Here is a 65901-nt window from a genome sequence, read left to right as displayed (position 1 = left end):
AAATGCAAGAGTGGCTTATTCAAACAGAACATATCTCAACTATAGAACATCTAGATGATGTCATGACAAATACATTAGTTTCACACCAACACATCTATTTGATTTCTAAGTTTTAAAAATACTTTTAAACTACCAACTTGAGGAAAGTGTAAAAATTGATTAGTTAAGTTAGTTAAGCTTGATGAAAGGTAGTTAACAAGTAGATAGATGCTTGTTGAAAAATACTTAGCAATTAGATAGAAGATAGATAATTAAACTTGTATAAGTAACGAAGCATGTAACTTAATGTCAATGGATTATTTAAATTATTGTAAATTTTCTCTTAGTTTGTAACACCCAATCTATGAAGTATAATTTCAACTACCCAATAATAAATCATATCTGATTGTATCATAGTGGCTTAGTGGGTCCTGCAATTGTGATAGTGATTTGGTTACAATCTTCTACGTTATCTCATTAAATAGTAGTTTATTCAAAATATTTGGAACCACTCATTGATAAGATATGTTGGTGCAAAGTCATATTTGAAATAGAGAACCAAACAAATCTTAGAACAAGGAAAAACGCTCCATCTCCTCTTTCTTCAGTCGTTCCAACGCTTGCATGTCATCCATTTCCATTGAAGAACCACAAGCCTTAAAACCCAAATATGTTCGAACCTCAAGAGCACTACCACCGTCCATGGAAGATCACGGTGGTCTATCAAACGCTTATCCTCCGTGCTTGTCTTGCCGGTTCTATTGGAAGCTCCTTTATCCAGAATAAACCGCCCTCTTCTTTCGGTGGGGATGTGGCCAGATGATGCGCCGCTTTATTACCTTCTCGGTGTATGAACTAGAAATCACAGCTGTAATTAGGGCTGAGCAACGAAACCGAGAAAATCGAAAAGTCGACAAGAACCGAGTAAAACGGTTCGGTTCGGTTCGATTTGGTATTATACGGTTCGATTTTCGGTTCGGTTTAAAGTCCCAATTCTTTTGATTTGATTCGATTCGGTTCGGATTTTCCATATGAAACCCATTTATTCCAAATTGAACCGAATAGATAATTTTTTTTTAAAAAAAAAAATTATAGTTTCAAGTGATTTTTTCATTGAAAAACCGAACCGAACCGAAAAACCTGAACCGTTAAAAAAATTGAACCGAACCAAAAAAATCAGTTTCGATTTTTTCGGTTTTTTAACCATTCGGTTTCGATTTAAATTTTGAAAAACCGTTTATTTCGGTTCGGTTCAATTTTTGGTAAAAAACCGAATCGAATACACCCCTAACTGTAATCCATTACTGTAAATATCAATAATGGAACGAGCTGAAACTATAGAATAACAATTATAACATCAGGATTCAATCCCTATTTAAGTTGTGAAATGGAGTTGCTGTTGTCCAAAAAACAACTTGTTCCAATGCAAGAACAAAGTTGTGGTTCCAAATTCCAACAGAGGGAGCCTCCCAAGGTGCAAATCCAAGATCATTACCGACTTCACGTGGGCATATTGCCATTCTTTGTCTCCACTAATTGCTTTGACAAACATATTGAGTAACTAATGTGTACATATAGATAGCGATGGAATTAGGAATTGTTAGAATATGATCGTACCTTCTGAAAATTTTAAATTTCCATATAGATTATGTTTTTTTATATATTTTTATCGATAATTTAGTTCACCACTCTTAAATTTTTAATATAAGTTTTTAAATTTGTATCTCCTAACATAAAATCATGTATCCAACTACATATCCAAGTATAGATTAAATGTGCTCTAAACCTCAAGTTAAATCTGAGGTCCCACAACCCAAGTAATCAAAATAATCTCGATCATGGATAAGGTTACAATTGAAATAATAAGATTGTTGTATATGGGCACTAAATATTTAAGTTCTAATTTCCTTTTCTAGAAAATTGCAGCTTTCGAACTTGCTTGTCAAGCATAATCTTGGTCCATTACAATATCAGCTCTGGCATGCTATAATTTATTGCCTTGGAGCACAGCCTGTACTTGGGGCTTCTAGGGGTCTCGAAATTTGCTTCTTAGCTGGTTACTTTTTATATTTCTTCAAGAAGAACAATGGTGGCAACTACAAGTTCATATTTGGATTAGTTCTTAGTACCAGATCTCAATAAACTAACGCCGACAGATTTTCGAAGTTATTAATGAATATGAAATATCCAGTGAGAATGTTGTTATATGAATTAAATGTAAAATTAAGATTATATCACATATTGCCAAACTAGGAGTTTCAACTGGTCCCAGTGCAGCAACAGCCATGTACTCGTTGTAGAATATGGAGCCAAAGCTAATTAATGTTAAATATGGCTTTTGCTTAACATCAAACCTAATCAATTGGTAATAAGTAAAACAATCTCATTTTGAATATAAATTTGGAGGTAATTCAAGTTTTGAGCCTCATTATATATAAGTAGAGAGAAAGTATTGTCCAGGGATCAAATTCAGACATAGGGCTTACCAGGGAATTACGCAAGATATTATGCTAAGAGGGTGAATTTATAAAATTTTAGAGAGGATAACCTATAAAATTTTAGAGGAAAAAGATAGCATGTCAAAAGAAAATATTCAAATTATATGAAATTTTTAGGGAACGACCGCTCTCACCTACACTCTTGACTCTTGGTCCATCCCCAAGATTTACTATCAAGTCCTTCGTTGCTCATTATTGTTCTATTGAGGTCAAAATTAGATTCATAATGTACGATTCCGTGTACAAGAAACTTACTTATTGTTGCTTAATTGCAGATTGCAGTTCATTCTCTATGATAGCAGCTTATGCTGCTTCTTTTGGATAATAAAAACTTTTAGCTCCCAAAAAAGGGTAATAATAAATCAAAGGGATACGCATAGATGTAGAATTTGATAACTAGTTCTCTAACATCAGTGTCATGTTCACTTTTCTTGCTCTATCAACAACATATCTGCTGCAGGAAGGTCTAGGTTATTTGTATTTAGCTCTATATTTATCCAAATCCAATAGTTTTGAGTTTTCAGAAAGATTAATTTTTCTCGGCTGATATTATATAGTTAAGATATGTGGAGTTGGTGTTACTGCTATAGTTCAAAACTTCAAATCCTCACATGGATCACCGGCATTTGTTCAACTATCTAAAACATCATTGGAACTTGAAATATTGAGGAATGTATTTCTATTTGGAGCTGGAATCCATGACGTCGAGACTCGAGATCATTACTTCGGTTTGGATAATTTAGGAGTTAAAAAAATTAATTTTTGAGCCAAAGCCATATGAGATGTGATTCTCTAGGGGGATTATTTCCTTGGAATATGGCATAATCAAACTGCAGACAAAAAATAACTCTTGATGAGTATGACTGTTGCCTTGGAGATGACTATCATAGGATAACCCTTTACTGTTTCATCCAGAATGTGAAGCCACCTCAGCCATTAATGTCATGCCAAATGCTCTGTGCATTTTGCATACTAATATATGTGTAGCATGACTTTTAAGAAGAGAGTAATGGTCCTTCCTACCATTATTGCTTTCAACAATTTCAGCTCAGAACTGTAATTGGTGGTCCAGTTAGCATTTTGGCAGCATTTTATATTGAAAATTTTGGCATTTGGTGAGGATAAGTTTGATTCAAGTAACGCCTCAAAATTTGATAACTAAACCGATTGAGTTTTTGTTCGAAATTCACCGATGGTAAACCATCGTGATATTAGTCTGATTTGGCAGCCATCTATGACATAGAGACTATTTGAATATCCCACATTATCTGAGCACGTATGCTATTCAATATGATTCATAGACATGTATGCTATTCAATATGATTCATAGACATGTATGCTATTCAATATGATTCATAGACATTCATAAGTTTGATATATACGCTGAAGGAGTTGTTTGAATAGTATTTATAATACGTGACATTGTGTGATACCGAGTATCAATACTACTGTATTATAATTGTGTGAATAATTTATTATTACTGTGTTATAGTTGTTTGGATAGTAGTACCTCTAAGTTCTTTTATGTTCAACTACCATTGTGAATAAGATCTTGTGTGGTGGTTTGGAATACGTTACTCCCTTTACTTGTGTAAAATGTTGAGCCTTGATAATTAGCTAAGGAAGATAGATGTTTATATTCAATCCCTTCCTGCTTATGTTTTAGAAACTCATAAAATGTGTATTACTAAGTTTTGTAAGCTCATTGTTCGAATTGTTTCCGTTCGTATGTTACAACTTTCTTGATTTGCAATGAGACATCAATATTATTGGAGGAGTCTCAGTTGATTCTCAAATATAGTAAATATTTACTTAAGTGGGCATATATAGATTGAAACCTTAATGAGTCAAATTTGTATATTTACTTGGATATCATTTTGTTTGCATATATGATTTTACAATGAAGGAGCTCCAGATTTTATATTTATTATTTTAAAATTGAAATTTAACGATTTTTATTGTTTTTAAATTTTTAGGTCACTCTGGTGATCGGGTGTGACATTCGTAAATTCATTGAATATTTTCAGTCGGATTTAAGGTGTTACAATTCATGAAAGATGCATATTGGATTTGAAAACTAACAGCATCTTACCAAACGCACCATGACCATAATAGTATGTTGACCAAAGGTTGCTTAAGCCTTAATTTTTAATAGATCGAATTTGGAATTCATGTCAGCTTGATGTGAATTTAGCTGAAAATAGTTTTAAATTGATCTCCTTTGGGATCCATTGTATCAATTGAATTAGCCCTTTGAAACTTCAGCTCTGCTTGATCTTTTATCTCTAATAATTAAGTTGGCACAAAATTGTCAAACATTTACTTTGAAAATGTTCAAAGCTCAAGTTTAATTGTGTAGCTCTGTATGATGTGAATTTCTTGTGAGGACCATCTATGGCTGCAGCAGCCACTGGTCAAGTCCTACACTGCTTATGCTTTCTCTGAAACTTGAAGCCCCATTGATTTCTATCAGGGTTCTGGTCATTTTCTTATAGAGCAAGGAAACCGCAGACAGCTTTATAAATCTTGATTGTTTTATTTTAATCACAGTTCCAATTACCTCCATAAACGAGTAGAATCATAAGTTTTAGAGAGTTGAAATAAAATATTAGAGGTTGGGGGATTGTTTGTGCATATATAGTATCAAAGTATAATAAAAAAATTGCAGGTGGGTGAGAAGCTTATCATTTGGGGCTGACCCTTAAAAGCATCGTTTCAAATCCCAATCACATGCTACACTCATCACCCTCTCTATTTAATCTCTCTCCCTTCCTCTTTCCCTCTCACATCATTTCAAACCAATTCCACTCTTCTCTTCTCTATTGCCTACAAAATCATCATTTCTTCTTCATATACATGTCTAGCTGCTGTCATAACATGACGAATATGTTTCAATCTTTTGGTCCTGATGATTTTTTGAGTAGCCGGTGCATATGGGTGAATGGACCGGTCATAGTCGGGGCAGGTCCCTCAGGTCTTGCCGTTGGCGCCGGGCTTAAAAACCAAGTTGTGCCATTCATAATCCTTGAACGAGCAAACTGCATTGCCTCTCTTTGGCAGAAAAGAACTTATGACCGTCTTAAGCTTCATCTTCCTAAGCAATTTTGCCAGCTACCCAACTTTCCATTCCCTGATGACTTCCCTGAATACCCCACCAAATATCAGTTCATAAGCTATCTCGAGTCCTATGCGAAACAGTTTGATATTAACCCGCATTTCAACGAGACGGTGCAGTCTGCCAAATACGATGAAACTTTCAGTCTGTGGCGAGTCAAAACGGTTTCAACCAGCGGTCCGAATCCTATCGGAGTTGAATATATTTGTCGGTGGCTCGTGGTCGCCACAGGGGAAAATGCAGAGAAAGTTGTTCCTGAATTCGAAGGCTTGCAAGATTTCGGCGGTCATGTTACACATGCATGTGACTATAAATCTGGTCAGAGTTACAGCGGAGAACGTGTTCTAGTCGTTGGATGTGGCAATTCAGGCATGGAGGTCTCTCTCGATCTCTGTAACCATAATGCAAATCCATCGATAGTTGTTCGGAGCTCAGTAAGTGAAGATACATTTCACCAAATCATTTTATGCTAAGAACAAAGACTTTTCAAACTAAAATTCTTATTCTTTTCTAATCTGATTAACAGGTTCATGTCTTGCCGAGGGAAGTTTTCGGCAAATCGACTTTCGAATTGGCAGTGTCGATGATGAAGTGGCTACCCCTTCGGGGTTGTTGATAAGATAATGCTCATTCTGGCGTGCTTAATACTAGGAAACACAGAGAAATATGGCATGAAAAGGCCGTTAATTGGACCATTAGAGCTGAAAAACACTGCAGGAAAAACACCTGTACTGGACATAGGTGCGTTGGAAAAGATCAGATCCGGTGAAATCAAGATTGTCCCAGGGATAAAAAAGTTCTCCAGGGGAAGAGTTGAGCTTGTCAATGGCCAAACTCTTGAGATTGATTCTGTAATTCTTGCAACTGGGTATCGAAGTAATGTTCCTTCATGGCTAAAGGTGAGGGGCACCATCATTTCACATTGATTTCTGTTTATTCCATCTCTTCTGGGATTCATGTCTCAGTTTTGCATGTCTTTGACCTTAATTGTTTCTAGATTTCTTGTCTTTTCAACTATTTAAGACATTCACTTGTTCTTACAAAACTCAAAAAAACTGTCAGCATTGTTAGTTTTTTGTGTGATGATTTGCTTTTGTCTTATTCATGCAACAAAATTCCTTGTTAGTTTTATAATATTCTGAGAAACAGTGAATTAACTTGTTTCTATCTCCCTAAACCAAACAAATCTAGGTAAAAAAATGGAGAGGTCAATGATTTTCTTTTTTATTAATCATTTCCTAATCATTAATGATTCCACAGGATAATGAGTTTTTCTCAGAAGAAGGGGTACCAAAGAAGCCATTCCCCAATGGTTGGAAAGGGAAAAGTGGATTATACGCAGTAGGGTTCACAAGGAGAGGCATTTCTGGAGCATCATTGGATGCTATCAGTGTATCACATGACATTGCCAAATGCTGGAAAGAAGAAACAAAGCACAAGAAAACATCCATGGCTGCTAGGCATAGGAGATGCATTTCCCATTTCTAAAGCACCTCCATTTATCGATTAAACATACATCGGATTCACATTAGATCTCGAATTCGATCTCATCGGTTTGCATAGAAAATAATGTAGATCTGTGTCAACACACCAAGTAGCCCTCTCCTCGGAATAACTCTTGTCATTTGTATTTATTTTATTTATTTACTGTATTGTAACAAAAGGAAGATGAGGCTATTCATTCTTCAATTACCATTTTGTATTCGTTTCCTCTTTCCTATTGTATTACATTAATAAATTCACAAGTCAAATGGATCTCTCGTGGTCAACGAAACATTAACTAATGGGCTCTTTTATTCACCTTGGATACATTAAATACGATGGACCCCATCTCCATTATACCTAGCATCACAAGAAAATCTCTTCATGCCATCATTCTCATTGATTTTATTCTAAAATTTTCAAGAGAAAAAAAAAGTGTTCCTTTCTCACATGGCTAGAGCCCACAAGGAGAAGAAAGGATAAGTAAATCTTATCTTTGAAATATATAGAGTGGAAATGCGCTGAGTCCACAGTTTGGGAACAAAACTTCTTCTTCCAAAATTGAAATGGTTCATGCAGATAGCTCTCGGGTAAATCAACTTCAACTTCCCATAGGAGTATTTAATTAGTCTTCTAATACCTAAGATTTAGCCTATATACCAACAACTCTCCCCTAAAGTTAAAGTGCAGTATTAATCATGTGCAACATTTTACATAGATAATCAATTCGAATCATGTTAAGAGCCTTTATGAATATATCACCTAGTTGTTCAAATTTTCACATATGTAGTAATGTTACATCGTTGGATCTTTTCATGAATGAAATAACAATCAACTTTAATATAGTTTGTTCATTTAAGAAAGATCGGATCACCACAGCAAGTATTAAGACTTTAATTCTTACTTCATTAAGGAGTTGATATACATGTATGATTTCATATATTCAACTATCGTGCTTGATCGTGAGACTAATTATGTTTCTTACTCTTCTCCGAAACAAAATTTATCCCAATAAAAATACAATATTTTAAATCAAATCTCTTATCTTTCTTACATCCACGCATATTACTAATAGAATAATATCTCTTTAAGAATACTTATAGAAAACAAAATGGGTGACTTTCTCTTTCGTACCCTAAACCTTCCAAGAACCTGATTAAACTTTCTAAACCAAGTTCAAGGACTTTATTTCAAACAATGTAGTAATTTTTGAAGATGACACACTTTCCCATATGCCCCTTAAGTAACAGAATTAGGAGGTTGATTCATATATACCTTATAGATCACCATAAAACAAGCATCCTTTATGTCTAGCTGATCTAGAGGCTAGTAAAAGAGATAAACAACCTAACAGAAGTAAGCTTAATAACAAGAAAAAAAAGTGTCATAGCAGTTCACTTCATAAGTCTAAACATATTCTTTAGCAACAAACACTGCTTTCAGTAAAAAAAAAATGCAACCATTAAGAATGTCATAGCAGTTCACTTTATAATTGTATATATTCCCATAGTATTGGTGAACAAAATACAAAGAAACTATTATTTTTCCTAATATTTTACTGGGTATCAGAGTCCTAAGTAATTTAGGATTATTTATTCATTAAGTTATCTTAGGTGAGAGGGCTTATTGTCGAATTTCAAAAAGGCAGATTTGACATATTTTTCTTTCAACACTGCCAGCCTAGGAAAATTTGAGAGGTTGTCGAGGACTTCAAAAATCATTCCTATTGAAAACAAACTTTATAATAGTGATAAGCAAGGTCCATCCACAAAGATTGATATTATAGTTGGAGCATTTTTTTATAATACAAATTAAATTAAAAGTCTTAATTAAAAGAAAACAACAAAAAATAAAATGGAATTCGATGATATCTAACCAGGGTAAATTGTAGATTTTAATTTAGGATTATCTAAATTTTTTTAAATAAGTTTGTTATAGTTACTTGAGACGCCCTAATCATCTAATCTCTTCTTAATTTATTGTTAACAGAAGAGGCGATGGAATGATTAATTTACTTGTTAATTAGACAATCCCACGTGAATACTCATAGAATTTAATCTATATAAATTAATCTTATAATACCTAAGATTTAACCTATAAGTCGGTTAGAGATATCGTAATTCAAGATTCTGCTAGAATTTCTATATACCCTACTCATTCAAATGACTTTTAGGTCGAGGGGTGAGTAAAATGTTTGTAAAAGATCATCATTTTAGTATTTTTTACATTTTAGTATTTTCTTGTTAGGTTTCTAATGTATTTGTTGGGCTTATATAGACCTGGTGTAATTTTTTTTACTTTATTTTATAGAAATCGCTAATTTTATTAAAAATAGAAAATATTCAAATTACAATAAACGTTTACAACCATAACTGTAAACTAAACATATAATAAGAATATTTTCCTAAACACAAGAAAATTAGTCACTTAAGATCATAAGGATCATACAAGGAAAATGTTAAAAAAACCTAACCAAATAAATCGAACAAGAGATAATACGAAACGTATCTGACTACATCGGTAAACGAACCATAAAAAAAATAAAGCTATTGAAAGTCCACCTACATACTATAAATCAAAATTGAATGATGTGAAAAAATTATTCACGAACGCAAATCGCATATCCAATTTCAATTCGAATGTCCAAAGCAGGGAAGATCATCATGATAATAAATAAGCGTCAACTTGATCAGTTGTGGCGATGTCAAATCCAACCCTAAAAAATTAAACGAACACAACGGCCAAATAACTGAAAACGTGCCATAAAGGCAAAAGAATACGTGCCAATAAGGCAGAATGATTAAGAATAAAAAATATAGATATGTTATAATAAAAGAAAAGAAAAATAATAAATATCGACGGTCGACAATCAACACCAAGACTGGTGTCAATCACCAATCATAAAGATGAAGAAAAAAAATAGAGTAACGATATCTATGGAAAAAGAGAGAGAAAAAGAGAACAAACCCTTAGTGAATTTTTTTTAGACCTGGTGTAATATTAAGTAGTTTGTCTATTCAATTAGAATATGCCAATTTAGGTTTATATGGACTTAAGATGTGATATTAAATTGTTCAATTAGTCAATTAGAATATAATACGATGATCAGTTATTATTAATAAAACTGAACTAATCAATTTAATGATCCAAGTATATATTTTATTTAGTTTAAAAATAGTTATAAAATATATAATTCTGTTAACCAGAATTCATTGAATGATTTCAGTGATTTAAGGGAGTATTATTCTCTCTTGAGATCTTAAATTCGAGTAGTTGTATCTGCAAGATGTGTATGCTGCCAATATTTTTAAAATATCATGGTTTTTTAATTGAACATATGGAAAAAAACCAATTACTCTACATTATCAAGATAGCATATATTATTTGAAGCTATGGGATGGAGAACTTTAGGTTGTAATACACAAGTTTGGGAAGAAAAGTAAGAAATGTTAGAGATAGTATGAACGAACACATAATTTCATATTAGGGGTATATTTATGAAATTGTAGAGGAGCGGATTTATAAAATTTTAGAAGCGATAAAAAAATCATCCATCAGTGGGAGTTGGCATGCATGGCATTTAACAAGTAGAATCCATCCAGACAAATGCAGCCAAAGTTATACTTCTTTTTCCCATGATTCACCTTTTTTCTCTACTCTCCTTTAACTTCACCTGGTTTCCCATTTGGTACTGCAGGTAAAGAGAACTTCCAACTGCTTAAAATAAATAAATAAATGTGAAGCACAGACACACCATATGACTACCCATGTTGTTGATTCAATGGCCCCCTATACGATTTCCTCAACACCACAATCAAATCTTTCATATAAAATTATTTAATCTCATTCCTCAAAACCATCTGCAGGTTTTTCTTGCTCAAACTTGTTTCAAAGAAATGAAAAAAAGAAAAGAAAAGTGAAGGCAAAGATTTGACAGTTTGAAAAGTGTACTTGTTCTACACTACAACATTAAAACTTAAAACCATGCACCTGTCCAATTACAATAGAATTTCTCTATGTTCTAACTATTATTTCGACATCACAGTTACCGAGAACCGAAAATCACATGGGACTTGTCACTTCCAGGGCAAAGACCCATTCCTTTTTGTTGCACAGTAATAGAGTCACTGTTTTCGCTACTGACAATTGATGCATAGTGATTATGCATTCTATTGTCATGGATACATACATGCAAGAATATTATCTGCATCCATGCAGGGGGTCTTTGCCCTTCTGAATATAAAAGTTTGTTCTTTTCCAACATGATTAGTTCGATTCTAAATGCAAAAAAAATGGAATTTATGGAGTTAAACCAAAGCATCAATAGATACCATGAACCAAAACCAGCCAACAGAAAACAACCAAAACTTGGGGTCAGTAAGCTCATATCCATGGTGCAAGATCCAAGCCAAATGGATGTTACCTTCTAATGACTTAAGACTAGGCAACAAACAGAACCGAGCCTTTTAATCCAAAAGAAAACATGTGCAAATTATACAAGATCAGTCCAGATGGCGACAAGCTAAACCAGGCCAGCTGCTTCTTGGAACCTTAACTTAAGTTGCAGAATATCATGTTCAACATTGACTGCTCTAGGCGCTTTTCAGGAATTAATTGAGTTCAGTGAAACATCTTTGGTTCAATAACATTAAAAATTGCAACCAAGCTGACTGAGTCTCAATGCTTACCAATTCATGTGATGTAAAATATTGATCTACTGTTTAAATCATCTTGTTTGGATAATGATGATTTTTCTTTTATTATTAAAAATAGTAATTACTCCATCATATTTTTTTCATAATGTCCAAGGCTTATTCGCCTCTCTTATGATGATCTGCCTATTTCTCATCTGTTTTTTTTTCCGGGATGATCTTGTCCAATTCAATAGGGCAGATTTAAATGGAGCTAAGTTTGTTTTTTTTTCAGGTGAATATTCAGAAGTCTCAGATCTATTTTTTCTCAAATACTTGAACACAGATGCAAGACCTTAGCACTAGTGAGTTGGGTTTCTAATAACTAATGACTTGGGGAAATATTTGTTTTCAGAAGCGAGTGACTAAGGAAACGTTTCATTTTGTTGAGAAGGTTAGAAAGCGGCTGAATGGATGGTTTGTCTCTAATTTATCGCTTGCAAGAAGGATTACTCTTGCCGGATCAGTTTTGTTTGTCATTCCAGACTACTTCATGCAAACAACATGCATGTCAGTCAGTATTAGCCACCAAAAACTTTATCTGGGGTCGACTCAGAAAGCTAGAAAAACCCAAATGTTAGATGGGGAAAATGCTGCCAATCAGTGGCGGGTTCATGCTATATTTAGGGTAGGCAAATGCAAAATATAATTTTTTTTTCTTCTGAAATCTAAAATTTTGTGTTATTAATATATATATACTTGAAAGAATTTTGGATTCGCTACTACTGCCAAGCCATTAACAATTGTGGTCTGGGGATTAGGAGCCATTAATAGATCATTACATTGATTTGTCTTGAATTAATATGGAGGCTACAGTGGCATCTGTGGTTACTAGCGATGGTTAATAGAGGTGGCATGAATTTGTGAACCCACTCCTCCTGCCATACTCCACATTGCTGGGGTCAAAGCTCCAACCCAAGGGGATGGAATACTAAACATGTGTTCCCCTTTAAAGATGCTTATGGAACACTAGGCATCTCCAAATTCGGATCAGTCTCGTGATTCATGCAAGAGTATATGACAAACAAATTGCATGCAATGCGTAACAATTTTCTTGTGGCTTTTGAGGCAATGGATTCACGCTGATAAAATTCTAGGTCCATCCCTGATTCACAAATCAATAACGATGGAAAAGAGGGTTGACTGCTAGCGCTTATTGCGGTATTTGTAGTATGAGATTGCATGGTTGCACGAAACACGTGGGAAAAATTGGTCCCAGTTTCAGCTCATTGTGCGTTTTTTGTGGCCAAAAGATGCATCAAAAGCCTAGATCCTTGAAGAAAAAAATTCTAATGTTTTAACCACCTAAACTTGCTCATCACAAATACTATAATTTCACACTACAAACTTAGGTCTTCTGTCCCTAATACCAATTGTCAATTATAGTTGATTATAACAAAATTTGATCAACCAAGTGACTGCAACAAGGGCAGGGCCTTCTTTATTGCCTTCTCTCAAAATAATACACAAGTTAGATTTTGCCAATCAATGGTAGCACCATCCTAAATAAAACTCATTTTGCCTTCTATCAAAAAGAATGGGTCGACTAAAAAATATACAAATCACGACCTTCCTAGCATCACATAAACGAGGTAAGGCAAGCATGAAATCAAAAAGCATATGAATTTGTACAAGTCTCACGCCATGATATCCAGTTTCAGTAGGAAAGCCGCTTGTTGGTTCTCCCTCTTGATGGCCCACCTGGAAAGAGCTTCATAATCCATCCTAAGACCCTTTCCACCACCTACAATTACAAAAGGAATCTAAATGTTATTTGATAGCTTGTTTTCATTCGAACACCTAGGTATCCCTCTTGTTATCAAAGTACTTTGTTCAATTTTCACCAATGGTTTGATTATTGACACAAATACAGCATGTATCAATTTTCCCATACGATGGATCCTAGTTCAAGAGTAACTTGGACATTACACCAGAGTAATCATGATCATGCAACAATGTGAGAGAAAGAGAGAGAGAGAGAGAGAGAGTACCTCGTCACCCTCATCAGCATATGAGGTGTTATCATGCATCAATTTAGACTCATATTGTCTGACTGGGATGTGCTCATTTGCCATGCTTTGAGCTGTCAAAAGCTCTAATCTTTGAGTTTGAACTTCAAGCTTCATGGACAATTCATTGTTCAACTCCTTCATTCATCAATAACAATAATTAGGACAAGGTACATCATAATTATAATAAAAAAACATTCAGAAGAACAAACATATAAGAGCACTTGGAAAATGTTCGGGTGCACATAAAAAATAATTATGCAATAGAAGAGAAACAGATAGAGTCAAAGAGAACTTGTGGAATATGATAAAGCTTCCAAATAGCAGGCTCCAACTAAAAGAAGAGAACCTTAAAAAATAAAGTTGTTTTAGAATTCCATTTCACTTGGAGCAGAAAATTTTTCTTTCAGAACTGTCCTATAATAAAAGCCTGATACTTCCTAGCAACAAGAACCAAATCAAACAAAATCTCTAAGAACAGGTTAATTACCTTCAATTTTGAATTTTGAGATAACTCAGATGACAAAGCTTGTGCTAGTTCTTCTTTCTCCAAAGTTAACTGCAAGTAGAAGAATAGTTCCTCAAATCAGCATAACAGGAATAGTGGCCACCAACTTCCAAAAACTTAATTTCTCAATTTGCCGAGTAAAACATATAGCAGCCACAAGAAAATCTGAAACATGTAGCAGAAGATACCTCAGAAATCAGAGAATTAATGTTATGAATCATTCTCATTTGATCAGGAGGAATAGAAACAGAAGGAGCTTCAAATTGTCCATCTTCAGGCAGCAAGCTCAAACTAGAGGCATTATTACTGCTATTCATTTCCCTATCATCAATAGCAGCATCCATGCTTACTGCAAAAGTTCAGAGCATAAAAAATGCATCAGTTAGATAAGGAGCGTGGAAAATAAAAGCTACTAAAAGTGTCCCTATTATAATTGCTTATTGGACTTCTCACATATGCTTTGAAGCACTGGCAGTTTGTAAAATGCAGTTCAAATAAAGATGTTGTTATGGTCTGGCACTGTGCCTTCAGTTTTCCTAAGTGTAAGACTATAAATGATGATACGCCGATTGCCGATATCCATGTGTACTTTGAGGCACTTAACTCATGCCTGACACTTACCGTACAAAAATGAATAGTTTAAGTAACTTATCTACCATTCTCTAGAATCTTCCACAAGATCAAATGCTTCAAATAAAATGTTCCTGATTTTATTTTTGTTTCGAATTTAATATAATAAATTAGAGTTACCAATAAAAGGGTTCTAGAAGAACAAAAGAAACAAAGAAAGTTTTTGCAATGTCATAGACTATAACGAATCAAAAAGTGATTCCTAGAGCAAATTACCTGGACTGGAAACTCAAATTTGGCATTTAAAAGAAATACCCAACATCAGCCGTTGTGCTTTTAACATACACCAGCTCTACATGACTTCAACCTTAAGGCATCAAGGCATACATGAAAACTAGAAATGCCTAGCTTGAAAAATTAAAATAATACTAGACCTAATTTCATTCGCCAAAATCATACTAGAAATCTAGAAAACCAAACCCTCAAGCAAAAAGTTAAACATTATTTTTTTTTTGATAGAAGTTGGAGGTCTCATTAAAAACTCCCTTCGTATTCTTCCACATACTTAGAAGTATGTTGAAGAACAAGGAAGGGAGAAAAGAGTGCCTCATATTTTATTAAATATAATACTAAGTACATGAGGTAACACCAAACCCACATGCGGGAATAAACACCAATACAACCCATATCACCTAGAAATCTTACATCGTCAACCAAAAAGCCCCTAAATCACCTCAAGATGTAAGATAACATAACAAAAAAACCAACAATTACAACCACAAACTTAAAAACGCCTCTGAATACAGCAGCCGAACAATCACAACCCAATTGGAGGATCAAGTTCTAAAGAAATATCGCAATCTTCAGGAACCCAAGAATTAGGTTTGAAGGAAGGATCAACTTCATGCACCAAGATTTTGAATAAATGATCCCCGACCTTCAACTCCAACAACTCATTAATTCTCACTTGAGCGTTTGTGAGTATTTGGATTTTAGCCCGATCAAAAGACGAAGGGAACTCACAACTGTTATCGATTGCTATTAACTTGCCCCACTTAGTAGCTATGTTTTTGAAAGTATCCCAATTCCAAGCGTGAAAAGGAATACCTTCGCAAACTAGCCAAACGCGCCGGCTCTCCACCACAAGGCTCTCAGACCAAGTTTCCACTCTGGAAAACCATTCTGCAAGAGTTTCTAACTTTTCATCCTTCACGCATCTCAACGAATTAGAATCTTCAAAAACCATTAGAACTACATTTCCAGCAGCTCTCATAAGCGTGAAACCCGCTAGTCCTTTGGCTTGTATTTGGTTAGCAAGATTACCAATCTTGATAAAGTTCTTGCACCACCCCACAAGACAGTTAGACAACACATGAAGTTTATCTGCGTCCACAACACCCTCAACTTCACAGTGTTTAATCGTCGGAAAAACTTTCAGCCCCGACTTACTATGAACAACTTTCGAGGACTTTCGCCAGTAAGACTGTCGGGGTTTATGTTTAGCTAAAGAGACTCTAATTTTGTTGCCGTAAATACGATAACCATTCATCTTAGAAATCGATGTCCTTGCTTCTTCAATTGTAGCAAAGCGAATAAACCCAAAACGAACCCCATTCGAGTTTCTTTTTTTGGGAATGAAGGCATCAATAACTTGACCATGTGAGCCAAATATGGATCCAAGTTTCTTCCAATGGATCTTCTCTGGAAGGTTTTCGATAAAAATCGTGTAACAATCCTTTCTGGACCCATTGCGAAAATCTGGTTGGCCTTCTTTCGACCGATTATAAAACCCATTTCTTCTTCTTCCCACCACTTCGGAAAATTTTGCATCGGAATACCCTTTCGAATAGAACTCCTTGGCACCACCATGATCAACATTAGCGACTGGAAGCGTTGGTGTTGCGTGAACAAAGACAACTTTCCGTTCCTATGTTTCCCTTCTTGTGAGCATTTCTTCAAAGGACTGGATGATAGTGGACTTTCACCCGACCTCGCCGAAACTGATCTCGAATTTTGTTGATTTTGGGTTGAAGGAGAGTGTCTGTAAGTGGTGCCGTCGGACTCAACTATCCAACCCGCCTCACGTGCCAAGGCTGCCAAAACATCGTTCTTAGCAGCATTCGGTGGAATAGAGAAGTTACCAAACTGTCTCAATCCGGCCAACAAGCGTCTGGTAAAAACTCTTCTTTGCGGTTTCCGTAACCTTGTCCTCTCCTTTTCATTCTCAATTTTACGATTGTCCTTACCGGAGTAAGATGAAGAGGCTGCACCAGCGGATCCAGATTTCTTGAGAAGACTGCCTCGTGGAACTGCATTTTCCTTCATTTTTAAATCATTAACCCGCTTATTCAACTCTGCCACTAATGCTTTAAGAGCCTTCACTTTCGCTTCTAATTCCTTGGCAGACTCCAGGGGGAAATCACCAGCTGCAACACGGCAGTCTGGTTCAAGCGGGAGATGAGAACTCCTAGACGAAGAAGGAGGAACAATAGGAGGCCTCACGGAGGAAGCAGCCACCGCACCAGCTGAGTCAAACCCTCGAAGTTGGCTGGGTTGAGACGTGGGTTGGGGTTCCATGGTGAATACTCAGCTGTACACCACTGCTCGACACAAGAGAAGACGGGATTAGGTCACGTTTAGGCACTGCGCTGGGTTGAGTGGCGGAGGCGAACTCGGACGGCTGGAGGCTTCGAAAATCTGCAGAGGGCGAGTGTAGATCTGCGACTAAAGACAGCGTTTTTCGCAAATGCAAGACCAGATCTGTATTCACCGTGAGCAGACAACCATCCTAGGAAAAAGCGGCGTCAAACGGTGGTCAGAGTGTGGCGGCGGACGGCTGACGGCGGCGGCAGACGGCGGGCGGCGGCAGCGGCCAGCAGGCAACAGACGAATGAGACAACACTTTTAAATTTAAAAACACCTGGGCCCTAGAGAGAAGCGGGAACTTCTCTCACTAGATATTATAATCCTTCCGCTCTGGAGCTTAATAGATCTTAAAAGTTAAACATTATAGACCCAGGAGAAAGGATTTTGTTTCTATATCAATAAGCTTCAATAAATATATTCAACTTGCGAGGGTAGGCACTATTAAGTAAATATTCACCTTTGCACAAGATTGACTCTGGTCAATAACATGTTTACAATTGGGAATAAGCTTAGGGGTCTCTTCCATACCTAACTGGATTTTGGTTCAGTAAAATAACATTTGGCTATTTACTTATGTATCAACATGGCTGCAAAGCGATAACACTACCTAGATCCTCTGTTGAAGTCGACATATCCTTCTTACTAGCAGGATTCTTAGTAACATCAATAGACTTTCCACTGGCAGAAGTTTTTCGTAGCTTAGATTGGAGTACCTTCTTCTCTGAGTTAAATGAATCAGAAAATTAAATAGCAAACATAGGGTTATATAAAAACAAATATAAAATCTTAGATATAAATAAATACTATAAAAACAAACACGTCTGATATTTATCATACTAACCTTCTTGAAGAGCTTCAATAGTTGATTGAAAATCCTGACGCTCTTTCTCTAGGCTTGACATTTTCTTTCTGCAAGATTCAGAAGGAATACGATGTGCAATAACTACTAGAGAACTTGCTGAAAATATATTGAAAGACTAATTCAAATTGAAGAAACAAAACCCAAAAATTTCCCAGGGTTAAAGTACTAAAACTCAAATGTTATTAATTCACAAAAACACAAAGGAAATTACTAACTACAAACCATCTCCTCCAAACCCAAATTCTTTCTTCTATTCCTTTCTGTTTCTTTATTTCTGATAAGTAACAGGCAGAAAAATGTTTTCATCCATGTTGCATTTGACAAAAAAAAATTACATGGCATAAAACAGATGTTTAACACCCAAAAACAAATCAGTTTGTATGTAAAGTACTTAATAGAACACAATCTAACCAAATCATGCTCTGAGTTAGTATAACATACAGCATCATGAGATCTTAACTTCTTAAGTGAACATAAAATTGACTTAATACATTCAATTGTACTCTATATGTAATGTTTACTTAACATGAAAATTTTAGCTTTTTTTTCTCTTTTTTTCTCGTATTTTATTTTTCTTTTTGTATAAAATATCATGAAGACTTAATAGTACAACTTTAATTGGATAATTATTTCATAGACAATCTAACCACTGGTCTAGTAACTGCAACAACGCCCCTCTTTGATTCTATACTAAAGAAATATGCATGAACATTATACTTTTGATTGTAGAAGGCAGATGGCATATACAATGGGAGAAACCAAGGAAAATAAATAAGAAAGATCCCAAACCCTTAACATAGAGAAACTGGAGCATACTTGAAAGAATAAATTTCAGCCTGTGAGTTCTCCAATTGCCTCTCCAACTTTAGCTCATTGGACCTTAATCTAAGTGCCTAAAAAAAGGATAGAAAAAAATTTTAATCTGACAGATACAAAAAGAGATACATTAAACAGAAGATGTCGAGAATATCTAAATTAAATATTAGGATTGTTAACTAGATATTTTATTATGTTAGTTATTAGATAGGATCAGTTTTAATCAGATAGAATCAGTTTATATTCTGTTAGTTATTAGATAGGATCAGTTTTATTCTGTTGCTAATTTTATGCATCTTTTTATGTAAAGTTGTTACATTGTAAACTCTATTTAAGTCAGCCATATTCGGCAGAAATAAATATGATTTATTCGGAACAAGTTTTTCCGACTTTATGGTATCAGGAGCCAAAATGGCCAAACCCTATGATGATACCTCTGGTATAGACTCTATGAGTTCTACTCGCTCACCCTCAATCACCCTAAACACTGAATCCTTCCAAAACATATCCATCACTTCTCACAAGTTGAATGGAAATAATTTCTTACAGTGGTCACAATCTGTAAAACTGTTTATTCGTGGCCGTGGAAAATTCGGCTATCTCTCAGCTATCACTATGAAACCTGCCGAAGAAGATGAAGAATCTGAAAGATGGGAGGCAGAAAACTCGATGATTATGTCTTGGCTCATAAATTTCATGGATCCGAGTGTAGGGAGAACTTATCTCTTCCTACCTACTGCTCATGACATTTGGAATGCTGTGAACGAGACCTATACTGATCTCGGGAACCCAGGACAATGGTTTGAGCTAAAAACTCGGTTATGGAGGCTAAAACAAGGAGAAAAAACTGCCACTCAATACTACACCGACCTCAAGACATTGTGGAAAGAGGTTGACATGTTCAGCGACTACGAATGGAGTTGTGCTAAGGACAGGGCTCTATTCCAGAAGATGGTGAAAAAAGAACGCGTCTTCAAATTCCTTGTCGGCCTTAACAAGGAATTGGATGAAGTCAGAGGGCGCATTCTGGGTCGTGAACCACTGCCAAGCACAAGAGAAGTCTTCTCTGAAGTCAGACGAGAGGAGAACCGGCGGACAGTCATGCTTGGAGGCCACTCACCAAATGCCACCTACTCTTCTGCCTTGTTCTCGGGTCAGCCACCACGTCGCAACGATCGTCAGAACGACAAAGATCGACCAATCTGCGAGCACTGCAACAAACCGGGACACACTAAAACCAAGTGTTGGAAGCTACACAGGAAGCCAGCCGAGAATTTTTCAGCCAATCGTAATTCTGCAAAGGGATTCCATGCCTCATCTGAAGATGCTTCTAAAGAGCTGAAACCTGCCTCAGAACCGTCTGCCTTCAGCAAAGAACAACTAGAGCAATTGTATCAACTAATGAGTTCTCATTCCATATCCAACACTCCTAACCCATCATCTTTTATTGCCTCTTCATCATTAGCCCAGAAAGGTACATATCCTACAGCTTTCATAGCCGGTTCTAAATCCAACCCTTGGATCATAGATTCAGGGGCAACAGATCACATGACCGGTAGTTCCTCCATAATCTCATCTTATTTTCTTTTATCTGGTAATCTGAAAGTAAAAATTGATGATGGTTCCCTAACCTCTACAGCTGGAAAAGGCTCTATCATTATTTCTCCATCTCTCACATTACTAAATGTCCTACATGTCCCAAAGCTCTCTTGCAATCTCATCTCTGTTAATCGTATTATTCATGACTGCAAATGCATTGTTACAATAACATTTGCTGGATTTGAATTTCAGGACCCTTGTTCGGGGAAGATGATTGGCAGTGCTAAGGAGGTTGATGGACTCTATCACTTGGTCACGGAAAATCCTTCAGATAAACAAGTTCAGAAACCAAGATGCTTTACTACCTTGTCTTGTGAGAATGAAATAATGTTGTGGCATTATATGTTAGGCCATCCTAGTTTTAATTACTTGAAATATTTGTTTCCAAAACATCATAGATCTGTTTATCCTTCTTTAAAGTATATGCCATCAAAACCTTTTTCTCTTGTGCATAGTGATATTTAGGGCCCTTCACGAGTAAAAACAGCCTCATGATCTAGATGGTTCATCACATTCATTGATGATCACACTAGAGTCACGTGGATTTATTTACTAAAAGAAAAATCTGAGGCAGCAAGTGTTTTCAAAAAATTTCACTCACTGGTCAATACTCAGTTTCAAGCAAATATTCAAGTTCTTAGAACCGATAATAGCCGAGAATATTTTAATGCAATCTTAGGTGATTTTTTGAAACAAAAAGAAATTATTCATCACAGTTCTTGCGTTGATACTCCCCAACAAAATGGAGTTGCTGAAAGAAAAAATAGACATTTATTAGAGGTGGCTAGGGCTTTACTGTTTGCTATGAATGTTCCTAATCGTTTTTAGAATGAAACACTCTTAACAGTGTCTTATTTGATAAATCAAATGCCTACAAAAGTTCTTAATTATATCACTCCTTTGCAAGCTCTAAAGAATATGTTTCCTGAAAATAGATCTTTCACTGATTTAACACCTAAAATTTTTGATTGCATTGCTTTTGTTCATATACACGGCCAAAATAGAGGAAAACTTGATCCCCGAGCACATAAATGCATATTTCTAGGTTTTTCACCAACACAAAAAGGGTATAAATGCTTTGATTCTAAATCTGGGAAGTATTATGTGAGTATGGATGTCACGTTTTTTGAAAAATAACCTTATTTTGACAAAAACTCTCTTCCGGGGGAGAATGATTTTGAAATGAGTTTTTGGGAACAAACATCCTTGCCAAAATTGGTCGTAAATAGCTCAGTGGAACCAATTCATATTTCTGTAACTAATCCTAGGATTTCACAACCTATAAATTCACAATCTCGTGATACTCAGGTAGAAACCAACTTGGAAACACCTACTGAACTTCGTGTTTATTCTAGAAGGATGACTCGACCAAGTAATGTTCCACCGGCCCCCAAGGTATGCCAACCATCGGACTCGATTATGGTCCAAGGTACGACTCTCTTTCTTCTCCAAATTTAGAGCCTTCTACAGAATTCTTTGAACCCATAGCCTTGCGCAAAGGTGTCAGATCATGTACCACAAAACATCCAACATCCAATTTCGTGTCTTATCATAAACTCTCTCCAGATGTCAAAGCTTTTTCCACTAGGATTATGGATGATGAACTACCTAAGTCGATACATGAAGCTCTAGAGGTTCCGAGATGGAGAGAGGCAGTTTTTGAGGAGTTAAAGGCCCTGAAGAAGAATGACACGTAGGATCTAACTCCTTTACCTGAGGGGAAACGATCTGTAGGCAGCAAGTGGGTGTTCACCATCAAATACCATACAGATGGCTCAGTCGAGAGATACAAAGCAAGACTCGTAGCACGAGGCTTCACTCAGACATATAACCTTGACTACGAGGAAACCTTCACTCCTGTGGCCAAACTAAAAACCGTACATGTCCTACTCTCACTAGACGCCAATCTGGATTGGACTCTCAGACAGTTTGATGTGAAGAATGAGTTCCTAAACGGTGAGCTAGTGGAAGAGGTGTTTATGGAAGTTCCTCCAGGCTTTGATGAATTGAAGAAGGATGGCATGGTCTGCAAGCTAAAGAAATCCATATATGGATTGAAACAATCTCCGAGAGCCTGGTTCGAGAGATTCACGAGAGCTGTGAAACAACATGGTTACACTCAGGCCCAGTCCGATCATACTATGTTCAAAAAACAAATAATGGTAAAATTGTTATTTTAATTGTGTATGTAGATGACATAGTTATGACAGGAGATGACACAGTAGAGTTGGAGTCGTTGAAGAACTTATCCAACCAGTTTGAAGTCAAGGATCTAGGACAACTCAAATATTTCCTTGGAATGGAGGTGGCTAGATCCTCAAAAGGTATAATTATCTCGCAAAGGAAATATGTCCTCGATATCTTGAAAGAGACCGGATTACTCGGATGTAAACCAGTGGCGACTCCTATTGATCCGAATCAAAAACTCGAAAAAGAAGATGGTGCTGAGCCTGTGGACAAGAATCAGTATCAGAAGATGGTGGGGAAACTGATTTATTTGGCTCATACGAGACCAGATATTGCATTTGCTGTGAGCTTGGTTAGTCAGTTTATGCATTGTCCCTCAGAAAAACACTCCAAGGATGTTTATTGGATTCTTCAATACTTGAAAGGGAGTCCGGGTAAAGGAATCATGTTTTCGAAGAATGGAAGTCGAAGAGTGGAGATCTTCACTGATGCGGATTGGGGCGGAAGTTCTACAGACAGAAGATCTACCACCGGTTATTGCTCCTTTGTCTGGGGCAACTTAGTTACTTGGAGGAGCAAGAAGCAACCAGTTGTCTCTAGAAGCAGTGCGGAGGCCGAGTTCAGAGCCATGGCGCAAGGAGTATGTGAGCTGTTATGGCTTAGGAGAATCTTGGAGGAGCTGAAGGTTGAAGGAGATAAACCGATGAAGTTGTATTGCGACAACAAATCGGCAATCAGTATTGCTCAGAATCCTGTACAGCATGACATGGCCAAACATGTCGAAATAGATCGACATTTCATCAAGGAGAGGCTGGAAAATGGCGATATCTGCATACCGTTTGTTCCATCATCAGAGCAACTCGTCGATGTTCTCACCAAAGGACTGTTTACTACGGTGCTCGAAGGATTTCTGTCCAAGCTAGGAATGATCGATATCTATTCTCCAACTTGAGGGGGGTGTCGAGAATATCTAAATTAAATATTAGGATTGTTAACTAGATATTTTATTATGTTAGTTATTAGATAGGATCAGTTTTAATTAGATAGAATCAGTTTTTATTCTGTTAGTTATTAGATAGGATCAGTTTTAATTAGATAGAATCATTTTTATTTTGTTGCTAATTTTATGCATCTTTTTATGTAAAGTTGTTACATTGTAAACTCTATTTAAGTCAGCCATATTCGGCAGAAATAAATATGATTTATTCGGAACAAGTTTTTCCGACTTTAGAAGATAATGCAAATTCTAATAGTATCATCACCTAAAACAAGCAAATTAACAAGATCAAATACAACAAAAAAAAATAAAGACATGCTCAAGTTAAACTAGCACTTTGAAACCTTTGACTTCATTACATGCCGAAAATGCAATGCATATTGCAGATATGGCAATTTGCCTATCTAGCAGCATTATTATCTAGAGGGGAAGAAAATTTATAATGAATAGAACGATATTAGAAAAGGAAGAAAACCTTTGCCCACCAAAATAATTTCTTACCTTCTCTTCCAATCCAATGACTTCAGAAGCCAATATATTGGCACGTTCATCGGCTGCATTACATTCCAGTTGTGCATTTGCATATTCCATTTTGAAAGTCTGAAGCTCTGCCTGCAAATATCAAACATCAGACCTAATTAGAAAAGAGCAAAAGGACACTGTAATAAAATGTCAAAAACATTTTAAAATATGATTTCTTACATCTTAAATCACTCCCCCGCCCATTCAGACATCTTAAAACAAAGACAAGAAAAATTCAAATCGGCCCACATACAGCATAACAGTTTACAGTGCACATATCTGAGCTGATCCTATGCAAGATTTTTTGGCAACCAAAGAAAACCGTAGCAAATAAAGGACTCACTGAACTATACACTGCATGGGCAGATTGGTAACACCAAACTGCACATTGTACCATCTGCTTATTTACCCTGTTAAGATAAAACATATAATGGTATAATGCTTTATATCATCATATACTCAACCATCATCTAAACAATGAGGTAGAATCCAAACAATTGATAACCTCTATATTAGTGAATCATTTTTATATGTCAAAAATACAACAGCTATTTTTCAAAATCATAAAAAAACAACAACAAAAACTTCCCCTTCTAGTGAAGGATAATGCCAATCAAATTGTTATAAATACCTATAAATCTCAAATTCCTTAAGCCAAAAACCAAAATTCTCAGAAAAAAATTCCCCTGCCTAAGCTGAACCCTGATTTTTTTATCATGTATTGAAGGAGTGAACATATAATGGTGAATGAATCTCTTAAAGTTCAGTGCTCCTTGTACTGCAGTTTGTGGTTAATAGATATAAATAATATTGGTTTGGATATTTTCGGATAAAATTATATCAAAGCAGAAACAAGGGCAAAATCCATGTGCACAAATGAAACACGTCATGCAGATACCCCCTGCATCAGCTATCTGATACAAAAGAACATGCAGTCGGGCAAGATACAATTATTCCCATTTACGACTAGAGTCGCTACCAGTACCCTAAATAAAACAAAATACTAACCAATTGGGCCTTGATTTCTTCCTGTAACTTCTCCATGTCATGTTTGACCTGATTGACAACGCTTCTCTGGAGAGAGAAAATGTCAATACACAATAAAGAGATTTTAAAAGGATCAGAATAGTAATTGGAAGAAGAAAACAAGATTAAGTGGATTTCAGGATTTCATTAAAAAAAATACAATGAAAACCAATGAAGATTGGAAAACAAGCAAAAGGCTTGTGAACATAGATTCATTGTCAATATTATTCAAGATATTTAATCTCTTTATAAACATGCAGAAACGTTTTAAAAATTACAATTGCTTTTCCTCTCTCCAACAATGCTCAATTTTGGCAACCTATCATCCACAAAAAGTTTAAACCAAAAAAGCAAGGAAAAGCAGATTAAGTTATCAGTACATAACCCATTCATTTGGGGAAAGGGATCTTAAAATAAACTTCTAGGACAAATAATATATTTGATTTCATGTTGGTCATATAATATAATCATAGTCACAATGATATGTTTTAATCAATATCCTTTACAAAAGGTAAAAGGGGATTGGCCAAACCAACTCATTGTTTTTATATTCTAGTAATTGACGGAACAACAAATAGAGTAGGCAGTACAAGTACTTTTGCAGGACAAAGTATATAATATGCAGGGGAAGTGGCATCTCTTTATCTATTATTGTTTTATTTTATGTAATGTTTTTTTTAGTAATTTATTATATATTTCTTTGATTATATAAAATTTATATTTATACATACGTTAAAACACTGAAAATAGAATATTTATGTTTATAAATACGTAAACGGTAACAGTTAAGTAGATTCAGATAACCTAAACATATGGCATTTGACCACTGTCATTGACCATGACATTCTAGTGATTCTGCAATTATTATTTTTGGAAACAAACCTGCTGATTATAACTATCTGTCAATGATGAATTTTCAGCCGCTAAAGATTCAGCAAATGTACGTGACGCCTCAAGAGATCGTTGCAGAGAAAATTTTTCCTGGGTCAAATCTTCAATATGCTACAAAATAAGAGTAAATAGTTAATAAATTTCAAACAAGATATCTGGGAAGAAGTCGGTAAACAAAACCAATGTGGTGAACCACAAAGAAAAACTATAATATAGTTTTCTACATTATAATGTATGTGTGCTTGTGTGTGTATATGAAACTTCAAAACATGGGAGGAAGTTTTCTCTCGATGGCTAGAAATCTTTTAACAGTCATTACAGTTTGTTCACCTCCAAGATATTAAAATGTATTAGGCTTCAAAACTGAAACATTGAATTATAACTAAACTCCACAAGAATTTATTCTTCCTTGCCTCTTGATAAACAAACTTACCAATCCCCAACCTAACAACATCTGACTCCAGCATGTGCACCTCACAGAAACACAAGGCATTGACCAATAAGTATGCAGTTATACTTGTCCATTATGTTGTCATAAGGGAATGATAAATTGAAAAAGGAACCAGCCTTATCCTAAACTAAGATCTAAGCTTCCTACCAAGATTTGTCCCCTCTGAGAGCAGCATTGTACAATAAAGCTTATTATCCTAGTAAACTAGAGTCATTTTTCCTTTTATATTCAATAGATCACAAACCTTTCTTCTCCAGAATAATTCATGTCTAAAAATTAACATCTACATAAATCCCTGGATGGTATGAGAAACAATTGTTTCAATCATTGAAAAGGTTTCAGTAAAAGACATAAGCTAGTATAAGTTTCATATACATAATGGAATGTCAAATTGAGTCGGAAGAGATAAAAGCTAGTAAGCCTATGATGACATATTTCTAAGACATCAAAAAGTTCACTTCAAGAAATGTTTATTCATGTTCTTAGGGAACCTAGTCTTGCAGGCAATATAGTTAACAAGCTGGAAGAATAAATGAGAATCATTAAAAAGCTGTTAATTGTGGCAACTATAGTAAGCTTAAAAGTAAAAGAAAATAATGTCTACCTGCTCCAAAGCAGAGAAATCCTCGTTCTGTTTGGTTGAGTAGAACTCATGCTTCTTCTCTGAGATATTCTCATTCAGCCTTAGCAGGTCGCCATCATTATTAGCAGGAATTGAAAAGTGACCAGGATACTCAGTGGCACTAGGAAAATCATTGGACCTTTCTACGGAGAAAGTTCTCATAGTTTCACTCTCCGTTGATGGTCTATCAAAAGGCGATGATCCTACTGCACTGATGCTGTTAAATTGGAAACTATGGGAGGAAAATGCATCCTTTGTAAGTTGATTGTGTTGAGAAAGAAAACCAGAAGAACCTTTGGATACATTAAGTGAATCAAGGAAAGATGGACGGTATTTTGTATAACTAGTATCATTTATGACTAACTGTTGTGGTATGTGACTTTTGGAGCTTCTGGTATCAAAACTGAACTCTAAAGATCCAGATGTCCATGCCGATGGACCAAGCTCGCTTGGAAAACCACTGGATGAACTGCTAAATTTTCTCTCTCCAAGTTCAGAAATCATAGGTTCCCTATATTCTGCATTGCCCTGTAAGTTCTGCCCAACTTCAAGGGCATATCCTCTCGTGATCAAGGTAGATTGAGTAGAGTCTATAATTAAACCACAAAACACACAATACTGCATCAGATACTTAGCAAAAGAAAACCATGAAGACATAGATAAATAAAAATTCTGGTCATTTTAGTTCATAAACAAGCATAAGCACAATGAGAATTCATAAATTCAAAATTACATTCATAGAAAGAAGATAGTACAAAGCTATTACCTAGCAAGCTGACTTCACTGGCCTTACTTTGCAGTGAATTCTGCGGATATATTTTAGTAACAAAATCTTCAGATGAAATTGGAGTTACAACTGCAGCAATCTTCAAAGAAATATCATCATCTTTTGACTTGGTACCTTGAAAGCCATTACTCAAAGGTTGTGTCTGCAGCCTATCTTTAAACAGAAGTCCACCATTCCATGAAGCGCCGTAATTCTCATTTTCTTGACCTTTTGAATATGCATGCACTTCAGACGACGAATTATTATCATTAGCTAAAACAGATGGGATATCATGTGTGTTATTCAAGTAAGCTTGCTGACTTTCATCTGAAACTTTAGTTGTTTTACTGCTTTCATTAATTATCTTTGGATAAGGACCGGCTCCATTAGATGTAGCAGCACCATTTAAGTCAATGACTCGAATATTTTCAGTTTCTAATTTATTCTTATCATTTAAGATAACATCTGAAGAATGAGTATGGGTGATCGATGCTGCCTTCTTGACTCTCTCAGCTGCCTTTTCTTTCGAAATTCCTCAAGCTGTAAAAGGAGGTAAGAAATGTAACTGCCCATCATAAGCACTGTCAAAAAAAATATCTACATGTTTTTGAATTTCCATTCATGAAAATTATGCAACTGAAACTTTTATTGGAGGACATAAATCCAGAGTTATAATTATACGAAACCCAATCAACCAATAGTATTATTTAGGAGAATATTAACTCATCAAATAAGAGAAAAGAATACAACTCTAGAAGGGGATATCTTATTTGCTTTTAGGTTTTATCACTGAACCAATCAAAAGAAGAGTTCTAAACAACCAACAGTAGTACAACCAAACACAAATTAATAATGGCATTAAAACACATCATTTGGGAACAAATGCATAACATCAACTTCAAACTGCCTCTCTATCAGTTACACAACTGAGATACACTCCTGTTTTGAAATCGTAGTTCTTAAGTTTCAAACAAGTATTCTTGCTTTAGTATAGTGCCCGAAATCCCAAATGCAGCTTCTGCTTTTTTCTATCTTGTACAAAAATCCTAGCGTTGCTCTCCATCCAATGTAATGACATAATTCTCAACGCTAATTTTAATGATATAACTTGAAGCATTAACTCTCTCTTCTTTTTCAAACTTCCAAAGGTATAAAAGCAGTTAAACTTTCCAAGGGTGTAATCTACCAAGATAGCTAATGTCATACAACCTCAATTCCGGTAGAAAGGTCCTAAAACAACAGTGACTATATACGCCTAAACTCAAAAAGCAAGCTTATTTATATATGGATTGAGTATAATAGAAATTAGCTAGAACAATCTGCATTGCACAAGTAAGAACCATTTTAAAAAATTACAAAACTGAATCCTAAAATAGTAAAAGTTAAATGATCAAATCGAAATCACAGAAACCATTAATTTTAAAAAAAGGAAAAATAAGAAATAAAACGTACCCGACGCTTCCCGGCTTCTAAGTGCTCTTGTTTCCGCGAACTAGGCAAGACCTGAGCCGACGCCATATAAAAAAAACCGAAATTTTTTGTCAATCTAATTCTAACCCCGATTTCTCACTCATTAAGTCACAAAATAAATGCCAATCGGCGGACAAAGAGAGCTGAAATTATCGAAATCTCTAGTTCACCACAAAGAATCCTCAAGCAACATCCTCTAACACCCAAGAATAGAGATTTCAAGCAGATCGATAAACACGAGATGCGATAATTAGGCGAGAGAGAGAGAGAGAATTTGTAAGGTTAAGCTTGAATAAGAAGATTCTGATAATAAAAACCAAAAAAAAACCCAAAAACTTGTAACGAAGTATCGGATCTGAGAAAGGAGAGGTGGAAGCGTGAATGTATCTCTCCAATTTTGAGATTCTTTTTTTTTTCTTTTGAAAATTATATATATGGTAATCGATAACTAATTAAAATTTTACCTTTTTTACTTAAATATAGCTAAAAATAAACATTAAAATAACAGTTATCCTTTATGTTAAACTACACTAATGTTCGAGTATATTTTAGTTTTCATCCCTAAATTTTAAAAATAATAAATTAATTATTAACGTTATTAAATTATAACAAATAGACCATTCATCATTATTACGATAATACGTTAATTTATTTTTTGGCCTCAATTGACCGTGCTCATTACTCAAAATTCACATTTTTTTCTTTTCATCTTTAATCTCTTTATATATCTCTTACTTGTCTCTCTAGAATTATTGTATGAATGATTGCACTCACTTTTTTCATCTATAGACTCATTGAAGATATGTTTCCCCCTCACGTTACTGATATTTGAGTCAGGATTAAAGGATTCACTCTCTATGTATCTCCCTTCTTTCAAGCCAAATAGAACCATGAAAGGTGTTGGCTAGGGGTGTAAACGAGTCGAGTCGAGCTCGAGTATCGCTGAGCTCGACTCGACTCGAAAACTCTGAAATACAGTTCGACTCGACTCGAAAACTCGCGAGCTTAAAATTTTTAAGCTCGACTCGAACTCAAAATCCTGAATTGAAGCTCGTGAGCAGCTCGAAAAGGCTCGAAATGAAGAAGAAAAAAAATCTTAAACTTAACTAGATTGAAGCCTCAAAATCAAACTCGAACCTGAACCTTAAATATATGAAAGTCTTATTGTATTTTTTAAAAAAATCAACACATAAATGTTAATATTATTAATAATTTATTTTTTTTAAAAAAAATAAAATCTTAATATATTATATTTTCAAGCTGCTCACGAGCTTTTCGAGTCGAGTATCAAGTAGCTCGTTTCGGCTCGTTAAGAATTCGAGTCGAGTTCGAGCTCGAGTCGAGTCCATTCGATCCGAGTATTTATCGAGCCTTGACAGAGTCGATCTCGAGTAGCTCGCGATCTGTCTCATCTCATTTACAGCCCTAGTGTTGGCTTAAGATTTTTTTAAAAAAAAACATGTTTTAAATTTGGTTAAGAATAAAAAACAGAATTACATTAATAACATTGTAATTTAGGTTGGAGTTACCTTGAATTAAGTATCAACTCCATGTAGTTGAAGAAAACATCAATCATTGCTTCTTCGATTCGTACAATAATTCAATTTCAACCTTCAAATATTACCATTCCAAAACTCCTTCAAAAGCATAGAATCTAAAGGTATATTTAATTTCAATACCTTTTACAAGATAAATGTAAATTACTTTTTTTTTAACGAAAAACAAAAACCAGCTTTCTTTTCCTCTTACCGTCTTTGTTTCTTGTGTGGTCATTAGTTAGAAAGAAGTATATTCGTTTTTTTATTGTTTCTCAAATTATAATCATATTTAAATTTTTAACTATTTTTATATTCACGACGTTTTGATTTTATCCTCTTTTAGCTTGCTTCTCTCGTCAAGCTATGGGGTTGTCCCCAAAAAATAAAGGTGGTTGCCTCCCCAACGTGGATTTGCAACTCTTTTTTGCATGATAAATATTAGAATTATGATCCAATTTTTTTTCAGAACGATCCATATGTAAGGCTTGCGGTTCGGAGCAGTATAATCTGTTTACAACTATAATTCTTCTGTCACCTTTAAGTTGATCAAGAAAGGAAATTCAATTAGAGTAGGATTCAGTTTCTTTTGTTTCCTATCCCTATAAATAGAAACTAGGGGAATAGGATTTTGTGTGTTATGTTGTAACAAATCTTGTATTTTTTTATAGTGAAAATTTTCTCTTTTACCTGTTGTTTTTAATTTTTGGATTTCCACGTAAATATTGGTGTTTTTTTATTTTTTTTCAATCGTATTTATTTGTCGCTAATCGTTCCCATAATTACAACAATAAAAAATCAAACCGATTCTCGTACAAAAGCTAGCGAATAGGAGCAATATTTCCCTCAGCTGTGAATTCTTACACCATATATGATTTGCAGATAAGTATCAAGAATAGAAGGAAAAGGTGATGGAGAGAAGTAATGAAAACAATAGTGCAAAAGGAAACAAGGGAAAAGACAAAAATGAAATGGGAATAGCTGTGGTTACTGTTGCATTGGGTTCTTAGCCATTTTCGAGATATATATATAAGCTTTGGGCATTCATGGCTCAAATTCTTGATGCAGATCTTGTGGAAACGGAACGGTGGAGGTACACTTGTCTAAATCAAAAAATTATTCAAGTTCTCTAATTTCATCCGGACAATGAGTTTAGAAAACAAAAGCCAAAGGTGTTAACTAAGGAACCTGAATTGCCACAAAAGGTTTAAAAAAAGTTGCATTGTATTCTTGTATGTTACATTTCTTTTTGTTCAAATTGTATGACAGAGAAATATCAAGAATATGGCATGATAATTCACTATTTCGATTGTAGTTTCTATGTTTATGTCTCATATCTCAATTCACCAGACTTATCCATTGCCCAAAAGGAAATGAAGTTCTCATCAATAGGTATTAATACAAATTATTACTTAAATAGATAAAAAAGGAAATAGACTCCCTGGAGCGAACTAAGGATGAAGAAGTCGAGAAATTAAAGATCCACAACATCGATTTCGACTTCCAAATTATTTTACGAATCAAAGAAGCAAAGGTTGATGTTTCCTCCAACTGCATGGAGTTGATACTCAAGATAACTCGAACTCAGACTACATTGTTATTATATAACTCTGTTCTCGATTTTCCAACCAAATTTAAAGCATGTTTTAACTAATTCACGAGAGAAGAGAAGCAAAATTTGCGGGAAATGAAGTGTTAAAGCCAACACCTTTCATGGTTCTATTTAGATTGGAAGAAGGGAGAGTGCATCCTTACTCAAACATCAGTAACGTGAAGGGGGAAACATATCTTCAATGAGTTTAGAGACGAAAGAAGCGACTGCAAACATTCATATAATGTTTTATCTTCTTTCCGAAGGTAAAATCATTTTTCTCTCTCTTATTTTGATTAAAATTTTCATTCAAGTCATACCTATCTATTAAATTTACAATTCTCTGAGTTTGTTTTTGTCGATGACCATCATATTGTAGTATGGTTTGTTTGATGCACTTACTGTTTCATGATCTTTAATAGTAATTTTAGCCTCTTTCTTCTCTTTCCTTTTCATTTTTTAAAAGCAAAACTATCATGATTTTGTTTGTGGACGTGTACTAGAATTCATGAAACAGTTTAATGATGTATTACTTGGTGTTTGGTTGAAATCTGAATACTTATTTTTTTTAATCCATTAATGGTAACTATTTAGTGGGTGTTTGACGGTGACCAATAGCAAAATTGACGGTGATGAGTGATAACTGATCATGAGAATTTAGATAAATTTAGAGTCAATTTTATTCTTTAACTAAAGTTTAAAGGTCAAATCAACATTTTATGTAAAAATTAAGGGCAAAATTGATATTTTATCTGAAATTTAAAGATTAAGTTAAAATTTAACCATTTAATAACAAGTCATATATGCAAAGTAAGAGAGTTAACGCTCCAATGATCAGAATTAAACAAACTGAAAACAAAAAAAATAACCAAAATGTAACTTTTCAAAATCAGTGATTAAGATAAGACAGGCCAAAAACAAAAGGGATAGCCAGTGTAATTTATCCTCGAGTTATAAATTTCGTCCCCAGGATTGCACGCACATTGCATGATTGCACATGCTTTCTATCGTTTCCTCTCCTCAGTTCTTCGAATCTCCACAATAAACCAAAAGAAAAAGAAAAGAAAAACCCAATCCGACAAAATAAAAACACCCCCATTGAACAAAGCTTTTCACTGTTTTGTATGGAGACTGAAGAAAAGCTTCGGAGTGATGTAGGTGAGGAGGGAGGGGAAAGTAGGTTGAAGAAGAAAAGGAAGACAGAGAAAGTAAATGACTCAGAGGATCGGAAAGAAGAACTGCCAAATGAAGAAGAAAAAGAAGAGGTCGTAGAAAGGGATCCACTGGAGATTTTCGGTCGGGACATAATGGTGATGATATTAAGAAATCTTGACGCACGCAGCATGGCACTATCTCTCCTTGTTACACGTGCTTGGCATTGTGTTGCTTCCAGTGATAGCCTGTGGAGCTAAAAGGTTTGCTTCCAATTTTCCCCTCGAATTTTGATTGGGTTTTTGTTTTTGTGTGTTGGGTATTTAGTTATGTTGTAGAATTTGCCATGTTTATTGAATTTTAGGATTTGGGTTTTATTATAGTATCCGCTAATTAGAATATTTGTTGTTTTCTTTGAGATGGTTGGACTAAAACATGCTTGTTTCTTGGTTGTACGTTTACTCCTTTTTTTTTTACATTGTTTCTTTCTTTAGCTACAATTTGAGTATTTAGCTTTGAGAACTCTTTATAATCTTGGTATGATCATTCTTTTCGGTCATGCTTATTTGGTTATTCCACATCTTAAGGCAATCGACCTTCACCGTTTCTCTTATTCATTTCAAAGGTACTATCATTCACTGCTCTGTGCACACCTTTAGTTACAGTTTTCGTGTTATTTATTCCATTTTTTTAGTTATAAGGGGAAAAAGGGTAAAGAACAGAAAGCTTTTTTGATCTCATTTGTTGAACTCAAACTTTTGGTTCGAGTTCAGATTTCTGGTGCTTTTTGAATCATACAATGTAGTTAAAGGAACTAAAACATTCAAGGGGTTTCGCCAAAACTTACTAGCAGATAGAGAAGTACTCATCAGTTAAGACACTGAACATTTAAAAGTTTATTAGTGTTATAAAGAGAATGAAATGCAGGGTTTTGTGCAAGTTATACACAATGGGTGAGAACATTGTCAATATTTTGTTGGATGTGATTGATTGATCCCAGGAGCACAGAGCAATGGAGAAAATTTGTGATTTTTTTCCAAATGCACAACAAATGATGATGTCTGTGTAATAAAATTTCAATATTAGGCATGCCATAATATTCTTGCAAAGTACCTGGAATTTTGAAGTTACTAACATGGTTTACTTCTATAGCAAATTGAGTTGATATGGATCTTAAAAACTGATGTCTAGCAGCATGGAATGGGGTCTGACAGATTGAATTTCTTTGAATCTGGATAACATTTCTGGTACATTCACATTGTAGAAATGACTTGTTACTTTGAATCTGCTTTTGAGCATTGCTCACATCTGGTTGGAGAATGATAGAATAGATGGAGAAGGTCTACTAATGCTTGAGGTACTGTAAATAGAGTCAAATTAAATATGCTAATAAAACTTTTAGGACCTTCAAGCACATTAATCATTTGTGCATGAGAAGATTAACCTAAAGAAACCAAAAATCAGAAATCCTCTTTTTTGAGTGTTGTATAGCCTTGTTAATGATTAATAAGGTTATTTCTCAAGCAACACAAAAGGAGAGTGCATCTTTAAAAAATTGGGAGTATATTGACTAATGCTTAAGAGAAGCCTAAAGTAGTAGGCTACCTGCATTGCATAGCTATAGCGGAAGGTACAAGCTACTTCAAATGGATTATGATGCCTTGAGAATGAGATGGCTGAGAGATTAGAACTTAAGGATGATATATAGGTCCTCATGCCTTTGGATTTACCCTTACAATCTTTAACAGCGTGCTAGCTGTTTTTTTTTTCATTTGTTAGTTGATAACAGTTATGTGCTAAGACTTTCACTGACTTGAAATGCCATCCTTACATCAATTTAGCTTCTTGGCTCACTACTTGTCCAAAGCAGTGTATCATATGAAAGATTTCTCATTGAGCTTTATTGTTTTAGTATGATTTGTATCCTATTCTTTCAATTTTTTAAATTTACTTTTGCTGGTTAGGCATGATTGTTGCAGTGGTGAAGCACCCTGACATCTTTTTTTAATCTATTGGGGAATGTGGCAATTTTGATTGAAGGAAATCTTTCAGAACTAATTTACAACTTTCTTTGCTTTCTTAGTGTGAAGAATTGTGGCATGGGAAGGCACACATTCCTTGTGCATCCCAAGTCTGAGGACTATCGAAGCTGGCTGCTTATTCGATATCTATCATGGATGGAAAACGTGTTACTAAAACTCATATTCTCAAGTAGAATTGAACATCACAGATGCTTTCATACATTTTTTTTTAATAGTGCTTTCACACATAAAGATAAGCATGCATAGACATTTGCTTAATTACTGAACCATTGTGCTTCAGGTTATATGGTCACTGATTTTATTTTATTATTCATTTTCAGTCCCCAGTCAATCTGATTTTATTTTTATTATCCTTTTATCAAGCTCGTATCATGAAGGATGATCTATGTGATCATGTCTGGAAATTTCATTTTAACAAGGTATGTGTTACTTGTAATTTCAACAAGTCAGAACACGCTCCAGAAATGCATTGCTGGTGGATAGTTTGAATACCTGAAGTTATGAAAAGAATTTACTTTCACTTGGTCTGTCATTATGATGCTACTGCTTTCAATTCTCGTAATATTTTGTTGCCAAGGGCTAATTGAAAGACCTTTACCGATTTCATGCCATCACCAAAGGACCATCTCTCAGTTGACAAAATTCCTGCTAAGTTTGTGGATCTCATTACCTATATTATTTCCATATTATAATCTGCATGAGAACCAAAGAATCCTTTCTCATCGCATGATCAACTCTTGCCAAAATTCATTTTGCTGTCAGGCGGCTCCAGAGTATTGGCGAAATCTTGATCCATATTGGAAGGGGACTGGTCCTCTGATGCGCCGCTACTTCCACCCATATGGAAGCCAAACAGCAGGTGCTGATGACAAGGTGTGGGGTGGACATGGATGCTGTTATTCTATTGTAACTAGCATCATAGGTGACGGAATGATCAGGGAGCATTATGTTAGGATAAACAGATGGCCCCGACTCTTCTTTTCGAGAAATCAGGACTGGAGCTGGGAAATGTCTAACTGCCTTTACTGTTACACCAGCATTCCTGACGCGGATAAGCAAGGCGGAACAGGGCCCTTATTCTTACCTTCTGTACATATCACCCCTGAAGCATTTGGTAAGTAATTTTGAATGCACCATATCCATATTTCTTTATTTTGCAAGAGTGCTCTTTGTTTCAAGGTATTTGCTTCTTTCCTTGAATGGGTAAACGTTACCATCCTGTAAAAAATAAATCATTAGAGTTCTATAAAAGCTACTTGAAAGGATCTTAAGTTTGGTTTTGTTAGATTCCAATCTTTGAATGATTTTCAAGCTAAATGGTACATGGCTTTCTGAGAGCTTTGGTGGAACATGATCATACTGGAGGAGAGTTCCATGGCTTATATTGGACAAAACTGATATGCTTATTCATCTATGGATTACTCTTAGCACACATTTCTAATAGAAACGTGTGATTTGTCAATTTAAGTGTAATATTATTTTAGATGTATTCAAATAAGGACCTTGATCACACTTGACTCTGATTTGTAGTTCAAAAAGAGATGAATATTGGTGTGTTTTAATTAAAACACGTGATAGATAATTTAGATATAACTTTAAAAGACAAATACAAACATAATTTGAAATTTGATATAAGAAATTTGAAAACTTGTTATTTGACTACATTCGAAACAATGGTTGATCCTGCATTTGATAATTTTTAAACGTTAGTACTTTATTTGTACACCTTTAAAGAAGTTTACCCTGATCAATTTAAAAGATTTAACATTGAAGTGAATAAATTCTAGTAAAATTTACCCCCGATTTTAGAATTTAACAAGCAAAGACCAAGCGAACCATTAATCCGCATATTCTAATATTAACCTAACACATGTATTTGTTGTATGATAAAAATCGCAAACATTATCTACATTTCAGATGAATTTTTTTTATCAAATTCCAAAATTTAAAAAAATCTAAAAGGATATTTATAACCAAAATTTTACAACTAATACAGCATGTTAAAACAATCATTTTGCCCAAATTATTTGAATTGTAAAATTGTAAAATTGCTGTCTTGCCAGCAATGGCAATAGCAAGTGTTAGCCTTCCATGAAATTATTTTACCAGCATTTTCAGGATAAAATGTAGATGGCAAAGGAATAAATGACAATATCCAGAGGTATCAGTAATACTCTCCATTCAGAAACAGGTTTCTGAATTTCCATTTTTTATTTATCTCGCTTAATGAGAACAAGAACAAGCATCCATCAATCAACTGAAAACAAGCCCAACTGTGGACAACGAGTTGATAAAAAGGGTATCACCAAACTTCAGGGCGGAGCTCACCAGTTGCAGGAGGCATCCATCTTCCTGAATTGTATACATTTTCGCCTACTTTCCAACCTGGAACATCCTTCATCACTTCAGCTTCGTACTCTAGATACTTCTTCCACTCTTTGACAAATCTAAAGAATGCAAACAAACAAACATGGAACCTTCAATGCCTTTTAGCTATGTAAAAGTCTTGGAGCAATCTGGATAGTTAAATACCTTTCATCTTCTTCAGCTTGAAGCACAGGTAATATTGCTCTACGTGCAGCATACTTTTCTTCCTTCAGAGCCCTACAAAATGTAAATATTTCAGGCCTCCGTTCTAGTATGAAAAAGATCAATTTGGATATAGCATCGAAATTCAATTTCGTTTCCATTGTAAAAACTAAATCATGGCTAAGAAAATGGAAATAGAACAGCAGCACTGTAAAGGATATACAAAATTAAAAAGAAAACAATAAACACAACTGTCAATCTGTTTATTTAGATTTGAAACATGCATTTCACAACTGTCAAATTCTTTAGGGGAGCATCAGAGAAGTCTGCCCTCCTATCAGCCAAAAGTTGGATCGAACATATAGAATTTGCCTCCTCCTGGAAAATGGCTCACAACTGAATATAGCCAATAGTGTTTGCTTGGTAGGTGCAAAAGATGAAATGCAGCCAGCATAGGTTCACAGAAAACTTAATGCAGCCTGAAGTATCAACTTTTCCAACCTTTGGACATAAAAAGGAAAGGTTGGGTAGTTTGAATAACCATTTGTACAGTCAAACTCTTTACCATGAGACCAACAATTAGAAGATCAATAATTTAGCAACCCATAAATGATCATGTTCAAATATAATCTCATCTACATTCAAAGCACATGCTAGTTTCGACGAATCTCTAAATCCTTGTTAGTATCTCCAATCTGAATGCAACAAAATGCATGGTTATATCATACAAAATGACACCTACATGACTTGCTAACTAGTTTGTTGCCCCATGAAATGGCTAACAAATTAATAAATTAAGTGCATAGACTCTTCCAATTTTCATGCATTGTCCATACATCACAGGATCAACTAACAGTACCATCAGAAATTTGCTGTATCCGAAAGTTGTGTTTCCTTTTCTCCCTCCTACCAGATTCTTCATTGGTTACACGCAGAAGGCCATTTGAAAGAGCTGGCAATCTTGAACTGATTGTTTTGCATTGTGAAACAGTAATAAATTACTAAAATAAGTAAATAGGCAGGCTCTTGAAATTACTAAACTAGAAGATAGACAGGCTCGTGAAATTATAATCTATGGTCCACATGTCAAGCACAAATAATAGCATTGTGAAGAAATGTTGTATCTGATTTTGCCTTGTCTTTCCCCCTTCTGTCAGCTTCTTCATCGTTACATGATAAAATTCATTTGAAAGAACCGTAAGCCCTGAACTGATTTTTAGCCTTATGAAATGCTAATGAATTACTACAATAGATAAATAGGCTGGTTCTTGAGTTACTAAACAAGAACATTGGCAGGCTCATGAAAGTCTCCATGCAAGGTCCATAACTCAGGAGCAAATATAATAGCATTCTCCGGAAAATGTTGCATCTGAACTTTGCCTATCGTTTTCGCCTTCTACCAGCTTCTTCAAAGGTTACATGCTAAAAGCCATTTGAAAGAACCAGGAATCATGAACTAATTGTTTTGCCTTGTGAAAACTAACAGATAACTTAGGCAGACTGCTGTAATTCTTAAACTCAGATATAGGCAGGCTCATGAAATCATCATGCAGTTTCAATGACAGGACCAAATAATCGAATTGTCAGCAAATCACTGTATCTCACATTTTTTCTTTCCTTTTCCACTCCAATCAACCTATTCATAGGTTATATGCTAAAAGTCATTTGAACGGACCATAAAATATGAACAAAATAGGATATATACTAATCAGTAGAATCCTCCACATTTCCGAGACTAATTTGAATAAATATTTAGAAAAAAAAAACTATCCAACAAACAACCACAGATAAAAGTTAAACAACAGAACAAGATCTAACTCCAAAATAAAAATGAGGTAAAAGCAGAAAGAACACTACAATACGAGATCATAGCAACGATACCAAAGTCAAAAAAATCCATTAAAAACAGATTAAATATACAAAAATTCTATCAGGAATGATTTAAAAAAACTAGATTAGAAAATCAAGGAAAACGTGAAAAGAGAAATTTGAGGATTTTTTTTCTATAAAGAAGAGAAACAAGGACCTGCGGATCTTGTTCCCTTGGCCAACCTGGTACATCCCATAAGAGAAGGCACCAAAAGCAGCTAGAAAGATAGCCATAGCACTCGGACCCTTGTTGGGTATACGACGGGCGTATCTGACGGGAGCGAACCCACCCGGAGGAGGCCCATCTTGGAGGATCGGCATGTCCTTCACACTCGCCATTCCTGGCTTCTTCCTTATCACAGCCTCCGTCATTTTCTCTTCTTCTTCTTCTTCTTAGTTCTAGAATAGAGACAGAGAGTTCAACAAAGTGAAGAGTCTACGGTGGTGGTGGTGGTGGCGATATAGAGGAGGAGGTTCTTAAATTAGCTTGGGTCCTGTTTTGGGCTGCGGCACCTGGTGGGCTTATTTTGGGGAGTTGTGTTTTGTTACCTATCTCCATGGTTTTTAGAATCGAACCGGTCTGACCGGTCGGAATAATCGGACGATGTCATAATTATTTAAAAAATTAAATAAAAATATCAAAAATATTTAATAAAAAACAATTTTTTATATCACAAGTCATATTCAAAGAAAGTCATAACATATATAAGTTAAAAACCATAAAATCAAGTGAAACAAAATGATTCAAATTAACTACAACATAATATTTAAGATAAAACATATTAAATAATAAATATAATTATATAACTATAATTAAAAAAAAAATTGTGGTTAAAAAATCATAACAAAATGATATTGTTTGGTTTAATTTTTTTTAAAAAACAATCCCACATAGCTAAGAAACATAGAAAGCATCCCAAAAGTCTAAAGAGTAAAAATATGAGAACAAAACAATCTCACATTACTAAGAAACATAGAAGCGCATCACAACTAACTTCTATAAATAATAGAGGTAATTTGGGCATTCAAAATTGGAGCCTTTTGGTGAGCATTGAGTGAAATATTCTTTCACTTCAATCAAGCTCGAATTTCAGGCTTCAATCGAGCTTCTAATTTTTTTTTGAGTTCAAGCCTTTTTGAGTTCAAGTTTCAATATTATATTTCGAGTTTGACTTGAACTTGATAATTTTTAGCTTGTGAGTTTGAGTTGAGTTGAGCTTACTTTTAAAGTTTTCAAGTTCGAGTCGAGCTCAGCAATACTCGAGTTCGACTTGGCTCGTTTAACAAACGACGTTGTTTGATTTATTTTTTAAAAAAAAAACAAAAAACAAAAATCTCGGTTTTTCCCGTTTTTTTCGGTTTTCAGTCGGTCCGGTTCGAACGATTCAGCGATTCTGGCCGGTTCACTAATAGTGATTCAACCGGTTTAGATTAAACCGGACTAAACAACGGTTTCCGGTTGAACCGATTGAACCGACCGATCCGGTCCGATTTTCAAAACAAAGCCTATCTCTAAGGTTATATTTTATCTAATTACTCTTTTTTTAACGGCGAGTAACTACGTTGAAATCACTTAAATATTTATATAGTTATATTATTAAAATTTAAGTATGGCAGTTATGTCGACATTAATTCATAGTTAAGTGATTATTTGAATAATTTTTTTTGAATAATATAAGATGATTATAAGATAGTATATGTATGTGTTTGTTAAATTTAAAAGAAAAGTATTGAACAATAAAATATTGAAATTTTAAGTATCCAATAATTAAAGGATAAATTATAAAGAATGATCCCTTATATTTTCGATTCATCTAATCAGCGACAGATCTATAGTTTACATAGGGTGGGCACGTGCCCACCTTGAAATATGGTTTTTTTTCTGATTAGTTATTTATTTTATTGAAGGTGCTCGGCCTAGATTTTTATTTGTGCCTATTCAATTCAAAAAAATTATGTTCTTAAGATACATGTGTCACACTCAAAAATATTTCTAGATCTTGGACTGCATTTGATTTTAGTTCCATTCAGTTTTAGTCCATCGGTTGTTAACTCTCGTTACCCCTTAACCGTACTTGTAATTAAAATAAATTCACTTGCTTCTAGATCGTGTTCCATTTCCAATTCTGGTCAGTCCATGCTCCAGTTTGTTGTAAATTTGGGTTTCTTTAATCATGATTGTATGAGCAGACAAGTTAACCATTCCAAAATGAGAATATAAACCATTCATTTTTTTGAGCAACATGATTAAAACAACAGCGACATTGGAGAGTATAAATCTTTGATTTTTCTTGAGAGACAAACTCAAAACAGTAACAAAACGAGACCAAGGTTATCAAAGCATATTGATTGAATCTGAAACGTACTAATTCCAAGATAAGAACTTCTCACACAAAAAGTATCAATAGTGCAATGGTTTTGAAAGAATAACTATAATTTATAACTTTGCAAAAACTTCAGCAAAGTTATCAGCTATTTGTAAAGCTTCGATGAATGAGAGCAGCTTACACAAAATAGAAAACGTTAAAACATCTTAACATATAATGTATAAAAAAAATCCAAGAACTTTATAAAAATCTACTAAAGATTGAAAAATGAAGTTAGAAAGAAATACACTTGTGTGAGTTTTTATTTGCCAATTTCCTCTTGAAAATGGAAAATCATATTCATATTCCAAGTGCTCAAATTGATTGTTTGTCGTTTGAATGACTCTAGTTCTAACATTTACCTCTCAAGTTGACTTCCCTTCCATTGGTTTTGAACAAGAAGTCAAATTCCATTCATTTTAAAATGCCATCCATGTTTCGGTTGCGTTTTAAGTATTGTATCACAAACTTCAGAAGATGGACAAAATGAATGAGATCTTGGTAGACATATGTTATTACCTGTGAGCTTTTCTCTACGATCCTCCGTATAAGCGGACATACTAATCATACGAATTTTTAGGAACGTGAATATAGGATCCATGTAAACTTTCAGACACGTAGAGCGCACACTACGAATAACCACGTGTCGATCACCTATTATTCTTGCGAACACACCCTTATAACCAAAACTCTAAAGTATCCAAATTTGGTTGAAGCTTCACTTTTATACCTGAATTGTCCTTTAGCCGTTCAAATACCTAAAACATCAAACAATTTCTATAATAAAGATTTTGAGATAGATTAGAATGTAAAACATAGGAATTTATATATGAAAATCATATAAATATTTAACTTATTAGGTGACATCTGATATTCAGTTGTAACTTCTAAGTCGGGTGTGAGTGTTACAACGTTAAATGATTAGATACAAGTTTCAAATTAGTTTTCATATCATATTGCATGCTCTTGGCACGCTAATAACGGTCATATAAGGTTTAGAAAGGTTTTAAGACATTTTTAGAAGTGTTTCAAATTATTTTTTCTACATTTTTTTGCAGGGTATCGACATTATGCCCAATTAAGTTGCCCATAAAACAGAGTTGATTGGGAATATGCTCGTATTTAGTTGATTGTATCCTAAATGTGTGAGGAAATTTAATTTAATTCATTTTATACGTCGATCCTCGAGTATAACGTCTCTTGCTCATGTAAGACTATCGGACCAAATAGAGGTATTATATAAACAAATTAGAATCTCTTGGTTAAGCCCTCGTGTTCATAGTAAGTACGCGTATAGCCCTGAAATTCGATATTGTATGCAATTATGCCTAAATGTTTGAAAGTATAGTCAATATTTATTCATGATCGCTTGATTTTGAATGACGTCGTTTGTCCGAATGTTATGTCAAATTATAAATATGCTCGTATTTAGTTGATTGTGTCCAAAACATGTGAGGAAGTCTAATTTAATCCATTTTTATACGTCGATACTCAAATATAACATCTCTTACTCAAATAAGACTATCGGACCAAATAGAGGTGTTACATAAACAAATTTGAATCTCTTAGATTTAGCTTATGTAATGTCAAATAAATTGATATCTTGTCCAATATTATATATATATATATATATTGGTGTTCTTTATGTTCATATTCTGCCTTTGATTTTGATTTCGTCTACTTGGAGACCTATAGGGTCATGGCTTCCCCAAAATTTGAAAAATTAAATTATAGGTCTTTAAATTTTTTAAAAATTTTAATTTATCCCTGATAATATTTTTAAAAATTCATATTAAGCTTTAAAAATTTTAAGTGTTCTTAATTAAACTCCTCCTAAATTTTTTAAAATTTCTCATTAAGCCTCTCAAATTTTCAAAAAAAAATTTAGTTAAGCCCCAATCCTTTTTGAAAAAAATGTGAAATGAACCCTTCAAAAATTTTGAAAAAAAAAATTAATTTAAACCTCTAATTTTAAAAAAATTTAAATTGATTTCTCAAACTCTATCACCAAATTCCATCGTTGTTCATGTACCCTTGATTTTCACGTATTCTACACTTCCTTTTAAACCTTGTTTTTTTGAATGTATAGACAAGCATAAGTCATGTTAAAAAATGGAAGATGATAATAGTTGAAGATGAGGTAGTAGGGATTAAACTTGTAAAATATTAAAATATTGATGTTAATTTTTTTAATATTAAAACTAATAAAATATAAAATATAAAAATTAAAAGTTATATTTATTATTATACTTATTTTATTAACCATCACATAATCTGTTATTATTTTTTGGAAGACAAAAGACTAACTTTTAACTTTCATTAACACGGATGCTCATATATAATTCTTTAATAGTTGAAGAATACATGAAAAAGTATTCTATAGTTTAAGGACTAACTGTATAGTTTACCCAAATAAGTAACGAATAGTTGACGTGAAATAATTAACTGAAAAACTGCTGGAATCACGTTCACATAATTACACTGAACCCTCCTCCGTACACTCCTTGATTGCCGTTAAATGGGTCCATTTCAAAATAATCCGATTCGTCATCAATGGTTCTGATTTCAATAACAGGATGTGGACACCATTATACGTTGCGAACAAAAGCAAATTTCACACAAATTATTAATAAAAAGAAGAACCCTAAAAATCAGACATTTCCTCGTTTTCCTAAAAAAAAATAAACTCAACGTTTTCTTCACCTTCGTTTTTCTTTCTCTTATGTTCGAGAAGGTAGAGTTGTTTCAGAAATGGAAGCTTTTGATATGGCCGTTTGTTTTGACGACAAGTTATTAGACTTCGGCTCCGACGTCGGAGAGAAAGATGAAGACGAAGATGAACAGAACTATAACTTCTCAAAGCTTAGCAATAACAGTTCTCTTCCTGTAAGTTTTTTTTCTTCTTCTTTTATTGGCTTATTATGCCTTTTTGTTTATAGTACTAGAATTTTCGAGCTTTCTCGGCGAGGGCTTAAAGAGGCCAAGTTTGGTGCTAACTCGGCCGAGTCTTTGCTGTTTGGTAGGTTTTTCTCAAGGCTTGGGGGAACTAGAAAGGTGAGCTGGCTCGGTCCGACTCTGTTAGTGGGGGGAAATAGGTTGTTTGGTTTTGAGTCGATCTCGGGAGGTTGTTCCGAGTCAGGGATGAGGATGACCCGGTTTGGGTCAAAGCGGACGGCGCGAATCTGATTCTTGCTTGTTTATTATTGATTGGTCCCACTATATTGTTTTGGAGGACAAATTTACCCATCACGTTCGTAACATTATTGAATGACGGGCATATGATGTTGAGGGGTAGTTTTGGGGTTTGTGATAGTCGAAGGGGGAAATGTCGCTATTGAGATGAGCTGTTAAACACATGCTGACAGCTGTGCTAATAATTGTCAGCAACCTCTCCATTTTATGAAAATAAAAATTGATATCCATTATGAATTTTTTTAAAAAAATCTTTTATTGTGAAAAGTCAAATTATATCCAACTTTCAAACATTATCATTTTGTCGTTGCATGCGTATCCTACAAGACCCACCTTTGTCTTTCCCTCTTAGCCGGCAGAGTTAGCCAGCTGAGTTTAAATGCTTCTCTTTTGACTGCTGGTAATAAATGGCACCCCTAAATATTCATCGAGGAATACTTTTTTTCTTTGTTAATTTAAATATTTATCAAATTAAAGTATATTATTTTTAAATTTTAGATTTTTTAATAAATTATATATTTAATCACATATCTATTCTTGATGTTTTGTTTGGATCACTAATATTTTTTTAAATTATAATTTTTTAACGAGTAATCAAAATAAAATTAAATCTTAATGTCATGTATGATTTTGAAAGTAAAATAATTGATCGACAAAAACAGAACACGAGAATAGATAGGTAATTAAATATGAAGCTTACCTTTCAATTTTTGTTAGTTATATGTTAACTTTGGGAATAGATAATGTAACACCTACACCACTGTTGACAGGAATTTGGAGAGGAAGAACTAGAATGGTTATCAAACAAGGATGCATTTCCAGCCGTGGAGACATCGTTCGTGGATATTTTAGGGGCCACAACGCAGCACCAGAGCCCTGTTTCAGTACTCGATAATAGCAACAGCAACAGTTCAGGTAGCACAATTTTAAGCAGCGGAACCGTTGTAATGAATTGGTGCGACAAGTTTATAGTACCGGTGAAGGCGAGGTCGAAGCGTGTGCGTAAATGTCGGGACATGAGGAACCAAGAGAACAGGTGGTGGGTAAAGGAGAATGTGAAGAACGTTAGAGTGGGTCGTGTAGGAAGGAAATGCCAGCATTGCTTGGCGGAGAAGACACCTCAATGGAGGGCAGGGCCGCATGGACCTAAAACACTTTGCAATGCTTGTGGGGTGAGGTACAAGTCGGGGCGTTTGGTGCCGGAGTATCGTCCAGCAAGTAGCCCTACTTTCTCCGATGAGTTGCACTCCAATTCCCACAGGAAGGTATTGGAAATGAGGAGGCAGAAGCAGTTGGGGTTTTCTGCAATCAAGCCCATGGATAAAGGGTAGTTTTCTTCTTAGCTGATCACTGCACCTTTTATGTTCCGTTTTTTTTTTGGGGGGTGGTTTCAAGTTAGTGTAGTCATGTGTTATTTTAGGAGTTGGTTTGTAATGGGCTTAGATTGGGCTTATGAAAGTTGCTCTTTTTTTAAATGAAAAATTTAGGGAAATTTTGACTTTGTTGCGTTTTGATTTATTGGTTGGACTGATGTGTTTTTATAAATAAAAAAATAGGGGAAATGAATGTTTTTATTTGGATTTTATCCAATTCTTTTAAGTGTTTGGTGTTACAAGAATGTGTATTAGGGTGGAGATGTGCTCATGTTTGATTGTTTTGAACTTATAGGTAATGGGGAGTTTCCATTTGTATAACAGAGACTATTTTCAATGTAACGAATATACTAAAATATTATTCAAAATTTAATTCAATTGATTCATTGAATTGAATTTTAATAACCTAAAAATCTAATTGGTAAAACTGGAATATTTCATGGATTTTTGTTATTCAGAATCTAGTAGAGGACTTAAAATATATCATTGTTTGTAATATTTGATTGCATTTGCAGGAAGAAGCCAAATAAGATTTGATGAATTACTTTGTCTAGGTTATGCACATTGATTTGACTTTGTTCCAATGCACTGTCCATGTAATGGCCATGGGTCACAGCCTCACGGGTCCATTATCGTCTCCCACAAAATTGACACAGGTTAGAGGAAACATATTTATTGCACGTGACAGTCGCATATGGCCGCAAAGTCGGACATAAAATTTTATGTTATAGAGACGAATAAAATTTTAAGGGGTGAAGACAAATATCAATAAAAAATATACAAAACAATTTAAAAATTTAAGAGGAAATGACTATTTCTATCCGTTTCCTTCGATCCATCCCTACTTGTATAAAAGTTATGATCTCATTTGATGCAGATGAAAACGACATGAAGTGGAGAAATAAAAAGGAAAACCTTGAACCTAATTTGATGCATGATGATTGAAGAGAAATAATAAAATCATGAAAATCACCGACAACCAGTTGTTTAATGGAATTATGCACTAGATTCTTTAAGTAAGGTTAGGAGTTCAAACCCTAACATTTATTAATAGAGCAAATTGCGTTGGGAGAGTCACCCTTGCCTCTACAAAATTAAAAAATCATGAAAATCAATAAATAAAAAAGAAGAAGGATATAACGATAAGTTTAAAATTGCGGTTAGGTTTCCACGTACTTAGCCGATAGGTTTGACGAGCACACTCTTTAACTCGAATCTAAAAACAACAAAGATCAATAATAAAGAAATCTTTTTTTAAAAAAAGCTTCAAATTATTATTTTTGGATGTGACGTCACTCTTTACTAAAAACGTGAGTTTAGATGGATAGAATGTTGTATCTTGTAATGATATTTCATATTAATAACCTAGATGAAGGCCTTAAGTCAGAAAAAAATGGATGTTTAACCCTCGTAGTATATTTCGTCTTAGTAACTTAGGCGAACGTTTTAAGAAATAATAGATGGAAGTCTAATCCTCTAAAGATAGTCTTCAGAAACCTAAACGATGAAGAAGAAACCTCAACATGTCGAAACACTGTATAATTTTCACATTTTAAAGCAAGAACAAGCTAAATAAATTGGACATGATAGAAAAACTCTCAAAAGATTTTTGTACAAAGAAAGTTGTTTATTTATTGATTAATTGGTGGTAGAATATAGATGAAGAGTACCTACTGATAGGATGGTAAAATCCTAAAACCAAGATAAAAAATATTCAAAATTTTATAAAATGAATATTATTATATATCAAATAATAATAAAAATATCATAATTTAAATAGTAAAAGCCAAATATAAATAAGAATGAAAATCGAATCTAATTTGAGATGAGAGCAACAACTGTCAAATAATATTAAAAGTTGGCTTTTCAATGAAAAATCTCATCCGTTTGATGCTAATGCATTTTTTTTAGTACTGAAAATCTTAATTTTCACTGTTTCACATAAGGTTTGTTATTTCAGCACATATATGCTGTGGCCACATTAAGTACATGCTGAAGTAACTACATCAACAACGACAATATATAATAATATTCTTCATCCAGACACACGAAATAAAGTTGCAAAGAAATTCAGACAAGAACAATCAACGACAGGGAATCCAGTCACGCAAAAAGCGACCTGTATTCCTCTGCTTCTTTACACATCTCTTCCATACTTCTGTCCTTCCTTTCCTTATCTAAGTCAAGCTTCCCCTTCAGTTCGTTCTCCTTCGCATCTATCTACACCACGAACATAAGACAGTTAAAACTAGTTGTCCATTGTTATCGCTAATATATGCTAAGCAGATCAGAGTATCTATCTTACTGCATCGTAGATCTCATCGTTCTTCTCAAAGTCACCATCTTTCCTTGGAAGGATATGAACGTGAACATGAGCAACTGTCTGCCCTGCCTTTGGTCCATCCTAAAGTACAAATCAACACATTGCTAGTCTTTAGTCCTTATATATAGCAGCATAAGCATTAACACATGGTAATAACAGCAAGAACTTCGGTGCGTATCGCACCATAAAATTCCCCCCTTCAATTTTCTATAAGAAAGCATAGTTTTCATTCACAAAATGGCCAATCAGACCCACTAATTGCTGGTTATTGATAGTTTTCATTCACAAGTGGCCAATCACACACACTAATTGAAGGTTATTGCATGAGAACTCGAAATGGGAAATTGTGGCCATAAGAGTCGACACAAGGTTCTCAGCAAAGGCATTGAAAGAGTTGAAAACCACAAACACCAAGGATCATCCCAAAATGAAGGGGTCTAATTTGGCAAAGAGAATTATGAATAGGATGAAGATTTAACAATTTTAGAAACTATTAAAACCAATCTATGATATATGATTATTCTAGAAGATTCATCTCAACGAAAGGGACTATATGCAAGCTTCAGAAACAAAAACTAGAAGTGAGCAAAAAATAAAAGCAGATTGGTAAAACCATGGACAAACTGGTCCACGTCCTCATCACCTCTGCTACAGCCAGACAAGGAGAGCAGATAAAATTTAATATTGACTAACGTATGATATGTAAGCAAAACAATGTCATCTACTATGACAACACTAGCGCGGAAGCCCTATATGTACTTAATCAAGTAATAGATCAAGACTACAAGCCTTATTTCCTTACTTGGATGGTAAAAGTGAGTGATGACGCCTCATGAAAACGCTCAAGCCCTCCACCGATCCTCTGTGCAGTTAGCCATAAATCTTGCGTCTCTTCAACAGTGAGATCAGCAAACCGCTTAACTTCACGCCTTGGGCAGACAAGCACATGTACACATTGTTAAGGAAACCAGATTCAACCATGATTTTTTCAACAATGAAGATTCATGATTTCCTAACATATTTTATCAAAAACCATTGCAGCTCACATGAAACAAATGCATCACATATGTCGGTACCAGTTTAGCATGCAATTCTTTTCTTTTTTTCTTTTTGATAGAAGAATGTAATGCTTTGGATATATAGTTAGAATGACATTGTCAATCAATTTCCTTCGCATCTTCCTAAAATTTTGTGAATTCTACATATACATACTATCCATAAATAAATACATATATGGGTGTGTGGGTTCACATGTACCATCAATACTCCTCTGCCACAACAAGCTGGCATACTTCCCAAAAAAAAAAAAAAAAAAAATTAAGTACCAGGTTTCCATATGAAGAGTTTTATCTATGGCAGACATTTTTTCTTACTACCAAAAGATCGAATAAGGTAACCTCATCATTAGGAATTAACTAGATGAATGCTCAATCTCTGTGGTAAATTATGTTTAATATCGAAAAATCACCACCATTTATTCTACTGTTAGCCCAAAAGCATACATGTAACAAAGTAAAAAACATGATTGGATTTAAATTAAAAGGATATGACCTGGAACAACAGGACGGAGGTTGACCATGGCATAGGAAAGGGGGGTGGAGTAGAAGACCTCCTTGGGGTCTATCTTGTACGGGCCGAACGTATAGAACTCCATTGACATCTGCAGCAACAAATTGGTTGTAAATACCAGTTTTTAATTGTTGGGTGAGCACTCATACAATTGAAAAAATGTTTTGGCACTTGCCTTGGCAGAGGGGGCGGCGGGGAATGAAGTGGTTTGGAAACCTCTCCTAAAAAGGTTGATAGAGCAGCTGCGCCCGCCCAGACCCAAACCTATATAGAAAACAAACTGTGTCATTCAGTCACTTGGGGCTCTTCCTTTTAGGTTTTCGTTACGTCAAATCGGCATGTGCGATTTGGTACTAATTTGTTAAATTATTAAGTATGTTCAAATTATACTTAAATTTAACTTATATCCAAAGATTTTTTTTCTTAAAATTAAGTATCTAACGTTTCTAACATTATAATTTTAAGTATATAAATTATAACCGTTATTAAATGACACGTATTACTATATAAATTCATTTATTTTTATTTTTAAATACGTTAAATTAGTATTTTTATATTAAAAACCAAAACTTTTTAAAATTATAAAAAAAAACTTCAAAACCTCTAATTTTAAGACAATTTTTCCAATAAATCACCAGTGATCGGTATATTTACCGATCTAACACCGGTCAGATTATATTTTTCGATCTAACACCCGTAGCAGTAAAGCGCGCCCCTGAATCGCGCTATACGTTGATTTGGCGCCACGTGGGTATAGTGCGCCCCCTGATCCGCGCTATACCTGAGTATCTGACACGTGGGGTATAACGCGATGCATGGGTGCTCTATACCCCTAAATACACGTCCCCATCCTCCTATAAATACCCCATCCTCAATTACTTTTAGGGTAAAGTATAGTAATGGTCACTGAACATTTCAGAAGCTTGCATTTACGTCCCCCAACATTTAAAACTTGCAATACAGTCCCCCAACATTTATTCTGTTTGCAATATGGTCCCCCAACTTAAACCACAGTTAGAAAATTAGGATAAATTATAAAAATGGTCATTGAACTTTTCAGTCACTTGAATTTAGGTCCCCCAACTTTTAAAACTTGCAAAACAATCATCAATTTCATTCTAAACCCCAATTTCCAAAGTAATTCAATTTTATTCTAAACCCTAAATTCCAAAATACTTAAATTAAATTCAATTATGTCAAAGTTATTATTATTTAATTTCATCTTATTTCATGTGATACGTATTTTTTATATAAATATAAGGGTAAAGTATAGTAATGGTCACTGAACATTTCAGAAGCTTGCATTTAGGTCCCCCAACATTTAAAACTTGCAATACAGTCCCCCAACATTTATTCCGTTTGCAATATGGTCCCCCAACTTAAACCACAGTTAGAAAATTAGGATAAATTATATAAATGGTCATTGAACTTTTCAGTCACTTTAATTTAGGTCCCCCAACTTTTAAAACTTGCAAAACAATCATCAATTTCATTCTAAACCCCAATTTCCAAAGTAATTCAATTTTATTCTAAACCCTAAATTCCAAAATACTTAAATTAAATTCAATTATGTCAAAGTTATTATTATTTGATTTCATCTTATTTCATGTGATACGTATTTTTTATATAAATATAATAGTATAATTCTTATCTGATGAAGAAATTTTTTAATTAAAAAAAGTAGTTAAGATATAAAAGAGGTTGAAAATAATTCAAATTTTAAATTTATAAAATGTTATTTTGACGTATAAATAAAAGTGTAAACTACTCGGTTGACAACTTAACTATCTAGCCCTTTTTACTTTTGTCATCGATCTTTTAAATTTATCAATCATACCACATAATTATTTAACTGTTTCAACTAAGCCACTAGTCGTTACCAATTGATAAAAATGATGATGTGGCAGTTAAAAGGAATTGACATTATTATACATTCAGTCTTTATTATTTATATAATCAATTTGGTCCTAAATTATATAAAATTTAATAAATTAATCATTTAATTAGGATCTGACATGTGTTAGCACATGATCATGACACGTGTTAGCACATGATCATGACACGTGTCATTGGTGACACGTGTTACCACCTAATTATTTATATATGCTATCAATTTGGTCCTAAATTAAATAAAATTTAATAAATTAATCATTTAATCAGGATCTGACATGTGTTAACACATGATCATGATATGTGTTATTGGTGACACATGTCACCTCCTAATTAGAAGAAATTAAGTTACAAGAAGTAAAATTTGGGTCTTGGGCAAACTCAAACCTGAGTCACGCAAATGAAAGATATAGGGTGGAGCCACTAAGCTAACACCATCGTTTGTGTTAAGAGATATACAATAATACATATACTAATAGTATGACCAATGCCAGAAAAAAAGAATATAATGTAAAATGGAAATAATGAGATTTGAACTTCGGCAAAAAATTTGAAAGCAATAAATGATGGGAAAATATTATATTTTTTACAATAAAAAAATATTATATTTGATAAATTGTTTGATAGATTTAATATATTTTTTAAATATTAGTTGATACAATATTTTAAAAGAATAAATTTAAGATTTATATATTTTTAAACTAAATTTAATAATTATATTTTTCATATTTATAATTCATGATTATATATATAATCTTAAGTTGAGTATTTCTAATATAATTAATAATTTTAATTTCTTATTAAAAATAAAATATTCAAAAAATATAAATGATTCATACATTAATATGAATATATTTTTTATTTATACATCTAAATATAAATATACATTTATATAAATATATTTTTATTCGTTGTGTCTGTGCCTTGAACTCTTTCTTCAAGCCTATATTACCTTAAATTGAAGTATTTTAGAATTTAATTGAAGTATTTTAGAATTTAGGGTTTAGAATAAAATTGAATTACTTTGGAAATTGGGGTTTAGAATGAAATTGATGACTGTTTTGCAAGTTTTAAAACTTGGGGGACCGAAATTCAAGTGACTGAAAAGTTCAATGACCGTTTATATAATTTATCCTAATTTTCTAACTGTGGTTTAAGTTGGGGGATCGTATTGCAAACGGAATAAATGTTGGGGGACTGTATTGCAAGTTTTAAATGTTGGGGGACCTAAATGCAAGTTTCAGAAATGTTCAGTGACCATTACTATACTTTACCCTTACTTTTATCACACCAAATTCTCTCAAATTCTCTAAATTTCTCCCAAATACTCTATCTTTTTAAGATATATTTTATAATATTTTTACTATTATGTATTTACTTTATTTAATATTTTACTATATAATTCTTTTGCAGATATATAATGGAAGACAATCTACTTCGCTCGGATAGAAATCATATATCTCTACACTTTGCTGATACGGTAACATTTTAACGTTTTAATTTAATTTAAATTATTAGTAATATTTAGTTGATTTATTTAATGCATGATTATTAGATTAAAAATTAAATATCTCGACACTTTGCTGATACGGTAACATTTTAACGTTTTAATTTAATTTAAATTATTAGTAATAATTAGTTGATTTATTTAATGCATGATTATTAGATTAAGAATTAAATATCTCGACACTTTGCTGATACGATAACATTTTAACGTTTTAATTTAATTTAAATTATTAGTAATAATTAGTTGATTTATTTAATGCATGATTATTAGAGTAAGAATTAATTTTTGCAATTATTTATTTTTAGGAGAATGACCGTGTATTAGATCCTTTTATTAGGAATCTTAAGTTAGTGATACCCAGCCGTGTCTTGCCATATTTAGTAGAAGCTGGATTCGGTTACATAGGTAGATATCAGGGTCACTGTAAGATAGAGTCAAACCTGATTTCTGCCTTAGTAGAGCGGTGGAGGTCGGAGACCCACACATTCCATCTTCCGTGCGGAGAGTGCACGATCACGCTTGAGGATGTTTCTATGCACCTGGGGCTTTCGGTGGATGGAGATGTGATATTGGGGATAGCTTCCGGTTCTTGGACTACTTTGTGTCGGGATAGTCTAGGACGTGTCCCGGAAAATTTTATCGGAGGTAGGATACCGTTAAATTGGTTAGATGCCAATTTTCGGGAGTTGAGCGCAGACGCCTCTGAGGATGAGGTTAAGATGTATGCACAAGCATGCATACTGCAGTTGATAGGAGGGTTGCTGATGCCGGACAAATCGCGCAACCTAGTTCACTGCATGTGGTTGCGACATCTTAGATACTTTCGTCTCGTCGGATCATTCAGTTGGGGCTCGGCAGTTTTGGCTTTGCTGTACAGGGAGATGTGTGGAGCCACTGACTACAGACGTAATGCTATGGGCGGATGTCTCCTGCTGCTGCAGTCTTGGGCATGGTATCGATTGCCCTTTTTATGTCATGTTGTGAAGAACCCATTCGTATTTCCACTACTTCTGAGGTAATTATAAAATTGATTTTGTATATTAATAATTTTATACAGCGTATAACAATTTTTTTCCTTGAATAGGTGGTCTACTGATAGGAAAAATCATTAGGAGCTACTTGATGATTTAGAAAAAATTAGGGTGCTAATCGATCAGAAGGCTGGCACACATGTATGAATTTTAATGTATAAAAATCGATTTTAGATTATAGTTATATAATTAGATTATTATTTTGAAAAAAATTATATATTATTTGTTTTAGTTTGAATGGGTGCCATATTCTACTGATGATGTAAGGGCGGTGGTCCCACCTGAGTTGAGGGGTCCATCAGATGTTTGGATGGCGATGGTCCCTCTGATCTGTTATGCGACCGTCGAGTGGCACTCCACTGATCGCGTACTCCAGCAGTTTGGTTGTTTTCAACCAATTCCGGAAGCACCTTGCAATATAGATGAGTTGCATAGCTTAGATAAACGCGGCAAGACAGATACAGATTGGTTGGTGAGGCATCATGAGTGGGTCGTGTTGTGGGAGGATCGACATCGGCGCCTTCCACGTAGAGAGCCCATTTTTACTGACTTCTTGATGTATGATGAGGATTATTATGAGTGGTTCAATAGTAACGGGAAAATGTTTCTACTTCCTGAGGATGCACGAGGGCAGACCTTTCCACGACATCGACAGAGACGTTCACCGACACAACACCATCGTCCCCCGACTCGTGGATGAAGATCAAGTGGTTCTGGTTCATCCTCGGCTGCACCAGCAGGACCTTCCCAGTAGCCACCGCAACCATATATGATGCCGCAGCCATATATGATGCCGCCATCGTCTTTCTATTACCAGATGCCGCCGCCTTCATCTGGTTTTATGACCCCGCTACCGCTACCGTCACAGATGACCCCTCCTATAGGCTATTATGGGTCTATGTTTGTAGATTCGACTTGGGGTTCATATGCTACATATTAGGCGAGTTCAGCCTCATCACCCATGGTCGCAGCACAGACACCTCCTGTACAGTTTTCACACTCAGCGATGTCTGGGTTTTCCTAGTTTTCGCAGGCCGGTGGGATAGTCAGTCAAACACCTCCAGGGTCCTTATTCTATGGAGGTGCTTCATCGTCATCAGATCTTCATCAACCTAATGTACATGCTCAGGACGACGACGACGACAATAACAGCAAGGAGTCAGAACCAATGATACGAAGAAATCCTCCTCGAGACCGACAACCACCGCCCTGCGGAACACATTCGCGACGCAGGCATCAATAGATTTTTTTTATTATATTTGTATTTACTTTATTTTGTTTAATTGTAATTTTTTATTATTTCTCATTTAATACTTACTTTATTTTGTTAAATTTGTTGGACTTTTTTTAATATATTTCAGTTAATTTTGTTTATTACCATTTAATATCAGTTATTGTAAATTGGTTATCATTTACCATTTAATTCTTATTTTAAGTTTGTTGTATTTAAATACCAAATTGTTATTAGTTTGATAAAATTTAATGATTGTGTTCGCTTTTTTAATCTTTATCAGCGATTATCGAATGACATTAACTTGAAGTAAATGCAAATTAAAATACAATAATTATTATTTGATAAACAAATACATCATTTCCTCATCAATTGTTACTTGATGACAACAGAAGTGGACATGTTTTTATAGTGTGTCCTGGGTTTCTACAATGGCCACATCTTCTGTCTTGTCTAGATCTTTCTCGAATATCCATATCACAATAAATTCAATTAAATTTTAGACGACCACGCTTCCTCAATAAACTCAGATTTGGTACAATCGGAAGCCAATCTTGAACCTCATCAGGGTCTTTGTCATTGCCTATGGGGGAACTCAAATTCTTATACCTTAAAAACTTCGGATAGTAGGTATACGAGATCCACAAAATAGTTATAGTCTTGACGTGTATGCGAGCAAGCTGCTATCACATGAGAGCATGGATACTTCAGAGCTTGAAAAAACCTGTAGTCGCACGTTCTGTCCCTTAGATTTACTCTTAACGACACAGCTTCAATCCCTTGAAGAGGCGCGACAACTCTGTGACACGAAACATTTCATGCCTTCTTAAGAAGCTTGTTACAGACATTCCATTTGATGCAACAATTTTTTTCTGTAGATCTGCAACTAATCTAGGGTGATAGACATGACCGCCTTGCATCCAAGTTTGAGCTTGTCCCCCGAGCTTCACAAAAAGCGCCCCCAAACGAAAATATGTAGATTTTACCAAAGCCGCTACAAGTAAGTGACGTGTACCCTTTAAGGTTAAATTGATTGCCTCAGCCAAGTTGGTCGTCATGTGTCCATATCGATATCCACCATCATATGCGTTCGTCCACATTTCTTTATCGATGAGGCTGATGTAATCATATCATTTCTCGTTATTCGCCCACAAATCTTGAAGCATTGATTCAAACGTTCGAGGAAATAGTTCGTAACCTGATCAAAAAATGTATAACTTACTAACTTGCTTTCTTTGCAAAATTAAAATGATCAAAAATGTATAACTTACTAACTTGCTTTCACTTACCCATGTTCACAATTAATTGACGCTCATCATTCTTCTTGTACCTTCCATGATAGTTCGCAGCAATGTGTCGGAGACAATACCTATGTTGGACAAAGGGTGGTTGCCACATTGGACCCAAAGACTCCATTGCTGCTTTGATCCCAGCTCCGCGATCTGAAATGACACATATTTTTTCCCTCGTGATAACATGTGCATGTAAATTTCGGAAGAAAAAAACCCAAGAATTTGTATCTTCTCCTTCGACAAGAGCAAAAACAACTAGAAGAATGTTGTGATTGCCATCTTGGACAACTGCCAATAATAAAACTTGCTTGTATTTTCCATGCAAGAAAGTCCCGTCGATCTGGACCACAGACTTACAGTATTTGGCAGCATTAACACACTGTGGGTAACTCCAAAAAACCCGGTAGAATTGGCATCGATCGCGAATAACTCGATCATTATGGTATGCATAGGAGGTTTCGAAGTCCACAATTGTCCCAGGATTTAACGTCCGCACCAGCCTAAACCAACCTGGATGTTCGTTGTAAGATGCATCTCATTCTCCATGAAATTTGACAATGGCATTTTGTTTTGCCAACCAAGCTTTTTTATAGGAGACGGTGTACCCATACTGCGATTGTATAACTGAAATCAACACTGCAACAGCTATATGAGAGCTTGCTTTTACCATGGGCATGATGGCTTGGCATATTACTTCAGAGTCCAAGTTGGGATGATCTTGGTTTACCCCTCCAGCACAACATGTGTGAGGACCGTTGTATACTGTTAGTTCACATATGTTGTTTTTCCTCTTCATTTTCGATACGCGAACCATCCAATTGAATCCGTTTTCGCGTCGGGCATAGTAGCATACATATTTTTCGGTCGTCGATCGGTTGACTCTGGACTGAACAGAATTACGGATATTGTAATTTTTGATAGCCATCATCGCTTCTTCTTTGCTTGAAAACTCCATGCCTAAAGATAACTCACCATTATTTATTGATGAGTAATATCCATAGTCACCGAGATGAGGCATATCCGCAAATTCTGGCCTGTACATTGCACCATAATCAACTTCATACATGTGTGCAGGAGAGTCAGTTTGTGCCACATTTCCTAGAACTTCATCATCATCGGAGTTGAATTGCGGTGATTCTGGGTGAATGAATAGTCCAGTCTCAGCACCATCCGCACCAAGCTCACGAAGCGGTTCTTCTAGTAGAGATGATGGTTATTCCATGCTCTCCACATTTAGGTCGAAGAACCTACTACTTGCACGCCTTCTCCTTGAACTGGAAGGCATATCGACATTGAGATCGAAAAAGCTCGCAGTCGAATGTCTCCCCCTGGAGCTTGAAGCCATCGTGTCAAATAGAAAATGCACAGATGGTTGCGTCGATGACATCTCCATATGGTCAAAGAAATTTGCAGATGAATGCATTCCCCTTGAACTGGACGCGGTGTTGCCATACGGATTGTTCGTGGACCCACCTCGGTACATATCGTAAGGAGTTACGGATGAATGTCTCCCCATTATGGCATTAAAATCATTACACATTACTGTAGTCGGACTGTCAACTTGATCAACTTGTTCAGCCAACCCATAGTGTGAGCTTAAAGATTGACCCCGAACAACACACACTTGAACAAAATATGCATACATCTCAATAGAGGCGTCTGAATAATTACTTTGAGCTTCAACCATCATTTGAACATCATCATTGTTTGAAAGTTCGAACGTTATATAAGTTAATGGCAACAATGATGTTGAAAATCTGTACTGCAACGACGACATTCTTCTGTTACTTCCAACATGAATCTTCCTCGAAATCTTCGTTATCAGCTCCTCAAGAGTTATGTTTCTCTTGAATGATATTTTAACACGCTCATTTGATACGAAAACAACGCCGATTTCATCTTCTCGAATTTCACCATCATTATAAACAATAGCTGAAAGTCGCGCCATTTTTTGAGTTTAAAAGTGCGGCAATATTATATCTGCAAAAAAAATAACTTAAACAAACCTGATTAAATAAATTATATATGAACGAAAATATAACACAAATTTTTTTACACATCAACGTAAATAATTTAAATAATATAATTTTATATTATTACCTGCACCGCAAAACTATTTCGACGTAAGCTTCCCGCTTTTCAATTTTACAAACATAAAAATTAATTAAAAATAATTAGTATATTATTTGTTCAAATAATGATAATAAACAATAAGTATAATTAAAAAATTATAACAAAATTACATTATAACGAAAAATCGCACAAACTTCTAAATCAAATATAAGAAGATTGCCAGAATTTTTTTCGTTGACAAAATTGTTGTATTAATTTATAAGAGAGGAGAGATGTGAGGAGAGATGCGTATTTATAAACATATAAGGCATCGGTACCTGTACCGCGATATATGTAATTATTATATAGCGCGTATCAGGGACTACGTTAAATATAATTTTGGTACGGCGTATAGCGCGGCCCCTGATTCGCGCAATACCCCTACGTGACGTATAGCGCGGATCAGGGGACGCGCTGTACCCACATGGCGCCAGATCACCGTATATCGCAAGGCAGGGGGCGCGTTATACCCACTTGGCGCCAAATCAACGTATAGCGCGGTTCAGAGGGCGCACTTTACTGCTACGAGTGTTAGATCGAGAAATATAATCTGATCGGTATTAGATCGGTAAATATATCGATCACCGGTGATTTTTAGGGAAAATCACCTAATTTTAATTCCTCACCATCATCAGCCACCACAAACCGCCATCAATCGGTTGAAATCTCGACCGTGCCCGATCGCTCAAACACCCACCAGTCAAACCTCCATTATTTAAGCGACGATTGCAGCAAAAAAGGATGATTGTGGGGGGTTTAGGATTCAACTGAAATCTCCCCTTCTGTCGTCGATTATTACGGCAACTCTCTGTCCATCAATCATAGGGGGTTTAGGGTTCATCTATCATCGGAGAGGGGACGGGAAAGAGAGATGGGAGGGAGAGAAAGCAGGGGATGGTGGAAGGGACGACGAAGAGAGAGAAGAGAGGACACGACGCCAGAGGAATTTTTTAATTTTTTTAAATAATATTTTATTTAAAAAAATGTAAACCTAACACATGTATTTTTTTAAGTAAACACCTAAACTTATAATGAAAAAAAGCTAAGAACCTATTTTTTAACGAAAAAATATTTTAAGTACCTAAAATTAACTCTTTTAAGTATACTATTTTTAGGTTAAGCCAATTATTAAATAAAGTTCCACATGTCGAATGTCAGAATAGTGGGCTTTACAGTCAGATACTTGTTCAAGTGTTCTTGCCATGGATTTTAAACCTGAAATATTGACAAAACAAACGGCAAATAAGCAATTCATACTATTGAGTTCGACCAAATGAGATACTTAATCTTAAATTTTGTTTCAGTCATTTAAGAAAGCACTTGGAAGACAATGTTAATACTCTGATTGAATTGAATCTGAAGGAAAAGAAACCACCTTAAGAATAAAGATCGACGAGAACTTAAGCAGCAATGGTGAAAGAAAATGGCATTTTGAAAACTTTCAAAGGGAACTTATAAACCCTAAATCCACCAAGAATAACTGGATTTTTTACTAACATCAGATTTTCTATAGAACCACTGATAAAATTAAATATTACTAAAATTTTCATTAAAAAAACCCACAGAGTTGCTGCATTTCCTTAATCTTTCTAAACCCTCATTAAAAGTAACTGTTTGAAGAAACAGGCCATAACCCTTGAAAATTAAGAACTAAACGAACACAAGAATAAGCAAGATAAAGAAGGGGGAGGGGGGATGAAGTGAACTTACCGGGAAAAAAGAAGAAGAAAAGATTATTTCTTCACAATAATTTTTTCGGTTGAGGATTTTGAAAATGGTGGGTCATGTGTTTAGAATAAAAAGCAAATAACAGGGGGGAGAAGTGACTAATGTATGCTGATATGAACAGATGTAGTGCCTCTGATTGACTGATGACGCAATCAAGTAAAAAAAATGCTGTTACATGTTTATTAGGGAAATTATAAAAATTATTTTATTAAGTCTCTCGATTATTAAAATTTATAAAATAATCATTTAATTGTAGAACATTGTTTTGTTGAGTCTCTTGACTATCAAAAGTTATAAAATAATTATTTGAGTATTCATATATTTTAAACTTCTTTTTTGTTAAAATTTTGATGACAGTTTGAGTTTGACGTTAACATGTTAACCGAGATATATAGTCGTTTGAGATTTTATGATTAGAATTTATCATATCACAATCAGTAGTTTAATGTCAAACTTATATTATCATCATTTTTTTAATAAAAAATAATATGTTTGGAACATATAAATGGTCGAGTGACCATTTTGTAATTTTTAATAGTCAGAGGACCCAACAAAATAATGTCCTATAGTTAAGAGATTATTTTGTAACTTTAAAAATCATGAGATTCATAAAACAACGTCCTATAATCAATAGATCATTTATATACTTTACCATTTTATTAGAAAATAAAAACGTGCTTGAATTTTCATTGCATTTTATTAGAATATTATTAGAATAAAATATTCAAATAATCTTCAACTATAACTTGTTTTTTAAATAATTATTTGAATTAAAAATAATAAATTAATTTATTACTTTTAAAAGTTTAAAGATAGTTGATATTGTAATAATAAAATTTCATCCAAAAATGAAAATAATCCTATTTGATAGGACGAATGCTATTATTAACGTGCATCGATTTAAAATAAAGTAGAATTTACAAATGATTATTAAACATGATAAAATGATTTTTAGCTATTAAATTTTTAAAAATATATAAAATAAGTATTTTTTTAATCTGGAATAAATATAAATTAATATATGTTTAAAGATAATACGCAAATATTTGACATTAAATATTTATATTCTTGAGCACCTAATAACTTAAAAATAAAAATAATTATTTTATCACCAATATACTTAATTCATATAAAATTTATAAAATAAATATTAAATTTTAATTTTTGTTGAAAATATAAACATCGATACTTAACTATCGTTGAGGAATAAAGTCAACAATCCATTGATTAAGTATCTCATTTCGCCGAACTCGATACTAACTGTAAATTGCTTCTTTGCCATTTGTTTTATCAAATATTTCAGGATTAAAATCCATGTTGAACAAGTATTTTCCTGTAAAGCCCACTAATCTGACATTCAGCATGTGAAACTTTATTTAATAATGTACTTAACGCAAAAATAGGTGTTTAAAGTAAATTTTAGGTATTTAAATTTTTTCATTAAAAATAAGCGTTTCATGTTTTTTTCATTATATTTTTAGGTGTCTTGAAAAAAAACTTGTTAATTGATATGTGTTACGTTTATATTTTTCTGATTTTTTTTATAATATAAAATTATTATTTTTTTAAAAAAAATTAGAAAATCCCCTTCACGTCTTGTCTTTCATTCGCTCCCCTCGCCGTCCCTTCCACCATCCCCCTGCTTTCTCCCCCTCCCATCTCTCTTTCTCGTTCCCCACCCTGATGATAAATGGATGAACCCTAAGGACATATGGACGAAGAATCATCGGAATCATTAACAACGGAATGAGAGATTTCTATTGAACCCTAAACCCTCTACAGTCACCCTTTTTTGTCGAAATCATCGCGTGAAGGGGATTCAGTTGTTGGGTGTTTGGGCGGTTGGACCACGTTGAGATTTCGGCCGATTGACGGCGGTTGTGACGGTCGGTGGTGCTGAGAGAATTAAAATTAGAATTTTTTGGGATTTTAAAATTTTTATAATTTCTAAAAGTTTTGGGTTTTCTTTTTTATAAAAATACTAATTTTAAGTATGTATATATATAAATTGAATTTATATGGCTAACACATGTTAGATAACAACCAAATTTAACAACGGTTACGATGTAAGCACCTAAAATCGTAATGTTAAAACGTTAAGTATCAATTTTTAACGAATAATTCTTTAAACACAAGTTAACTTCGGGTATAACTTGGACACTTAAGGCTTAATAATTTAACAACTTAGTAGCAAATGGATTGTAATGACTATAGACATCCTTCTTTTGATTTGCGTGGAGAGTCGCAATCGATGAGGAATTGACCATTTACCGGTGTCAAAATACTTCATCTCCATGAAGAGGTAGAACATAGAAGAATTAAGGTAAGGTGGTTTCAATAAAGTCACATCTCGTCTCTTGATTATACACGAGAGGTTATATAGGGACTCGTTAGTGCGAGTGTCAGTCGTAGGGTTATAGTGGCTACTTGTAGGCTGACAAGCTAAGATGATACGGTTAGGTGGTAGTGGATTTGGTAAATCACATGAGCATATCAAAGATTGTATCAATGAACCACAACTTCTCGAGGGATGTTAGGTATTTAAATCCTTCTTCCAAAGATGTTTTATTTAGTAGATAATTTAGGATCCTTCGGTAGGTATGAGATGTAATGAGTGATATGCGGAGGACCTTTGACGAGTGTGTAACATTTGTCTCTCTTGATTGAGACAATGCCATAAAGTGACTTGACCCGATACTTGACCATCGAAGAAATATAAAGCCTTAATGGGATGTTGTTTAGGAAAACGTTGCAGTTAATGTTTTTTGAACGTCTGGAGAAATCTACATGTCCTGCCCCTTATTTAGTACAATAGAATGGCGCGATGTTGCCATGACAAAGAGGGGTGCCTGAAGACTCCTTTGAAATACAAGAGAGAGAGAGAGAGAAAAAACATGCGTGAATAGATAATTTACTTGCGTGTCACCTTGTCTATAAGGCATGAGTTATGACCGTTAATAGATCTTGGCCCTTTCTCTACTTAATGGAGAAATTATGGTGCCTTTTCCTATTCTTTCATTTTTCTAATTTATTTGAGATTCTTGTAAGGACTTGCATCTTAATTTAATAGAAGAGGTTACCGTTGGGAAGCGAGAGGTTGCTCGAGCCAGCAAGGTGGTAGGAAAGCATCAGGAGGGGGCTTCGAGTGCTATAGCTCAAAGGTGACCTCATATTAAGGATAATGAAGAGGAATCGATACTTTTTAGAGTAGTACCCCTGTTGTTTTGGGGATGTTTTCGAGGGGAACTCCTCATTTGATCTTTATCATCCCGTTAGGATAGTCTGGGAAGATTTAAGTCCGGGCGTTGAGCTCTCCATAGGGGAAGATTTGACCGGTATTATTATTGATTCGAAGGATTCTACTAATGATCTTTCGGCCTAGCTTTTTTTTACTAATTATTATAGCAATAAAATATGTGAATGGTTGATGATGCATAAGATTAATTGATTTTAAACATGATTTCTGATGATTAACATGTTGTTGAGAAATGATTTTAATCATTGATTATGAGTAGGTACTCGTTAGCATGAAATTATAAGTGATGCATCGATGAGAAATTTAATTATGTCGTGAAATGATTTGAAAGAAAATCATGACTTAAAGCATGCGTCAAAATAATGAATTGACGGGTTAAAATCATATATATCGACTTAATGTTAACATTGAGACCATTTTGATATAATCAAGAAATGCTATAGGATTGAGTGTACTAGCTTAAGGACTTGTTAGTCTATAATGGTAAGGGATTAAGGTCTATTGTGATTGAAATTCAGGAAGGATTTGTAAGTCTTGATCATTAAACTTACACGTATACTAAAGGACTCGTAAGTCTAAATCATGACTCGTTAATCATAATTGAAG

The 65901-nt window shown here is 34.5% G+C and overlaps 6 protein-coding genes across 7 annotated transcripts; 3 read left to right on the top strand and 3 right to left on the bottom strand.

Moving 5' to 3' along the window:
• The first annotated feature begins 5226 nt into the window (after positions 1-5226).
• Positions 5227-7080, top strand: LOC120139670 (probable indole-3-pyruvate monooxygenase YUCCA3). The gene is given in 4 exon segments (XM_039154831.1): positions 5227-6026; positions 6119-6196; positions 6198-6491; positions 6853-7080. Coding segments are annotated over 4 exon segments (1293 nt in total). The 5' UTR covers positions 5227-5333.
• A 6091-nt stretch (positions 7081-13171) lies between these two features.
• LOC120139679 (protein BLISTER-like) lies at positions 13172-28772 on the bottom strand. Its single transcript, XM_039154838.1, has 12 exons — positions 28238-28772; positions 27454-28061; positions 26390-26509; positions 25490-25555; positions 24461-24571; positions 19177-19253; positions 18340-18407; positions 18106-18219; positions 14471-14631; positions 14265-14333; positions 13757-13912; positions 13172-13509 (listed from the first exon to the last, which is right to left on the bottom strand). The coding sequence occupies exons 2-12, from the start codon at positions 27973-27975 to the stop codon at positions 13423-13425; spliced, it is 1551 nt and encodes a 516-aa protein (XP_039010769.1). The 5' UTR covers positions 27976-28061; positions 28238-28772; the 3' UTR covers positions 13172-13422.
• A 5074-nt stretch (positions 28773-33846) lies between these two features.
• On the top strand, positions 33847-37155 carry LOC120139681. The gene is made up of 4 exons (XM_039154840.1): positions 33847-34248; positions 36069-36174; positions 36391-36446; positions 36790-37155. The coding sequence occupies exons 2-4, from the start codon at positions 36159-36161 to the stop codon at positions 37147-37149; spliced, it is 432 nt and encodes a 143-aa protein (XP_039010771.1). The 5' UTR covers positions 33847-34248; positions 36069-36158; the 3' UTR covers positions 37150-37155.
• Positions 37156-38189: 1034 nt separating this feature from the next.
• On the bottom strand, positions 38190-40880 carry LOC120139680 (NADH dehydrogenase [ubiquinone] 1 alpha subcomplex subunit 13-B). The gene is made up of 3 exons (XM_039154839.1): positions 40583-40880; positions 38560-38631; positions 38190-38474 (listed from the first exon to the last, which is right to left on the bottom strand). The coding sequence occupies exons 1-3, from the start codon at positions 40795-40797 to the stop codon at positions 38330-38332; spliced, it is 432 nt and encodes a 143-aa protein (XP_039010770.1). The 5' UTR covers positions 40798-40880; the 3' UTR covers positions 38190-38329.
• Positions 40881-45454: 4574 nt separating this feature from the next.
• On the top strand, positions 45455-47479 carry LOC120139668 (GATA transcription factor 1-like). Of its 2 annotated transcripts, XM_039154830.1 has the most exons (3): positions 45458-45677; positions 46754-47269; positions 47306-47479. In XM_039154830.1, exons 1-3 carry the CDS (start codon positions 45543-45545, stop codon positions 47312-47314), a joined length of 660 nt encoding a protein of 219 aa, XP_039010761.1. In that variant the 5' UTR covers positions 45458-45542; the 3' UTR covers positions 47315-47479. The 2 variants fall into 2 exon arrangements, with proteins under 2 accessions (XP_039010760.1, XP_039010761.1); XM_039154829.1 differs by having other exon boundaries at positions 45455-45677; positions 46754-47479.
• Positions 47480-49289: 1810 nt separating this feature from the next.
• On the bottom strand, positions 49290-51552 carry LOC120139663 (bifunctional bis(5'-adenosyl)-triphosphatase/adenylylsulfatase FHIT-like). The gene is made up of 5 exons (XM_039154825.1): positions 51424-51552; positions 51228-51339; positions 50482-50627; positions 49662-49760; positions 49290-49576 (listed from the first exon to the last, which is right to left on the bottom strand). The coding sequence occupies exons 1-5, from the start codon at positions 51535-51537 to the stop codon at positions 49460-49462; spliced, it is 588 nt and encodes a 195-aa protein (XP_039010756.1). The 5' UTR covers positions 51538-51552; the 3' UTR covers positions 49290-49459.
• Between the last annotated feature and the right edge of the window lie 14349 nt (positions 51553-65901).

The sequence above is a fragment of the Hibiscus syriacus genome, unplaced genomic scaffold (assembly GCF_006381635.1).
Source record: "Hibiscus syriacus cultivar Baekdansim isolate YM2019G1 unplaced genomic scaffold, ASM638163v2 tig00110769_pilon, whole genome shotgun sequence".
NCBI classification, from domain to species: domain Eukaryota; kingdom Viridiplantae; phylum Streptophyta; class Magnoliopsida; order Malvales; family Malvaceae; genus Hibiscus; species Hibiscus syriacus.
Note: the sequence above shows the minus strand (reverse complement) of the source record. Positions and strands in the feature narration are given on the sequence as shown.

Coding starts and splice junctions, on each gene's coding strand:
- LOC120139679 (XM_039154838.1), bottom strand. CDS start 27,975: ATGATTTCTGAACTTGGAGAGAGAAAATTTAGCAGTTCATCCAGTGGT. Junction 26,510..27,453: donor ATTTCTCTGCTTTGGAGCAG/GTAGACATTATT, acceptor CTTATTTTGTAG/CATATTGAAGATTTGACCCA. Junction 13,913..14,264: donor CTCAAAATTCAAAATTGAAG/GTAATTAACCTG, acceptor TGATGAATGAAG/GAGTTGAACAATGAATTGTC.
- LOC120139681 (XM_039154840.1), top strand. Junction 36,447..36,789: donor GGAAATTTCATTTTAACAAG/GTATGTGTTACT, acceptor TTTTGCTGTCAG/GCGGCTCCAGAGTATTGGCG.
- LOC120139680 (XM_039154839.1), bottom strand. CDS start 40,797: ATGACGGAGGCTGTGATAAGGAAGAAGCCAGGAATGGCGAGTGTGAAG. Junction 38,632..40,582: donor CAAGGGAACAAGATCCGCAG/GTCCTTGTTTCT, acceptor TACATTTTGTAG/GGCTCTGAAGGAAGAAAAGT. Junction 38,475..38,559: donor CAAGCTGAAGAAGATGAAAG/GTATTTAACTAT, acceptor TGCATTCTTTAG/ATTTGTCAAAGAGTGGAAGA.
- LOC120139668 (XM_039154829.1), top strand. CDS start 45,543: ATGGAAGCTTTTGATATGGCCGTTTGTTTTGACGACAAGTTATTAGAC. Junction 45,678..46,753: donor GCAATAACAGTTCTCTTCCT/GTAAGTTTTTTT, acceptor CACTGTTGACAG/GAATTTGGAGAGGAAGAACT.
- LOC120139663 (XM_039154825.1), bottom strand. CDS start 51,537: ATGACACAGTTTGTTTTCTATATAGGTTTGGGTCTGGGCGGGCGCAGC. Junction 51,340..51,423: donor CCGCCGCCCCCTCTGCCAAG/GCAAGTGCCAAA, acceptor TTGTTGCTGCAG/ATGTCAATGGAGTTCTATAC. Junction 50,628..51,227: donor CCGTCCTGTTGTTCCAGGTC/ATATCCTTTTAA, acceptor AACAATGTGTAC/ATGTGCTTGTCTGCCCAAGG.